Source organism: Lactuca saligna, chromosome 7 (assembly GCF_052625555.1).
Source record: "Lactuca saligna cultivar CGN05327 chromosome 7, ASM5262555v1, whole genome shotgun sequence".
Taxonomy (NCBI): Eukaryota; Viridiplantae; Streptophyta; class Magnoliopsida; order Asterales; family Asteraceae; genus Lactuca; species Lactuca saligna.
This window is the reverse complement of record NC_136423.1, coordinates 12,794,310-12,866,398: the sequence shown is the minus strand read 5'-3', so window position 1 is coordinate 12,866,398 and position 72,089 is coordinate 12,794,310. Positions and strand designations below refer to the sequence as shown.

Genomic DNA, 72,089 nt, shown 5'->3' with positions numbered 1-72,089 from the left:
AGCTTCTCGGGGATCTCGGTAGTGTAGAACCTTCGTTGGGGGCTTGAGTGCAGAAATCGAGGGTGTCGGGACAGCCTCTGGTGCTTGCAAGTGTGTGAGAGTAAGTGTGAGTTTGAGAAATGTGTGCTAAAATCCGGAGATTATGCCTTATATTTATAGGGCTGAAAACCCGAGTACGCTGGGCGTATGCGTTACGCTGGGCGTACTTTGGTTACGCTGGGCGTAACTTTGCGTCATGGCTTACGACTCCGGTCTAGCTAGGCGTAGAGCTGCAGTCGATGGGACTCGACCCTGCACCTAAGTATGTTGGGCGTACTCCTGAATTACGCTGGGCGTAATCCCAGCTTTAATCTTCTAAATTCCGTAACTTTTGCGTACAAGCTCCATTTTTCGCGTTCTTTATATCCATGCGTAGGTGAGACTATGCTCTACAACTTTCATTTAGGCTTCGTCGGCTAGTTTTGACTTTATTTTTAGTACTATAGTTTTAATAGGCCGGGACTGCTAAAGTCCGTTAAAAATTTATAGTTTCTTTATCCGACGTCAGTTTTCGTTTGTCTTTTTATCATCTTACTCTTATTGTGGAGACCTTCAACTCTCGTTTAGGTTGTGTTAGCTAAATATCGTTCGATCTTCAATTCGAGTTTTTAGCTCTCTACTACTGTTACGAAACTTAGAAAATTCGTAACTTCTTCATACGAGGTCCAATTTGGGCGATCTTTTTATGTACGTTTATAGTTTAACGAACTCTACAACTTTTGTTTAGATACTTAATGCTAAAATGTATTTTATTGGAATTTCACTTTTCAACTTAAATAGTGTTTTACCGGGTGTGTCGTAAATATTTGAATGGTTATAGTTTCTTCAATATAATCTGGTTTCGAATGTTCTTTATGTGTTTGTAAACCTTGGCACGATATTTAACATTTGATGCATCCCAACTTTAGATTTCGAACATTTTATTTTTGAGGCTAATTCCGTTAATTCCAAATAGTTTCGTTGTATTAGACTTTTAAGTGTTACATTGTTGTGGAAGAATATCGGGTTGTCACAGTTTAGATGACGACCACAGACTTTCTAGATAGTCATGTGGAACGCTAGCAGGCTCGCCACCTGTAGGTGTTAATGAACTTGGGTGTTCATTCGCTGTACTCCGTCCCCCTCATGGTTGCCTTATTTGACATATATTGCTGGAAAACCTCCAAATGCATGTGTTGTCTCCCCGATGAAATATTCTTAGACTGGGTCCCTTGTGTTAGTTGTCTTAGGGACGTAAAGTGAGAATAACGTGAATGAGTAATTGGGTTAGTGTCGGTTGATGAAATTAAATTAATTATTTATTATGGGTTGAAAACCCTATATGCTCACCAGGCTCCCAAGCCTAACCCACTCAGTTTTCTTTGTATTACAGGTAGTGGTGCCAGAGCATAAGTTGGACGACTTGTCAAGTTATTTTTAGATTATAGACATGTTGTTGTAAATAACTATTGTAAGGTCTGCATTGAAATGTTTATGCTTTTGGTCTGTTTATCGAAACATGACATCCCGATTATTGTGGTATAATGAAAAATACATTTCTTTAAGAAATGCTTTGGTAAATCTTATCTTTATCATATTTCGTTTTAGGAACAAATTTCGCAACTCTTTTAAATCAAAAGGATTTACTCTGAAATTATTTTAAAAACATAAATGAAACCAGTCTTTTCTGGCTGTGATTTTGGGGATGTCATAGTTGGTATCAGAGCATTAGTTTAAGCGAACTAGGAATTTGTAGGATTTTTAGATTTAAACTTAGAATGCTAAGTGAAATTGTGAGATGTGTCTCTGTTATATTTTAGACACGAGCACTAGTTTATTTTAGGAATATTTTAGGAAAATTGCCTAAAATGCTTTTATGTGCAAAATGTTATATGTTTGTCATATATGATATTATTTGTTCGGATCTATGGTCTGTTGCCGACCGGATCTGGAAACCTTATGTGTAGGATTCTAAGCGTATGTCTACGATATTAGAACTAGCATGTAAATGTTTCGGAGTGATAAGGATGATTTGAATATCTATCGTGAATGAGGATCTAATTTCACCTTATTCGGTGTATAGATCAAAAATGGTGAGAACGAAGAGTGGAGTTGGAAATGCCGATGAAAACAGGAATTAACCACCAATGATTGAACAAATACCTGTTGTAGTTGCAGCACCGGAGCCAATAACAATGGCTGGTGTACAAATAATGATTCAAACAGTGTTGGATCGTCAAATGGAGGAGACTAGGTGGTTGCTTCAACAGAATCGTGAAGAACTGTCAATTCAAGTAAAAGAGCCCGAATTAAATGAAGGGCATTCGAAAGGTGGAAACTTCAGTGGATCTGTTGGTCAAGCCAACCCACCGATAGTTAGGCAAAACAATTAGGATGGAATCAATGATGGAATTGGATGCAAGTACAAGGACTTTCTGACTTGCAAACCATCGAACTTCACTGGAAAGGAGGATCCGATCGGAGTCATGGATTGGATCTCGGAGATAGAATTAGCCTTTATGACTTGTGGCTGCAGAGGCAAGTTGCAGACCACGTTCGCAGTGCATCAATTCAAGGGTGGAGCTGCTCGTTGGTGGAACACTCTAGGGAAGACCCTAAGCCCAAATGAATCGTTGCAATTGATATCAGCAGAGTTCCTGGTGCAGTTCAAGCGCAAGTTCTGCTCGGCTTTTTGGTCAAATGAACCACTGCAAAACCCTGGTCAAAATCACCTTTTTAGTCAAGATCAACATCTGGTTGACCCAACTCGCTGAGTCCCATAATCATTAGAATGTTAAAAGCTTCGATCCTACTCGCCGAGTCTTTTAAGAACTCGTTGAGTTCTCCTTTGTACCGAATTGAGACCTTTTACAACTAACTCGTCGAGTTCATCCTTGAACTCGTCGAGTCTTGTTTCATGCAAGTTGGCACGTCTAGTCCTGTACTCACTGATTTCTCCATGAACTCATCGAGTTCTTCATACAGCTGGGAATTAGTCTTGAACTTGCCGAGTTTGTTCTTGAACTCTCCGAGTTACATGATCTTCATGTCCATAACGAACCCAACTGGCCGAGTCTTCTTCCAACTTAACACATTGCTCGTTATTAGAATAGGTTTCGGGGAAACTGCAACCTGAATCATCGAGTCGTATGAGCGACTCGTCAAGTCCCTCTATGTCCAAAACTATTTAGTCGATTTTAGCCTGCCTTAATGCATCCAGAACATAGATCTAACCTCCTAGGTTCCATATTACACGTAAAGTCACAAACTTTATGTCCATGCATGGGTCTTCAAGCTCAAAAGACCCAAAAATGAGGTCCACAAGGTGCATGGGACTCCCATGGTCATAAAGTTGGCACCTTATGCCATGGGAGCCCACAATGGTTCAAGATCTGAAGTTATGCCCCTTTAAAACCACAAAATCCCAAAAATGGATCTATTAAAGCTTAGAAAATGTAGAAACTTTCCCTAACTAGAGATCTAAGAGATTAATGGTCAAGGTTGAAGCTTTCTACCTTAAGCAAGCTGGAAATGTGCCAAAACTTATGGATTTACTTGCCTTCTCTTGATCTCTCACGCCTTCTCTTTCTTCTCAAGCTTTTAACACACACACAAAATGGCACAAAGAGCTCAAGAACACTCAAAAATCGATTAGGGTTTCGTGAGGATGGTCTGAGGGTGCTGGAGGCTGTAAAGGAAGCCATTTAAGTTGTTTAAATAGGGTGCAAACCCTTAAAATTAGGGTTTCATCCAGAAAGGCCTACTCGTCGAGTTGGGGCATCCAACTCGGCGAGTAGGCCCTTCCACCTGCGTCTAAGTTTCACCGAGTCCCAGAGTAAAAATACAAAAATTCATATTTAAAGTACGTACCAGGAACCGAGCGGTACAATGGAGGTGGGGGAGGGGGTTGGTGTAATGTCTCAAATTCTGAGTACACAAATTTCATTTTAATTAACTGATTATAAAAACATTCATGTAAGAATATATCATTTCTTAAATCAATATATCATGTCTGAAAACCCAAATCATAAAATAGTAACATGTCAGAGTATAATCTCAAAATATCTGAAGTGCGGAAACCAATGTGTGTGTGTATGATGTGCTGCTACCGTGCCAGGTCCTTCCCCTTCAGTGAAGAGTACCTGAAACCAAAACTGTAAACTGTAAGCACAAAGCTTAGTGAGTTTCCCTAACATACCAAATACCATACAATCACATAGCATACATACTGTCGAGCAATTCTGGGGTGCCCGACCTACCCGGTACAGCCATTCTAAGGTGCCGACCTACCCATGTCAAGCCCTTCTGGGGTGCTGACCTACCCATGTCAAGCCGTTTTGGGGTGCTGACCTACCCTTCGGTCCTAACAACTGAACCTCGGGGACTATTTCACCCACTACTACTACCTATCACATATATCATAACATATACATACTGTCAGACATATCTGGGGTGCCCCAACCTACCCTTCGGTCCTAACGACCGAACTGGGGGACTATTCCCCTCTTACTACCACTATCACACATAACATATCATGCTAGCATTTGAACATATCATCACATAATGTCAGACATACCTGGGGTGCCTGACCTACCCTTCGGTCCTAACAACTGAACTCTACTTCTATCACATATAACATATCATGCCAGCATATAACATATCAGGTAGTAGCAAACCTAGATGATATCACAAAGACAATCATCTAACATACAACTCCTACTGGTGGGCCAACATTGTGGCCGTAGACCCACCTCTACTGGAAGGTAACTCACCTCGAACAAGTAGTTGCTGATAATCTGTGCGGGAAATATCTATTTGTTGCTGCTCCGGAAATCCTCCGGCTATAATCCCCACAAAACACTTAGTCAGAGTCTGATATCTATTCTTAGGGTAAAATGACCATTTTACCCCTGACCAAGTCCAACCCTAAGTCCAAGTCAAAGTCAAAGTCAACTTCCAGTTGACCCGACTCGCCGAGTTGGGCCGCCAACTTGTCGAGTCCATATACTTTCATCAGGCCTTCTTCACGCCTCAACTCGTCGAGTTTGGCAACGATTCGACGAGTTCTCCTCCTAAAATAACTCCGAATGTGCCTTCATCCGACTCGCCGAGTTGTATGAAAAACTCATCGAGTTCATTACCATCCTATAAACAAGTCCTTCCCTTGACTCGCCGAGCTGTATGAACAACTTGTCAAGTTCATCTTCAAACGTTGGGAGACTGCCTTGGACTCGCCGAGTCGGCTCATGAACTCGCCGAATCTTATGAACTCCAAGACTATAGCTTATCCCAGTATGTTTGGGTCACTCCTCTGGACCCTCTAAAACCTTTCTGACGCTCAACTGGGTCTCTTTAAACCATAACAAAAAAAGGGAGTCTAACCTCGGACTCGCCGAGTCACAAGAACGACTCACCGAGTCGCTATTGTCCAAGTTCATTCCTTCGATTTCTGGTGTACAACTCTTGTCCAACTGATAGATCTAGGTCCCTAAACTCGATTTAGCACGTAAAGTTACGAACTTTACATGCATGCATGGGACTTTGAGCCTAAAAGGCTCTAAAAAAGACTCTTAAGTTGCATGGGGGTTTCCATGGGTGCAAAAGCAGCCCTTTTCTGCCTTGTAACTCCTTCATGGACCTAGATCCAAAGCCTCAACCCCCAACCATGCTTACAATCATGGTTGGTTACCAAGAATGGCTTATAAAAGCCATAAATCTCTTCTGGGGACTGCAAATGGTGCACAAACTTGAACTCCCTTGGTCTTCTCTTGATCCCTCTAGGCCCTTCCTTCTTTTTTGTGATCAAAATCACCAAAAATCACCACAAATGCCTTTAGATCTTCACACACACAGTTAGGGTTTTTATGGGGGGTTTCTGGAAGCAATAGGGACAAGGGGTGCCTGGATGAGGTGCTTAAATAGGGTGCAAACCCTTAGATTAGGGTTTTGTCCAGTCAGAGTCTAATCGTCGAGTACATGAGCTGACTCGACGAGTCCGTCATTTAAATCGCATGTCAAATCTGCTTTTACTCGACGAGTTGGTCCTTCAACTCGTCGAGTCCTAGGCAAAAATGCAAAATACTTAAATAAAATACATTCCATGAACTAGGTGCTACAATAGGAGTCGGAGGAGCGGTGGCTGTAGAAGAACTTCCATTTGGAGAGGGAGGAGAAGTGGCAATAAACGGAGTGATAGAGATTAGAGCAGCAGGAGGAATGAAGGAAGTGGTAGGAGTATCATCATGGAGAAAGGAGTCATAGTCAGAGACATCAGTGGTGGGCTGAAAGTCGGTGAAGGGAAAATGATCCTCATCAAAAATGACATGATGGGAGATAATGACTCGTTGAGTATTAAGGTTAAGGCACCGATACCCTTTGTGATCCGAGGAGGGACCAAGATAAATGCAAGAGGAAGAACATGGAGATAGTGTATGTTGGGCAGTAGAAGAAAGGTTTGGATAACAAAGGCATCCAAAGACACGGAGGTGGTCATAGGAGGGAAATGAGCCAAAAAGGAGTTCAAAAGGAGTCTTGAAGGAAAGCACGGTTGTTGGAAGAAGGTTAAGGGTATGAGTGGCAGTAAGAAGAGCTTCAACCCAAAATTTTGAAGGAAGAGAAGCTTGAAAGAGAAATGTACGAATGATGTTATTGATCGTGCGAATGGATCGTTCGGCTTATCCATTTCGTGGAAATGTATAAGGACAAGAAAAACGTATTTTAATTCCTTTTCATTAAAAAAATTAGTAATGATTGGTTATTGAATTCATGACCGTTGTCATATTGAAACGGTTGAATGGTTGTGTGAAATTGATTGTAAACATAATTGTGAAAGTTTGTGAAAACTAGAAAAAACATCAGATATTGCACGAAGCGAGAAACCCCATAAAAATGAGAGAAATCATCCAAGGAAGAACATAATTATTAAAACCACTTATACTAGTAATAAGAGATGTCCATAAATCAGAATGCACTAATTGAAACACACAAGACGTTTTAGTTTTAGAAGCAGAAAAAGGTAAACGACAATGTCTCCCAAGCTGACAAGCATGACAAATGGGAAGCTTATTAGTAGAGCTAGAAATAAAATGACGAGAATGTAAGAACTGAAGAACAGACGAGTCGGGATAACCAATACGTTGATGCCATGTAGGAAGAGTGCAGTAGGAGAATGATTAATGGAGGAAAGTATAGTGCAGAGATCACCTACAATATCACATCGTTGAATGAAAGCACTTGTTTTAAAGTCCTTCACAGTGAAACCAAAAGGGTCGAAAGTTACAGAGACAGAGTTATCAGTAATGAATTTTCTCACAGACACAAGGTTTTTGACCATTTTGTTTGAGATAAGTACATTATTTAGAGAAAGATGGTTGTGTGAATACGGAAAAAAAAGTATGTCCAATAAGAGTGACGGGCAGGACAACACCATTACCAACCATAATAGATTTAGAGTTGCGTGGAGTAAGGAAGAGCATGTTACATGAATTGAATGACATATGCGAGCTAGCCCCGGAATCCATGTAGTAGTTGGTGTCAGATAGCCTGAAGGACGGAGGCTAAATCTGTGAATTGTGATGGCGTGGACTGAGCATGACCACTAAAGGAGTAACTCGAGGCTGGAGTCGGCTGTGTATACACCGATGATGGCAGGTGCGAGGCATGTGACTGTTGGGCAGTAGTAAGGCCGAAGCCTACTATCATAGAAAAAGGGAGCTAACCGAGGGACTGCTGGGGCGTGACCTGCAAGCCATAGGGCGGTGGGATCGAAGTTGGGCCATGCTGCAGGTGTTGGGATAGAAAGGGCTGTTGCAACGGAAAATTCTGATGCGCGGGAAGCGGAGGTTGCAAAGGATGCAACTCCTAAAACTGTTGCATGGATGGTGTTGGTCCAGGGCTGTGAGCAAGAATCGGAGCATGTCCCAAAACACCAACAAAATTCTGCTGCAAATCAGGTTGCCCACTATCAGATCCAGGTTTAGTGAAGTTTCGTTGTGTGTTCCGATTTTTTGACCAGCGATTTTTGGATTTTCCAGAATTGTTGGAGGATGAGAAAAGTGTCGAGCTTGAAGTCACATTGGAGTCAAGAAGTGAATCGGATGAAGCTTCACGAGACTCATGTAAGAGTAGCATGTTTTTGGCTTCCAAAAACGATGGGAACGGCTTGGTGTGTTTGTGATGATAATGATTTTTTTTATAAATATGGATGGTTTTTTAAAGATTAAAAAAAACGACAGTACATATAATAATAGTATTAAATTTGTTTAAAGTAATGGATGATTTTTTAAGAAGAAAAAGAATGGTGGTTAAACCAAAATTAATCAAAATATACGAGATGTGAAACTCGCCTATAAATTCTCCCTAATAAATCAAAAAAATATTGTAACTTTAATTCTTTCCTTTATTTGGACACGTGTTGTTTTCTAATATTTTTGAATAAATGTTTTTTCATTTGTTATTTTCTCTTTTTTTTATCTTTTCTAAATTAACATATAATATTTATTGTTTATATCTCAATTAATAAAGGTTAATATTATAAAAACCCTAAAAATTTAATCCGTAATTGGAAAAAGCCCTAATACTTTTTTTATTATTGCTATGGCCACAACTTTCTCACAGAATTATCACTCTAGCCCATTTAACGAGTTTCATGGTTAACTTCGTTAATTTTTTTGCAAAATCAGTCCTAAAAGTTCATATTTAGTCCCTGAGGTTTGGAAAAAATTACACCACATGATTTTTTTAATTTTATTTTTCGTTTTTTGTATACTTTATCTATTTTCGGTTTTTTTATAAATATATATACATTTTTTATTTTCTTTTTTGTATATACTTTATTTATTTTCATTTTTTAAGTTTATTTGTCATCAATTTTATTTATTTACCTTTTTACCTTTTGTTTTCTATTTTATAATGTATATATAGAGTATATTAGAGTTTTTTTTTTTTGGTTTTTTTCATATTTCTTTTCGTATATATTTTAATTTTTTCATCTTTTTATTTTTTTTCTTATTTGTTTTCCAATTATTTGTTTTTATTATTATTATTATTTTGTATTTTTAACTTATATTGACCGAGTATTTTGAAAATCTTCCAAATTTAAAAAGCATGCACTTCCTAAACCATTTTCAATGTAATATACAAGAAAAACCGATACTTATACATGAAATATATAATATAATTCCTACATAATATATGAACTAAAAACACACATGACTATTTGGTTTCCTAAATGCTCAATTTTTACTTTGCAAATCGTTGAGTCCATTCTGCAGCTAATGCATCATGTTTAATTCTGTCTACCAAGTACAAATGAGAAATTCCTGGAACTTGAGGTTTATCTGCAACAATTGAAAAACAAAATTATCAATTTTATCCAAATGTCAGATTTTTAAAGATGCTAAAAGATTATAATATAACAATTCAGATAGGGAATTTAAGAATTAAACTATAACAAAAAGAATGAAATACATACAAGGGTTAGGGTTGGTGAATATTGATCTCAAATCAAATAGCACTTTTGAAATTGTTAAAACACGACTCCAACTATTTTCTTCCAAGATATCCAAGCTAATATTTCCTGTTGAATCTACATTACAATGATATATTCATGTTTTGAAATACAAAAAATAAAAACAAATAATTGGAAAACAAACAAGAAAAAAAATATAAAGATGAAAAAATTAAAATATCATACGACAAGAAAAAAAAAAAAAAAAAAAAAAAAACTAAAAAAACTAAAAAAACTAAAAAAAACTCTCATATACTCTATATATACACTAAAAAATAGAAAACAAAAGATGTAAAAGGTAAAAAAAAAAAAATCAAATTGTTGAAAAATAAAGTTAAAAAATGAAAATAAATAAAGTACAGAAAAAGCAAATAAAAATGTATATATATTTATAAAAAACCGAAAATAAATAAAGTATACAAAAAACGAAAAATAAAGTTAAAAAGTCAAGTGGTGTAATTTTTTGCAAACCTCAGGGACTAAATTTGAACATTTTAGGACTGATTTTGCAAAAAAATTAACCAAGTTAACCATAAAACTCGTTACGTGGGCTAGAGTAATAATTCTGTGAAAAAGTTGTGGCCATAGTAATAATAAAAAAAATATTATGGCTTTTTCCAATTACGAGTTAAAAATTTAGGGTTTTTATGATATTAACCCCAATTAATAATTATCTTGATTGAAAATAGTCAATAAATTACAATATTATTACTCATATAGTGTGGTTTAATATATTTTCTTTTAAATTCAAATTTAAATAAATTTGAATTTAAATATGAAGTTTAAACAAAAATTTATTTCTAAGTGTGTTATAAATATAATCTTATTTATTTAATATTATGGTAAATGCATGTACAATTAATAGAAAATGTGAGTATGTATAATATTTTTTAAATGCATGTGTATTATTTATTTATATGTATGTTATAAATATAATCTTATTTATTTAATATTATTCTAATGAAAGGGTTTAGGTTATTTTTGGTCACTTAAATTTTAGTTTTGTGCTCATTTGATCACTTAATTCTTTTTAAGTTTTAAAAGATCATCAGACTTTTTAACTTGATGCTCATTTAATCACTTAACTTTCGATTTGGTCACTTAACTTTTAGATTTGTGTTAATTTCACCTAACTTTATTAATTGTGCTCATTTAGTCACTAAACTTTTAAAAAAAAAATTAATGACTAAATGAGAATAATTTTAAAAATTATGTGATTAAATATAACCAAACCAAAAGTTGAGTGACTAAATAAGAACAAAGCCAAAAGTTTGATGATCTTTTAAAACTTAAAAAGAATTAAGTGAACAAATGAACACAAAACCAAAAGTTAAGTGAACAAAAATGATCTAAACCCAAAAATATAAATTATATATTTATTAAAACCAAATTAATAGAAGTGTGTTGGATAATCTATATAAATTGAAAAAATAAAATATATTAGGAATATATTTTTGAATATAAAAATAAAATATAATTGAAGATGAAACACTATGTATGTTGTTTTAAAAATATATTTTTGAAGATAAAAATAAAATATATTTGAAAATCAAACACTATTTATTCTATTTTTTATGAAAAAATGGAAATAAGTTAGAAGTGTTACTAAGATAATAAAAGCACATCAAGAAATGATATCCTACAAGACCATATCATTTCATATCTAAAACTTACATCCAAACAAAAACTTTGGATTACAAATTAAATGAGGTTTTTTTTTTTTTTTTTTTTTTTTTTTTGCTTGACAAAAGTAGAGAATATGTGATGAATGATTGTTGTTATTTTTAAATTTAAATATTGGAAAAAAAACAAAATAAAAAATTGCAAGTCCCAATCAAAACTCTCCTAGTGAGCATCCCAAGGGTACAAGAACCTTTTGAATGAACGGCCAAGCTTCAACACATGTAAGACATGCGATAAAAATTGTACATAATGTAGCAACATTATCGCTTCCCCCGAAAAGACGCTCGCTATTCCAGTAAAATACATCATTAAAAATACTAACAAGCTTTGAGTTCAATTTTATTTTTAACTGCCAAATTACAAAAAATAACAGGAGATTTTATTATATAGTAATTATTCACTGACCTTTATAAATCGTTATTTCAACTATATTATAATCTTTAAAACGCCATGATAGTTGAACGAAGGGCAAAATGTAGCTCCAAAGTGCATTGTTGAGAATTCTAAAATGTTCTCATACTATTTGAAATTACAATCTATTTTTTGGTTGCTAATTTTGTAAATCATAGTTTTCTTTGTGGGAATTTATTGATTACTCATTTTGAATTACAGATTTTACGAGCAAATTAACAATATGAAGCATAAAACATGAAATATAAATAAATAAATAAACTACCAATTTTTCACATTGAAGAAAAGGGTAATATTTTACAGACCAAAATTAAAAGGACCAATGAGTAATTTCAAGAAAGTAGTAGTGGTAAACTGAACACCTTACACCAACCTTCTTTGGCTAAATTGACAGTTTTACCCCTCATGTCCAAACACTCCAAATTCGTTCTCCAAGAAAATTCACCAGCTTCCTCACAGACCCTTCTTCACAGTCCCCCACCGATTCCGACTCGTTTAAAGTTACCGGACTCAGTTCCGGAGACTGGGTTAACTCAGTCGACTCAGGTATTGTGGTTTCTTCATTGCTACAATTACTACTATTATATTTCTTTTTTCTATCTTTCTTGCTTTTCTCTCTCTTGTTTCGAACCAATCCATCTTCGAAAGCATCGATAATTTCGTGGATGAGTTGGCGATTAGGTGATGAATCCCACCGTACCCAGTAACTCATGTAACACCGGAAACAGCTGCAGTTGAAGAGAGGTGGGTGGTCGGCGGTGGAGGAGGAGGAGGAGGATTTGCAGGTGGCGGTGGGGGTTTTTCTGGCCGTGGAGAAGTTAGTAGAGGAAACGAGGTAAGCCAGGACTTCTTTATCTTCTTGGGAGAGAGCCACCGTGAGAGTGAAGATGGCTGCCGGCAAAAGAGCAAGGTGATCCGAAATGAGTGGCGGCGATGGGTGTACTGTGCTTTTTCTGTAGAGCTTCTTCATGGTGGTGGCCTGGTTTAGTGGGGTTTGAAGGGTTTGAGAGACGGAAAAAGAGTGAAGTGGGGGTTGTTGCTAGGGTTGAGGCTCTTTAAGTTGGCGGTTTTCAGTATTTAGAAGGGTAAATGCCTAATTGCATATCGATCTAAGTCAAAGTATTAGTTCATTTTATTCAAGATATCTAAATCAGAATTAATTTTGAAAGTGTAAAATAGATTTCATATAAGAGCATTTTTATCGAGAGCTTTTTTATAGTATATTTTGTTGAATGATCACTAATTTCAATGGAAGCTTGTTTATAGTATATTTTGTTGAGTTATCACTAGATATCATTGGAGTTAAGATTTATATGTTTTTTTTTTTAATTCAATATATATTAAATATATTTGTATCACTTATACATATAAGCCCTTCTAATTTAAATATATTTCAATTATTTATTTATTTCTAATTTAATTTTAAATAATTTTTATTGGTTTACTATTAATTATGAATAATAAAATATTTATTAACATCTTATTTAATAGACACACATTCCTATTTGAATATTATTTGTGTTTAAAAATTGACTATCTAAATGAAAGTGTTTTATAAAACATTTTAGATAAATGAGCATATATTAATTAATTTTATAAAAAAAAAGTTATTTAAATAAGCTTAACCATTGAAGTTCTTATTTATTTATTGGTCAAAACTAACATACAGATGATATGACATTTACTTTAAGTCATAATATGGTTTAATCATCGGAATCGGAAATGTTCTAAGTTCAATTATTTAATTTACAAAAAAATTGAAAGATTAAAAAAATTTCAAGTGTTTAATTTACAACATCAATTAAGAATTAAGTATATACATCCATCACCTACGGTATAAAAATTTGGTCACAAATCTTAAGAAACGGTTATATTTTCAAAACAATCCATGTCAGATTGTTGTTAATTGTATTTTAAAGTTTTAAAATTCCAAAAAATTGAATAACTATATTTTAAAGTTATAAATTTTAATATTCCAAAAAAAAAAATCTAAACATGCATCTTAAGGTTAAGGGGTATGATCACATCCAATGCATTCAAAAAATGATATCACCTCCGTGTCATATCAACTTCACTACAAACCCACTATCAAACCATTAGCCATTGAAAATCGTTATCACTCCATATTATTTTTCTTTTTATTTTTTTATTTTTTTACATTAGAATAAATTAAAAAATAATTATTAAAAAAAATAAAAACATAAATATTAATTAAAAACGTTTTATATTAATTAAAAACAAAATTCTAAATTCTAAATTACTTAATGTTGATTGTGATATGTTTCATTGTTTTGTATTTCCAAAAATCTTGTGAAGTATATCGGTCTGTCAACTTGTAATATTGCATGTGGATTAAACATATTGTCCGGAGTATACATACAAATAGCCCTACCCTCTTCTTCTATTATTATGTTATGTAAATAACACAAGCAGTCAACGCCTTCGTTAATTTTGTCCTATTCCATGACCGTGCCAGATGTTTGATAATGTGTCACTTTTGCTTGAGGGCCCTAAACGCCCGTTCCACATCCTTCATTACCGATTCTTGTACTAACTTGAATAATTTTCGTTTTTCATCGGCCGAAAATGAGTACGACTTGACAAACGTAGCATACTCTGGATATATCCCATCACCAAGGTAATACCCATAATTATATTGATGTTTATTTACAACGAACGACATGTTTGGTTCTTTACCATGCAAAATATCGTTAAATATCGGAGACGCTCCGAGCACATTTATGTCGTTGTTTGACCCCACCATATCAAAGAATACATGTCAAAACCATAGAACATATGAAACAACGGCCCTTAGTATAACAGTCGGCACGCCATGATCACCTCGTGTGAATTGACATCGCCACGCATTGGGACAATTTGTCCACTCCTAATGTGTACAATCAATGTTGTCAAGTGTCACACTCCCAAACCAGAACTGAGAAAATGTCTAGGGGTGGGTGACTTCATATACAGTATCAAAACAATTTATTATAGAGATCAAAGCCAAACAACCATCACATTGATAAATTATAGGTTTACATTGTATCTGAATCGTTGTTTGTTTGATGCCAAATACATATGACAAAAATATATGATGTGACGCTGCTATGCCCCATCTTCAAAACCCTTTTTGATACCTGTTTACGGATTTCGTGAGAGTACAAGTAGTTTTGACAAGTGTCAACAATTAAGTTGGTGAGTTCATAAGCGTTTTATATAAGAAAAATCTGCTATTTTTCTTTGTAAAATGATAGTGTGTACTTCCATAAAATCCAATATTTTATTCTAAACGAACTGTAGTCTTAGAAACCCTTAGACTGATATGTATAAGTATTGTATTGGAAAATAGTATAATGTAGTTTTATCATTATATAAAACTGATTGAAAATAGTGTGCTTCCTTGTAAAATGGTAGAGTTTACAACCTTTTACCCACCAATGATCATTTTGCTAAGCTTAGGAAGATTAAAACAGCCATAGGAAGGAGAGAGTTTACAACCTTTAACGACTTCGGTTCCTTTTAGCAATTAGGAAGTTAATGAAGATGACATTAAAGTCCAAAGAAGAAGCTCTCTATAATGTATCCACCAAGAAAGAATCAACCAGTAAAGATGCTAGTCTTCACTTGTATTAATTCTTAAGTCATTAAGATTTATACCAAATAAGCCTTATGGAGAAGCAACTTATGAACCTTCAAATCTAGCACCAAATTACAAGAAAAAAAAAAGAGGGAATGAAGGCTTAATAACCACGAAATGGCAACCATTTTTATAGGAGTTTGAGCAAAAGAACAACCAAATAAACTAGAAAAAGCTCTCTTTATATACATACTAATTTGTACTAAAGTCAAGGCTAGTAAATGAAAGGGTATGGTCTTCTTAGGAAATGTATGGAGTGTAAGATGAAAGACAACAAACAATCTCTTACTTGCTTCTTCATACTTATGGTTTTGACATCAAAGTTAAAACTAAGTTTTGTTTCCATTACATTATTCCAACTAGATAGTTACAATTGCAAACTAGATAGTTACTCAAAGTGCCCATTTAAGTTGTAACATAACATATATATTCATACCATATGAATATACCTAGTTTTGTTCTCTTTTATTGTTATTTCCAAGTAACAATAATTTCCAATATGTTGGTAGAATATTATTTTCATAAAATAATGTTTTCCACATTCAAATACAAGCGTTGAAATTTATTAATAATCAAAATTACTTTAATAAATAGTCATGTAGTAGTAACTTGTTATAAGTTGTGACCCTATAAGATCGTATGACATTAGCAATATCATTCTATAATGACTCTTGGGCATAAAGATCTTTCAACATGGCGCCAAAACATCACATAATGGGTGATGACACTAAATACTCGTAGATCATAAGATGAAAAGCAATAAAGTAATGAACTTTAGGACTTACAAAGGTCCAAAAGTGTAAGGATGGTTGAATATTCACTTGCAACAAAACCAATGACCAAACTTTCTTGTCTTCTTCACTCTAGGGCACAAACATCACCAAATGAGCACCAAAATTGGGTTTAGGAGAGAGACGACGCTTTCAAAACTCAAAATGGGATATTGTTTCTCTCAAGGGCGGTTTTGGAGGCTTCAAATGACAATCCATAGGTTTTAGAGCTCTTTAAATAGGCCCATTTACCGAGAAAATGCCATCAACCCAAGGACCGACACCGCACCGCAACGTCGAGTGAAACACTAAAATCTTGGAGTTCAACAATTGCGAAAAATGACACCCAACTCGTCCCGTCCTTCTACTTTCCTTTGAAATAATAATTCTCGATAAACGATTGAAACATCCTCGGAAATGGGATGTTACAGTTAAGCACATTTGAGCCCATTTTTGCATCAAAGCTTCCCAAACATGTGTGTGATTTTAAGAGAAAAAAATGTTTATACCAAGCTCATTCTTATTCAAAAAAGTAGAAATCTAGGGTAATAAACATCACCAACTTATATTAAAGCCAGATACTCTTTAAGTATGCATTTAAATGGTGTAATTAAATAAATTGTAGTTGTTTCATAAACCCTAATTTTTTGTAGTGGATTTGATATGATGTATTGAGTTGTATATTATGTTTTCTTACAACAATTACATCGAACAAGGTTTAGATGATGAACCGGTATAATGATAAAATGAATAACTCTTGAATTGAGCTTGCATATGTCATGTATTGGTATTTTAATACAAGTATACTTATCAGTAAATAATTTGTTACTAGTTATCATGTGGTTGACTTATAACAATGAATTTGCTTTAAATGATCATCTAATATTACATAGTTTACTTTAAAAAGTAAAAAATTAGTCAATTATGTTAGGATTATAGGATTATACCTCTTGAAATGTTAAAAATTGGACTAGTAACACATATAATATTATACATTAAATGAAATATGAGTAAGATACATATCTACTATGTTAAATATAATAGGGAAATTGGATAGTTATTTGACTTCAAGATACTATCAAGTGGCGGACGCAGAACATTTTTTAGGGGTGATACTAAATTTTTTTTTTCAAAATAAATCTATATTAGTAATGTCACTCGTGTTTTAGACCGGTGCACCCAATAGAAAAAACATTAAAAAAACATTAATTTTTTTTACACTACGTGCCGGTATCGGAGCAGTGGCCCAGGACCCCTGGGGCACCACTAAGGTCCGTCACTGCTATCATTAGCATTGTAAAACAAAATTGTTGATACTTAACATTTGGGATTACTTAAAGATGCATTGACATCGAGATGTGTACTTATTTAAGTACATAAAATATATGAAATATGATATGTCACAGTAATAACCTTAACGAAATGGGAGAACTAGATAAATGTAGGTCTATCAATTGGGTTGAATTCGAGTTGGCGGATGACGGGTTGATAGGTTGGAAACATCAATCCAACCCAACCCACATAACCTGTATAAATACGAGTGTCATTAAATATTTAGATTTGTTTGAAAAAAAAAAATTAGATGTCACTCACTCACTCTTACTAGAATATTTTGCATTCGTCACTACCCCTAAACATATGTTTTTGTTATGAGAGCAACATGCTTAATAAACATGAGATACTATTCTTATTCTTGTTGATTACTTCTAAGGGTTTTTTATGAAGCTCATTTAGACTATACGGACCAAGTTATAAGGACTAAGTTCAGCCAAATTATCCTAACACACTTGCACCCTACATATATGCATACTATATTTTAGAAAAGGAAACAATCTAACATATATACATATATTTTAAATGGTTGTTGGTGATATAAAAGGAAGTTGTAATCTAAAAACTAGTTATATCACTTTCCAATAATTAAATATAGATCTTTAATTTGATTGCTATGATATCGACCTATGTATAAGATGATTAGGTGGAGATCCATATATTACATGAGTTTATTTAAAAAAAATAAATATGAAATTTTAACATGTGAAAAGTTTGAATTTATAAGAAAAATGAGAAATTTTTTGAATTATTAAAATTAATGTGGTTTTAATGTGTTGAATACATTACATATATAAAGTCTTTTAATAAATATCTTACATATATATTACCTTACATATTAAATATAAAATTTTAATTTAATAAAATAAAAAATACAATAAAATGACAAGTGGAAAATAAAAATTTTAAAAATTCTAGAAAATATCATGTGTCTAAATGAAGGAGAATAAGACATTAGGCAAAAAACTTTCATTTATTAGAGTAGATTCACGCAAAATAGATAATCAACATAAATTGGACAATTTTTATAGGATAAATTGTACGAAAACCAATAATTTGTCATAAAAATTTGACATTGTATTTTTTTTGTTACAATTTAATCAGTAAGGGTTTTTTTTTTTTTTATCACTTGATCGGTTACCTATTGACGTTTCATGTTGACATGTCACTATTTGGTTATATGACATTTGCGTAACACGACATGATAACGTGTCCAAATTGAAAAAAATATACAAAAGACATTAAGTTTTCCATTTTATTTTCTTTTGAAACAAAGTTTACACTTTTTTTTTTTTTCAAAATTGTCACTCCTTTTTTTTGTTCAAATTGAACCTCATTTTTTTTCCATATTCGCTTTCAATATTAATAATTTTCCATTTGAAAACATATATTTTTTACATTTGAAATCGTTACAAACACACACACACACACACACATATATATATATATATATATATATATATATATATATATATATATATATATATATATATATCTTTACTATTTATAAAAGAAATCTAACTATTTCTATAAATAGATTGAATATAATAATATTATTTTTTTAAGACGTCCAAACTATTAAGCTTGAAGTACAACCCATTTATAATATAATAATATTAAAACTTTAACCCTATCATTTATCCCCTAAAAATCTGGTATCAAATTAATAGAAGAATTCATTTGCAAATTGAACTCGTCAATCTCAACACTTCAGCCATTTGAAGCGGTCAATATCAACAATTTATAGAGGATCTCTTCTCTCACATTGGTAACAAGCCATCTCATAATATCTATTTTCGTAATCCCTTCAAAGTAAGAAATATACGCACACTCTCTCGAAGAACCCTAACCAGTAACCAAGACAGTATAACCACCACCACCACAGCCGCTCTGCCTCCTTCCGCCTTCAACTAACCACTATCACGACTACTGCCCTTCCTCTCACCCACGACATGAACTTTCTTTTGGAACATAACATTTTTTTTTTTTAAAAAAATATCGTTGAAAGAAGCTATTTATCCCCGCCGCTGTGCGCGGGTAACGGTTAGTATATATATATATACACCATATTTTTTTCCTATAAACACAAGTTTTTGACACTTAATGCGTAATTTTATGTATAAGTATTTATTATTTACATTATAACTGTAGTTTTCTTTAAATACATAATTTTAATGTAAAATGTGCATTTTTACATATAAATATGTAATTTTAATATAAAAATACAATTTTAAATGACGTCATGTACATGACTAAATATATCATTTTTAATCTTTAGTTGATATGCATATAATACGATCCTACAATAAGAGAAATACTTAAACAAATGATATGAATCAGATGTTATTTAAGACATGAATCACATTCACAATTTCATGCATTCAAGAAATCTTTTATACATATTTTTATATAAAAATATTAATTTTAAATACATTTTAAATCTTATTTTCGAATATACATTTTACTTTAAACCATGTTTTTATATTAAAATTACATATTTATATGTAATACATGTTTTATATTAAAATTCTCTATTTAATAAAAAAAAATGGCTATCAATAAATAACATATATTTATACAGAACATTACTATTTAAATATATCAAACTTATATTTATACAAAAAAATGTTTATAAAATGTAAAAAGAATATTAGTTATATCTTTTCAAATGGAAAGTAACATTGAATGAAATTAGAGAAAATAATGTTTGGTTTGCAAGAATCAATTTTTTTTTAAGAAAAATTAATAAAATCTATTGTCGAAATTGAAAAAAAAAACTTAATTTCTTTTGTGCTTATTTTTAAAATTTTGCAATGTTATCATTTCACGTCATTACCACATAACCAAATAATATAATGTCAGCATGTCAAATGATCAAATACTAACATGTCAATATGTCACATCAGTAGAGAACTGGGTTGATCAGATAAATGATCAAAACTGCAAATATTTAATACTTATTTACTAAATTTTAACAAAAAAAAAAATTATAGTTCAATTTTTCGCTATAACATTGTGACATTATTATACAATTTATCTAATTTTATATGACTCATTCATAAGAACTCTCTTCAAATTCACACTTGAATCTCATAACACGTTTGTTAGTATGTGCACACCAAACGAAGTTGAAATTATTCGGGTTAACCTAAATAAGACAAAATATTCATAATTATTGGCGGATCTTAGTGGGAGTTCAGGGTAGCCTTGGGATGAGCATAGGCGGCTCCTTGATTCATTTGGCGAGAATCGGAATCGGAACCGACGATTCCTAGAAAGTTAGAATCGGAACCGAAACCAATCTAAGCAGTTCTTAAATTTTTTTGAACCAGTTCCGAAATCGACGGTTCCGATTCTAAGAGTGGGTAACTGTTTACTTCAATTTTATTAATTTTTTGTCAATAAAATCACAATTTAGTTCGGTCAAATTGAATCAATTCAGATCAAAGACAAACAAAATTGGACCGATGTATTCTAAATTGGTTTACATAACACACACACACACACACACACACACACATATATATATATATATATATATATATATATATAAACCAGTACCAACGGATAGCGGTTCAAAAAAATGAGAACCAGAACCGGAATCGCTTAAGATGACTCCATAACTTAAAAAACCTAAACTGGAACTGCTTAACGTGGTTCGGGTTCCGAAAACAGATACCCAGTTCTGATGATCATCCCTAGGTAGCATGTGTTACCCCTCCATTTTTTTTAACGTAATGAATTTTTTTTTGAAAGATTTTCCAGCATAATGCATTTTTTCCATCTTGTTATCCCAAAAATCACATGTGCTACTCCTAACATTGGTTTCGGGGTTTGTTGCCAGACTCAATAGTTGTTTTTACATCATTGTTATTTTCATCGGTTGTAATTTCATATGAAATTGATGTCTATACTAGTCATCAAGATATAATTACTGAGGTTCAAACTTATTTTGTTATTTGTTTTTGGTAAATTCATTTGTTTTAAGGGGTTTTCTATAAGTAACCCCTTCATTTTCCAATCTCATCTCTATTGATTTGATTTTTTGTCTTTGTATATTTTTTTCTATTTTTTTGACGTTTTTAATTATTATTATTATTATTATTATTATTATTATTATTATTGTAGCCGAATGTTCTGATCCGTAATTAATAGGAACAAACTTTGATGTTCTATACTTAATATTTAATCGAGCACTATATAATGTTTTCCTTGCTGCCGAATGTTCTGATCCGTAATTAATAAGAACAAATTTTGCTTTTGTTCCAATTCTATATAACCATTCGAATTTATAATGTTCGATTTATAAAATATTGTTCGAAATTTATAACAATAATAACAATAATAATATTAATATTAATATATAAAAATATTTAAAAATCGATTTTATATAGTCGTTCAAATTTATAATGTTGTCCGAATATTAAAATTTTGTACGAAATTTATTACAATAATATATATATATATATATATATATATATATATATATATATATATAATAGTAGTAGTAGTAATAATAATAATAATAATAATAATAATAATATATATATATATATATATATATATATATATATATATATATAATAGTAATAATAATAATAATAATAATAATAATAATAATAATAATAATAATAATAATAATAAAGTTTTCAATGCAACTAAGTGTTCTGATCCGTAATTAATAGTAACAGTACTTTGCTTTTGTTCCAATTTTATATAAGAGTAAATTACACGAATGGTCCCTATGGTTTGGGGTAATTTGCACGTTTGATTCCTAACTTATTTTTTTAACTCGGAAGGTCCCTATTGTTTGTTATTGCTACACACTTGGTCCCTATTGTTTGTTTTTGTTACGCGTTTGGTCCCTATCTTACGTAAAAAGACAATTATTTAAATAGAAAAAAATGATAGAGTAGGTAAGGTAAGGAGAGAGGATGAGATTGAGAGTGTGTTTATTTAAATAAATTAAAAAATCAAGGGAAAAATAAACTTTTTATGTAAGACAGGGACCAAACGTGTAAGTTACTCTAAACCATAGGGATCCTTCGTGTAATTTACCCTTTATATAAATATTCGAATTTATAATGTCTGATTTATAAAATATTGTTTAAAATTTATAACAGCAATAATATTAAAATATAAAAATATTTAAAAATCGATTTTATATAGTCGTTCAAATTTATAATGTCGTCCGGATGTTAAAATTTTGTGTGAAATTTATAATAATAATAATAATAATAATAATAATAATAATAATAATAATAATTTGTATTAAAAAAGAAAATAAATGACAAAAATTTTATTTGATTGAATTTAGAGGGATAAATATAAATAATGGGTATTTATAACACAACTTTTGTTTTAATAGCTACTCAATAGTTGTTTTGACTTCATTATTATTTCATGGATTCTAATTTCATACGAAAAAAATATGTATACTAGTCATGATGATATAGTTAACGTGAGTTTCAAACATATTTTGTTATTTTTTTTGGTAAATTCGTTTGTTAATAGCTATGGAGGTTCAATTATCGTATTTACAAATATAGAGATCCATCCACTCCTATCTCTTTTGTGGTGCAATTGATCATAAATGAAATCATTTGTCGATTTGTGTCATCAAGAGTGAAAGGAAAACAAGATGGACATCTAGGCCCCAAGGGCGTCTATCCAGTGCTACGCAGGTACTCTTTTAGCAGATTTCATGCAACAAAACAGAGCAAATTTATTGGACAAATTCATGCATTACTTTGATTGGAGTCTAGTGGGGCCCTACAGTACACTTTGATGTGATGCCACAATTGTTTTTTTTTTTCCTAGATAAATTTATATTATCCACTATACAATATGTTTGCATTTTGCAATAGTTGAAACTATATAAATTTATTAATGGGTAAATTCCACGAATCGTTCCTCGTCCATGTGCTAAAAAGCACGTTCAGTTCCTATTTTCAAAAATTAACTCGGATCGTCCTTCATTTGGTTAAAAGTTGCACATGTCATCCCTCGTTAGTTTAAATTTACACATTTCATCCCTTACGAGACATGAAATGACTATTTTGCCATTTTTATTTAATTTTTGATTTATTTTATTTTTCTTACAATTAATAACAATATACAAAATAAAATAAAAACTTCATCCCTCCCACCTTATCTAACCCCTTCCCTTCTAAACCCACTTTCCCCTAAAGCAAAATCATCACCACCACCGGACAACTGAGCACCACCATTGACCACCACCGGACCACCACACACCACAGTTGACTACCACTTTTTTTTCTTTCAAAAACATCGTTGATAAACCCTTATCCCCCTTCTTCCCAAGGTTCCTTAAGCCACCACCGTCGACCACCAAGCCTTGTAGAAACACCAGCCGAAGGAAGAGAGGCGGAAACACCAACCATCACCACCTGTTCGCAGATCTACACTCCAGGTGGTGTTAGATTTGATTTTTTCCAAAGATGTGAGTAATGGCAGACTCGATTTCTTTAAGGTTGAAACTTTGCCGAGTTTGATTCAACACGGAACCCTCTCATATTACTCCGACGGAATGTACCTCCGCTGTAGGGTTTCAAATGGAGATAGAGGCGAACAAAAAAGTAGTAGATCCATTCTTCTGTTTTTGCCAGGCGAGGGTGAGGGAGAAGACGGTGATGGTTGTGTGCAGATGGAGGTGGTGGTTTCGAACACAGATGTAGGTGGTGATGGTTGCTACAATGGTGGTAGAGAAAGCAATAGAAGAGATGTGTGGTTGTGGTTTCCGACAACTTCATGGTTGTCGGCGACTTCGTGAATGGTGTGCAGATCTTAGACGGTGGTGGACAGGCGGCGAACGGAGAAGCAGAGATGGAGTGGTGGATGGTGGTCTTCATCTGGAGACCTAATTTCAATGATGTAGAAAGAAAAGGGGGAAAAACGAAGGGGAAGGGGGAGCCGGGACAGGTGGGTTGATTGGTAGGGTATTTTGTTTTTTTTTTCTTTTTTTTTTCTAAATCTAAAAATGATAAATACATATGAAAAATTAAAAAAGAAATTATTAAGGGTAAAAATGTCATTTTATGTCCACAGGGACGATCCGAGTGAAAAAATTATTATACAGGGACGGTTCGAGTTAATTTTTGAAAATAGGGACTAAACGTGCTTTTTGGCACCTGGACGAGGGACGATTCGTGTAATTTACCCTTTATTAATTAAAAACAATTTGTTATATTTCGAAGGTAGGCTATGGAATGTATTTAAAACAGAACTTGGTAAGAAGTTAGTAAAAAAGAAATAGGCTACTGGAATGTTAGAAAATCCCAAAAATTTATATTGTTGATCAAATTTCGAAGGCTACTGGATTGCATTTAAAAAGAACTTGGTAATGAACTATGAAGTTGACGCATACCAGCAAAAATAAGAGAAAATTTAAAATAGTTTTTAGACCAAATTATTAAAATCGTCCTTGTGGTTCGTGAAAAATTACACGTTTGATTTTTAATTATTTTTTTTATTGCACTCAGATCGTCCTTATAAATTTATTTTATTGCGTTGTTCATTCATGACCAACATAAACATATATTTTTGCCCTTTCTGTTTTATATTTTAATTATTAGCTCTATATTTATTAATAATAATATAAAATAAAATGGGTCCACTCACCGGAGTCCAAACTCATCTAACGCAAGCGTCGAGCAGCAACAATCATATAAGGAGCAACCTGAGTTGCTGAGTACCGTAGCTTCAATCATAGCAGGGGGAAAACGCATGACGAACGCATTCATATGCAACCGGGTGTTGTGTCAAGAGGGACTCTCGTGTAAGGCCCCATTCTAGTACATAAACACCTGGGGTCGTCGAATGAAAAAGAGGAGTCGCCTGCAATAGAGTCCTCCTTTTCCAAAAGCGAAGCTAGGGCACAAAAAGCTTGGGAAACATCATCCAAATCTAGCTCACGAATTCCCTCCCCGGGGGTAGAGACGTCTTTAGGCTCCTTCTCGGGTTCATGAAGCTATTCTGCCGCCTCTTCATTTGTTCCCTCCAACAATTTCGACAGGTCATCATCAAGAACATCTACATCAATGTCGGACTCCCCTAATAGAAAATACACGTTGCTCCTCTTACGGAGGTGCCAGCTAGAAGAACCAGCACCAACATTCTCCGTAAGTGGGGAGTCCAACCAGCAAAATTGTTGCTTAGAAGCTGAATGAATCCCCTTTATCGCTAACTTAATCGAAGGCTCATACTCATGATCGGAAGGCAAGGGGTCGTCAAGAGAAGCTCCCCCAACAAGTGCGTCAATCAACACCTGGTGGGCATAGGAGTCAGATCCTTGCATAGAGGCAACATGAGGGCCAACAAGAGTCAGGGCACGATCTGTACTGACCGGTGGAGGAAGCACCTCCACTAAAGGCACCTCCCGGTGTTTACACGTACCTTGGTGTGACATCCCAAAATTTAGGACATAAACTACGAACGACTAAATTACAATAAATCTTTTGCAATTTAACTCAATAAGTTTTAGTGCATCAAACATGAAATAAATGAGTCACTTCAAATATTATAAGATATCAAATACTACATTACTTTCAAATGTGTAAACTGTCAAACGAATCAAACAGCTCAAACTGCAACTCTTGTTAATGCATCTGAAAATCTAAAAATTCGAATTAAGCAGTTATGAGAAAAATACAAATTAAAACCTTATTACATGTTCCATTGTTTCCAAAACTATAAAGAACATCCAAAACAGAGTTCGCATGCAAAAGATATGCCAATTTTAAGAAAACGGACAGTAAACACTGTTTTCTTTAATCGCCAAAAACCGAATTGATCCGTTGAGGCACTTGCACACCTTCGACGGAAATTATGAGAGCATTTATGGACTCACACTATGAATTGATATTTAATTTCATACTCAAAATATTTTAAGCAAAAATATTTTCAAAATTAAAAAAATCAAGCGTTACGGGCTATTTAGACGCGCGACTTTAAACGTGATTTCCCGTAGTTACGTAACTCGAAAAATTAATCCGTTTGAGTTTTTTTATAATCCTTGGAATCAACTTTATCAGACGAAACAGATAAACATATACCATATAAACATATACAAGCAAATAGATAAACATGCAGATCTTAACAGATCACTACGACATAGCAACATCCTATAACATGATACATAATCTACTGGGTCGACATTGGTTCCTTCGACCCGTAAGTACAGTGAGGAAAATTCACCTCTCAGTCGGAATGCAAGCTGAATAAATCCCTGTTTCGAAAAATTGCCTCAACGATCACCTAACCAAAACCAAGTACCTAATCTTAATTAACATCTCAAAATACCCAAAATACCCTTGGTCAAAACCAATCAAAATTAGCAAAATCCACCGAGTCAACTTAGGCTGTACTCGTGGTCTGAGGCATCAAGGCTCATCCTGCGTACATGCAGCGTACCATTCGGTATGCCCAATGTATGCACATGTTTCCTTCTTAACCACTTAAGAACTTAATACGTCGACTTTCTACGTCCAAATGTATCTCCAAGGCCAAAATACCACTGAGAGTCATAAAGTTTCCAAATTTATAACTTTGCATGCCCATTAAGTGCTTAATACAAACAATCCCAACTTCTTAACATCTAAAGACCTTCTAGAGCATGTATGGAAGAACTAAGTATCAATATCTCATTTTTATAACTCAAGACTCCTCATTGGGTCTGAAAGGGCGACTTATTTGATCAAGAGCATGTCTTGCTCAAGAATCACAAAGGTTGGGACCAAAAGTGCCCTAAATGATGGAATGTCTAGATCTATAAGAAAAGATGATCAAGCTAGGAGCTTTTTTACATCTTGATGGTTGCTAGCAAGGTGAGAATCTCATATCCAAACTCCTTCCAAGCTCCAATGTCTTTCTACCACCTTCTTCTTCTTCTTCTTCTTCTTCAAGAACACCACCAAAACACATAAATGAGCTCAAGGTGCACTCTTCACACTTAGGGTTAGCTAGAGGGATAATTTTTAGGTGGAGGCTCATGAGGGTTAAGGTCTAGGGGCCAAAAATATGTTTAAATAAAGTCCAAACCCTAAATTTTAGGGTTTGAAAGCCTCGTACCTACGCCCTGCGTACACGATGTACGCCCACTGTATAAATCTCTCGCATGTACGCCTTGTTGGATTAGTGTCTAAGACGGTAACTATATTTGGTAAGTACTTGACCCGATTGTGCATGATCCTTTTGGGTTGCCTTCACCAAAGCAACTTTATTGGAGAAATGATAGAGAAAGAGGTTATTATGATTTATTAATATATTATAAGAATAATATATTAAAGGAGAAATCATATTTGTTTAATTAATATTGATCAATAATTAATTAAGAATTAATTTTGTGATCAAATGTAATTAATTAAACTGGAGGGGCTGAATTGCAATTATGTGATAGTTGCAAATTAGGGCATTGGTTGCCCCAAGGAAGGGGTGGAGGAATTCAAGGGGATAAGGCCCTAGAATTCGTCCAAGGATAAGGCTTCTAGGCTTATCTTATGGATTGCTTGGTGAGCAAGCAGCTAGATAAGGATAAGGACTGAAACCCTAATCTCTACCCTATATAAAGACCCCTTGGCTAAGGGAAATCGGCCACTTGATCCCAAGAAGGCTTAGAGTCGATTTCCTACCTATCCCCTCTCTCTCTTTTGCCTCTCCATTTGCTTGTGGTGTTTGTGAGCCATTAGAGGTACTACACTTGTGGTACTTGCTTTCCAAGACAAAGAGATTGAAGGTTTGTGTTATTATTACAATATAACAACAAGAGGTATGTAATCCCTTCTACTATATAGATTTCGAAATACCTAGGTGTATGCTAGGATTCTTCTTGTGTTCATAAAGTTGTGTATCTAATAAATAAAACATAGATCCAAATCTAGGGTTGCATGCACACATATGATTGTTTGTATAAAACCCATCACGCCTTGCATATGAAGAACACTCCCAACGTACTAAGCCTCGACCAAAATTACCTAAATGCCACTATGGGCCATTTTGCAATCCTTCTCATGCACGGTGGCCAAAATGCAATATTTCTTCATACATAGGATTAAAATTGAAAATTACCTCATCATCGGGATGTTACACACACACACAAACTCTCTCTCTCTCTCTCTCTCTTTCTTTCTTTCTCTCTCTCTCTCTCTATATATATATATATATAAATATATATATATAATATATATATATATATATATATATATATATATATATATATATATATATATATATATAAAGACAATATAGTCTTTTTATGTATGACAATGATGAACGACGTAACAAAACCATAACCTATGGACGGTTTGAGTGCAAAAATAAATAAATAAATAAATAACTTAGAGACCAAGATAATAATTTTTCACAACCATATAAATGATTTCAGTAATTTATTCTATTTTTTATTGCTAAATTTGAAGATTTCTCGAAAGAGTTATAAAAGACCCTATACATAAGAAGGCATTAAAGAATTATAAGAAGACCATATACATAGGAATGAACTAAATTGGACAAATGCACCTGAATTTAGAAAATTAAAATTAACAACAAATTTTTAAAATTAAACTAAACAAACAAGAAAAAAAAAATTAATTCAAAAAATGACATTCATTAAAAGGGATTGTGGAAATCTTGGAAACATGCTGAAATTGGGCTGTACGGGTTTACAAAATATCTGAAACCAAAAATCCAAACCTAAAGTACATAAACCGTAGTGATTTTCAAGCTAACCAAATTGGATATTTTTCGGTTAGGTTAACCGAACTGCTAAAATATTCATTTTTGATTTGGTTACAATTCACATTAATTGTCATGAACATTTAACAAAAAAAGAAAAAAAATTATCATTGTAGTTTATTGCAGGATGTTTAGTTAGTTAGTTAGTTAGTTTTTTTTTTTTTTTTTTTATAATTTTTTTTATTTTTTTTTATAGTATTAGATTATTATTTAAAAGTTGCAATGATTTTTTTAAACGACAAATCTAATATACTCTTAAACTACTCCTTAAATCTACATATGTACACAACAAAACTTGAATCTGCGACCTTAAAAAGAGAACAACACATAACACCGACTAATCTCTCGTTGGTGATGAGACATGTACATTTTTTTTATTACCCGTCAAGGATGGGGATGGAGGCATGTATTCAATTTTAATATGGGGTATACAATCCTGGTATACTTGTTATCCCATTACCATCTAGTTGACACCGACATAAAACAAAAAATATGATCTTTAACGAATCTTTTTAGTTACATTGATGCTCTTGTAAGTATTTTGATAAAATATTAAAATGCGTCAATGAATTTGTATTATGATATCATGGGCACGTTTGACAAACTTAATTTAACTAGTATTCGATAAAAATAGATGAAAGACTTTTAATCTGTAAAATAACATGTATACAATTATATTAATAATTATTAATGGCTATCTAATAAATTTGATAGCGTGCCTTTTAACTTTTAGTTTTTATCTTTAACCAAACGTATCAATTAACATGTTTCAATATATAGGGTATGTTTGATAGCAAACTTTTTAAACAAAAAAATCCAAATTTAAAAACAAATTCATGTAGCGTTTAATATATATATATATATATCAATTTTTAGAATTATCTTTAATCTTAATTAATATTGGGATCCTTATTTTAAACACGTATCATTTTATATAATTTTATACATTTCAATATTTTCAACAATATTTGTCAAACATTTATATATTATAAATAAAAGTCGCAGCTTTTAACTCCGGTTACCAACTTTCAACAAACTACTTTTGTTAAACACCAAATAGTAGTTTTTACTTAAATATTATTTAAAATAGCTTAAAGTTAATGATATTTTTGTTTAAAATGAAATCTTTAGGTTTGTAGAACCGAACAAATTTTTGTTTTTTAATTCGAGTTTTTTTTTTTTTTTTTTTTTTTTTTTTTTTTTTTTTTTTTTCAAGTTAAAACCTCAAACCAAAAGTTTCAAAAAGTTTTAATGATCAATGCCAGAACACACTCTGCAATTTAGGGGTGAGCAAAAACAACAAAAAAACTGCACCGCACTATATATATTATATAATTTTTTTTTTTATTAATTATTAGTTTATTAAATATTAAAAATAAGATAAGTTTCATGGATGAAAGAATAATAAAATACCAAACGACAAAAATATTGGTTTTTTGTTATGTTTAACTTTGGAAAAAGTGAAATTTTACATTTTTAAGATATTTATTTTTAATTACTAGTGATTTGACGTTTTTAAGATATTAATTGTTTGTGATTTAAGTTAATTGTTTTATATCTTATTATTTTTTTATTATTACAAGTAATATGTTTGAACTCTAAACTATAATTAAAAACCATACAAAATAACCATACCAAATCTATGTGATTAATAACCGAAACACAAAAAATAAAAAATCGCACCGTAAAAATAACCGTCGAATCGCACCAAGTAATTTTGAAAATTGATTAACCATATTTGCAATTAATGGTGAAGTTTTGGTTAATAACAACACCGAACCGCATTACGCTCAACCCTACTACATGTTTACTCTTGCGAGCATGTTTACTCTTATGAATTAGTTATGATAATAGTTATATTATTTTTTTATTTGTGTTATATTTTTTATTTTAGCTATGGGCATTATAATAGTAGTAGGGGTGAGCATGGTGCGGTTTGGTGCGGTTTTCAGATCAAACCGAACCGCAAACCGCATGGTGCGGTTTTTGCATTCTTAAAACCGTTGGGTGCGGTTTTGCAATGGTTCGGTTTTTCGGTTTTTAAATGCGGTTTCGGTTTGTATCGGTGCGGTTTCGGTTTTTAAACCATGTTAAGAATTTGGTGCAATTTTTTTTTATGTTTTTTTGTGCGGTTTTTTAAAACTGTAAGAACTAAAAACCATGTGCATATAAGCTTGTATTGTGCTGTTTTTTTTAATACATTCATTTTCAGTTCAAAACAAAATTAGATAATCAAAAATTGTAAGTCGCTTAAAATACAACTTGTGACCACTCTCACAAACTAATTAATGATTGAAGGTTGGTTGATTTTGAGTTAATTTGTTACAAGCTTATTACATGTAATCGATTAGTACGTTTGGCTAACAATAGAACATTTCTTTTGCACCCCATATATTTTTATACAAACACAAAATAAACATATAATAAATATATTATCGTTTATAACTATTTTAAATAGAATGTATATAATATACATTGATTGATTTATTACTATACACGCTTGCGGTGCGGTTCGGTTTTGATGGACCGGTTTTTAGGATAGAAACCGCACCGCACCGTTGACCTTCGGTTTTTGCAAAAATTAAATCCGCACCATTGGTTTTTGCATCGGTTTCGGTTTTTCGGTTGCGGTTTATTGCGGTTTTGTCGGTTTTTTTGTAGTCGGTTCGGTTTTTTGCTCACCCCTAAATAATAGGGGTTATCTGGGTTTATATATCTATCAACTCTTTTTTTTTTATTGAAAATCATTTGGATATTCGACCAGAAAAAATTATATACGATAGGTTTTAGTCGTATATAAAAATATATATGTATTAAATGATTATAAAAAAATGTATTGTTATAGTCATACATTGCAAAAAAAAGTTAATTTATACATCATAATTTAGTGAAAGTCTTGTTAATATTTTTTTGGGAGTTGATTCGTACACAACAATGTTTTATTATATATAACAATATGTGTTTTAAAATGTTGTATTATATAACTCTATAAATCATAAAACTATGACGTATAAATAAACACTGCTTTATTCGAATAATTTCCGTAACCTTTTTAATTATCGTTATTTTGTTTTTAAAACGAATTATTTTAAGATATCAATGATACAGATTCTGATTCTTAAACCTTTTAAATATTATGAATACTTTTAAGTATTTATAGCTAATAGTCATACGTCTTACTTATACATATAAAATATAAAATGTATAATCCGACATTGCAATGAATTTGATACCATAAAGTAGCTGCTCAAGGACATAGTTGTTCCCCTTTCCAAAGAAAACAAAGGGAAAAGTCTCACGTCTTTGCATTATTTTACTTTCATGTTAATGTGATAAAATAATTGACTATATTTTATTTTCATTCGGTTGCTTTAGGTAACATATTTTAATTTGTTTGATTTAGGTTACAGAATCTTACTTGTATCGGATGACTTGTAATTTACGCAATAAATGTTGTACAGTAGTATTGAGAAAAGCATAGCTGATTACTACCGGATATGGATGCTATATCCGTAAGCAATAAGATTAAGAAGGAACCACATTTTTAAGTATAAGTGGTTGATTTGGTTAGATTGAGACAATTTGATGGTCTTTGATATGTGTTTTAGTGAGTGTGATAAAAGTTAGGTCTAATCCAATTAGATATTGACTCAATCATATATAACACAATTAAGAATTATCAAACTCGTTATATTGTAACGACTTTTATAACACAATTAAGACAAAACTGTAAGATTAGTCCCTGTGGTTTTCAGAAAACTTTGGATGGGATCCAAAAAGTTTTCAACTTGAATGAACGATCCAAATTCAATGTTTTTCTGTGTTTTTGGTCCATAATATACTTGAAAAGTCGATTTTACCCTTTTCATTTCTTTTTTCTATTTTTTTGATTTGTTTTGGTATTTAAATAATTAAAAACAAAAAATAAAAACTAAATCTCACCCACCTCCTCTTCACCGTACCCCATTTTCTCTCCTTTCTTTTGACTCTCTTTCCCATCTTCTTCTTCATCACACATCACCTGCAAATCAAAACTCACACAAAATATGAACAAAAAACCCAGAATCTGCAACAACCTTCTTCTTCAATGAGTTTACCATTCATCGAAATGTATAAAATTATTGTAGAAGCAAAGGCCAACAAAAAAATCAAATTTATTTGCAATTACGCCTAAAACACTTAAAATTAGAACACCAAAATTCATCCTAATTAAGTGTATTATAATCCGAAAAATTACAGTGCAGACACCAAAGTGCATCCCAACACAAACTCTTCAAGCTCTTGATAACCACAAATCGAGCAACAGTAGCCAAATGATAAAATTTCGCAAAATCCATGTTTAAAAACCATTGAAGAAAACCTGTGATGTCCAAAAAAATTGACTTAGTGGGTTTCTTCCATAAGTAGGCAGAAAACACAAAATCAGTGATGAACACGAATCGTAGAAAATGATAAACACAATGATGAATAAGAATTGTAGAAAATCAAAATAAAAATTCTAAACCAACCTAGAAATTTGCAGAAGACACAAAATCAAAATCTGGATTGAAACCCTAAAATATTCTGGCGGCTAAGGGAAAGAGATGAGTATGTCGCCACAAGTTAGAACGTTTCAAGATTTCCGATTTGTTACTAGATTCAACGTTGTCGACTTCATTAAGGTTAAGGCAGGTTTCAAGCTCTAATATGTAAATCCACTGGCTCATAAAGGACGAGGAATGGAGGCGATGAGAGGTAAAATACTCACCGACAAGAAGGGGTGGCGATCATTAGGTCTTCTCGACAGGGTGATAGACATGGAGATGATCTGAAAGTCAATGTCTTTTTGATGAAGAGGGAAAGAACACGAGAAAGAAATATAGGGTGGATGGGGTTTGTAGGCCCATTTTTTTTTTCTATTTCTTTTTTTTTTTAATTATAAAACAATTAATACAAATAAAGAAAATGAAAAAAATAAATAATAAGGACAAAATAGTCTTTTCAAATTTTCAAGGACTAAAACCAAAGAAAATTCTTGATTTTAGATCTTCCATGGAAGTCGAAAACTTTTTGGATCCCATCCAAAGTTTTTTGCAAACCACAAGGACTAATTTTACAGTTTTGTCCACAATTAACAATAGCATTTTAGTTTTGTTATATTCCTTGTCTTTTTACTACAAACTTTTTAACCTTTTGTAAGCCATTCATAATCATCTTATAATGACGATGAGCCCAAAGAATCATAACCCAGTCAAAAAACCGATGGGAATATGATAAAATATAAGTTGAGACAAGCTAGGCATATTGTTTAATTGGGAATATTTGTAATTATTTTTATGCTCACGATAACAAAAATAACACCAAGGAATCAAATTGGTCTAAGAGGCATGAATTTCGGCTTAGATGAATCTTATTGTATGTAAGGGATTAAGAATCCACCAAAAGTGATTGAGACATTTTTTGGCAATATTTTTCAATGATTAGCAGAATGTATTTGGTGTATATAAACAAGATTTTTAAAATGCTATTTCAAATAAGCTTATTGATAAGTTACGATTTTTTTTTTTTTTTTACAATATACTCAAACATTTTTTTAACATTTGTTGCAACTTTTCCCAATGGCCTCTTAATATTAATTTTCAATTTACAATGATGTATGTTATGGTATACCACTAAACGTTTGTTTTATTTTTTAAATCAAAAGTATTAATAATTGTAAGGCTGATAATTTTCGACACGACACGATATAAATGGGTTTGACTTGAGTTTTTCAACCCGCCAAACCATTTATTAAACAGATCATATATGAGTTTCTCAAAAAATAAATGGGTTGACCCGTCAACCACTTTATATTTTTAATAAAAAGAATTTTTTTATTTTTAAATGTATTTATGTATCAAGTATTAATATTTAATAAGTATTATATAATATATATCATTAATTCATAAACCATTTGACTATTTTAACATTTTGATTCGTATTTCTCAAAATCAAATCGCATATAAGCATATCTCCCTCTTCCAGTGTCCCACTCTCCCCTCTATGACTTTATGATCGAAATCAAGTATCGAAATGATGTTGGAGAATTGACTTTGTTTTTTGGGAGAAGAAAATAAGAATTGTGACTATTACTTTAGCACTTGAATTATCTGTGATTGTATTAATGTTTAGTTTAAACATGTTTCTATGAATGTTTTTAATGTTCATTTGGATGTTTAAGAATTAAATATCTAAAATTCGAATATGTTTACATCAATTATCAATAATTTATTCAAGTTTAATTATCAATTTTATTTATGGAATCTGACCCACGAACCCACCAAACTGGGAACGCGTATAAATAAATGGGTTGACGGGTCATATATGAGTTTAAGTTCCAAACCCGCCAACCCATGACCTGTATATTTAAATGGATCGTGTTTGGGTGGACATATTTTGACCCGCCAACCCGCGACACGCCAACCCAAACACGACACGATTATCAGGCCTAAATAATTGTATTACCCTCTTGAGATCTTAAAAGCTATAATATTTTTAATATGTATTAAAAATATATTTCACTTACAAAAATTAACATTTACAAGAATTTTCAATATACGTTTTGTAATTTTATTGGATAAATATTTGAATCTCATCTAATTTCATCCAAAGTTTTGTGACATTTTGAATCTACACGTAAAATTAATATTTTATTAGATAAGTACACCATCTACAAGGAACAGTAATATAGTAATACCACTTTCACTCGAGATCATAACATGTATAACACTAAAATATGGCAATGGATGAATGTGAAGCAACAATGAGCATTGTTTTGGATGCACGAGAGAAATGATGACAATCAATGGTTTGACTCTTTGTAAAATTACCATTCTACCCTCATTTTATATTATTTAAAAAAAAAAAAAAAAAAAAAAGTAGGAGCAGTATATCATATCAGGCTACATGATGATATTCATCGACTGTTTCTCTCATTTCATCCAATTTTTGAAGGACATATTGGACTTTTTGGCAGCATATTTCATTTGATATTCTTGCAATGTAATCACACTTCTCAAATGGACGATATTCGCATGCACTCTTGATTTCTTCCCTTAATGTCACTTGTATATCCTGAATAATGTTTGAGAAATTTTTTGTATTAAGGTTAAAAGACTTAATGAGGCATCACGCATCAATCATTTCACTGAGTTTCTGTATTAAGTGAAAAAAGAAATAAGAAGAAATGTGAAAGAAAACCTTGATTAATTGCATGAATTCACTGCAGTGATTGTTGACCAATTCCTTCCTTGGTCCACTAGGATTTGAGAATTCTTCCATCACTCCACCAGCAAGTTCCAATACTCTAACAATCCTCTGAAAACAAATCAATTCTTTTTGTTAAACTACGTTTCATTTCAAAATTTTAATCAATCAATGTATTATTATTCATTGATGTTATTATATATATATATATTACCTTTTCGACAGTTTGGAGGCGTTGTAGTGATGCATTTTGGGTTTGTGAATCCATATGATGATTTCTAATTCTATTCAAAACTCAGGCTTTTGCATGCTGTTACAGTTTACAACAAGGTCTGGTTAACAACCCAAACAAGATAAGATATTGCAATTTTGCTCAAGGAAAAGGTCTTTCCATTCCAAATCTGCATTTTCATCTCTCTCATCAGTCATCACCAACCTTCTGGACAGATTTTAAACTGTAACTGTCTATTCCTAAATCCAAAGTGGTTAACAAACAATGGACAATTTTAACTACTTAGACTTTGAATGAGTGCATTTAAATGACTCGTGGTTCAGTGGTTATCTGACATGGACAAAAATAAAGTTAAAAAAACTTTGATAAACAATTTTTAAACAGTATTAGAATACACACCTTAGCATGCGTTTTTAGATAAAATTAGATTAAGATAAACTTGCCCAAAATAAAATAGAAATCTGTAATAACTAATCAGATAAACCTAACTCCTAATTTCAAGTTTTTTCATCAAAATGACAAACAATTGAAATAAACCCTAAAGTTGCTTAATGTTTACTTGTTTCATTATTGAAACCTGAGAGGGAAGTAGTAACTAAGTACTAATCAACAAAAAGTAATAACTAAATACTAACCCTAATAAAATAAGCCTAATTGCTAATTTCAAGTTTTAGAAAAATGACGAATAATTGAAATAACCAATGCTTACTTGTTTCATTCTTGCAGGTTGAGAGGGAAGTCGCCGGAGGTGTGGAGCTACCAGAAGCCGGCAGAGGCGCTCCAATCTGCCGGAAAAAACACTGGGAGACGGGAGTGGGTAGAGCCTGCGTGAATCGCGATTGGGTGAAGTACAAGAGCGCTTTGTTTCTTTCTTCCCAGAAGGCAGAAGCTCCCACCTCAATCTCAGTTACCTTAGTGACCTCTTGTCTTGGGCAATATTATTGGACATTGGCCTTGTTTTTAGTTGGGCTATGTAGGTGAATAAACCTTTTAAAAGGCTTTTTTAGTTTATACCAAAAAACTGCCCAATTTACTTTCGAGTTGTACTTATATATAAAAAAAATTCGAAATATTTTACTGTTCTTGAAAAAATTTAAGTGGAACATCCACATAGGTGGCTCCTGCCCCTTAGATATACAATGATTTATTTGGTTATCTGCTTGGAAATGTTGTTAATATTTCGATTAAGATATAGGATCCTACAAACATACCTATGAAACGCGATTTATATTGTAATAGGATTGAGTTTAGCATAAGATCACATTTGAGATCGTGAAATCAGGATTCAATTCGATCCTACAATTCCATCAAAATATGAATTCAGTCAATTGGTTAGAACCCATTTACGTTCATGTTTATTTTAAACCATAAAAGACAAAGGTAAAGTAAAAAACAATAGAATTTTTTTTCGCCCTTGGGCACCAAGAAACCTGTCACACCCTAAAAATCCTAAAAACCAAATGAAAACAAAAGAGAAGAACTCAAGAAAAGAATGAGGAAGCAACTCAAAAATAAAGGCTTCTTCAATACATTTCCATATTCTGATTCCTATGTGCACTTTCATGTTCCAATTCATGTCTATTCTCAAGTATCCACATGGTCCATTATACACAAACTAGAATAATGGGGTTGGTATATGTAATATGTTGCTGCAACATATCGCCAATAATAGATTAGATACAAACTGATGTTTGAATTTTTGTTATAACTTATGCACGAGTCAACTAAGATGTAGATTGTATTTTTAATATTTATAAACTTATCAGTATATCATTTTTTGGTAGAATCTTAGGATCATTTATTTCTATGTTCCTTTGCCATTTTAAATACATCACATCTATCAATTCTTTCAGTCAACTTTTAATGTGGGATCAAATCCTCACATACATCAAATCTTCAATTTTCCTTGTATTTTGATCACAAGTTAATTTCATTTCTCTTATAAACAAAAAAAAAAAGATCAAATCCTACCATAAAATCTTCAAGTCGGGTCCAGAAAAACTTGGATTCGGTCAAAAGTTGACACATCCTACAACTTATCCATTTAGTACCAAAAAAGTCAAAGTTCATGCACTTTTGATAAAATTTCATTTCCAGAATTTTCACAATCATTTCTTTTCTTTGAGTTAGTAGAATAATTCTAAAAAAAAAAATACAATTCATCCATCCTGTGTAGTATTTTACTCACTCTAGTCTATCCAATCAATCAATCATCTTTAGTTTCGTCTTTTGCTTCTTCAGATTCTTCACCTCCATCTCCATCTCCATCTCCATCTCCATTTCCATCTCCATCTCCATCTCCATCTCCATCACCTTCACCTTCACCTTCACCTTCACCTTCACCTTCACCTTCACCTTCACCTTCATTTAAATTCAGGCTTAAACCCACATTGCTTTTGTTCAGGTCTTCCCTTTCCACATCAATATTCTCAGGAACCTGAAACAGTATCAAAGGACTGAGAATACATTTTCATTTCCCTGAATTTCAAAGAATGCAATATGTTGAGTTCAGAGCATTACCTGATTCTCTTCCATTGGCATATCATTGATGTCAGGTTTTTCCTTCTTCAAAGATGATTCATCATCTGCAGCAGCAAGTGAGTCACTCTCAACAGGTTGAGGTTTATCTTCATCAGCCTGCACCTCTGGTTCCTCGCTATTTTGTTCCTCCAGTACAGCTATCTGATCATTGATCAACCATCACTCATAATAAAACAACCCCCAATAACAACATACTTTGGCAACCATGGATAATTCAAATTGAAGTGAAAGTAAACAAAAAAGTTAAAACAGTTCTATAATCATAGCAACCTTAGATTGTGTTATTAGATTAAACCTAAAAAAAGGTTTGGAAATTGATTCTGATGTGCACTTTGGATTCAATTTGGATTACAAGTTGCTGTTACTTAAGCTAGGGCTACAGATTCTCATGTACAAATTGGATTCAATTTCTTATACGAATTTATACTCTATTCTATATCAACTAGATATATGTGCATTGAGCTGTTCGTCAAATTTAGATCCACGTATTCTTCAAATATAATATATTATATATACACACATAAGGACAAACATAAGCTAAAGTTTAGATCGAACAAAGTCAAATTAGATAAAACAAAAATTCAGAAGAGAGGTGATGGAAAAGTACTGGAATGTATTTCATCTTACGGCGGGGCGGCTCTTCGTCCACTTCGGCGGCACCACCGTCTTCGTTGGCGTCGCCATTGCTATTGTTGTTGGCGGAGCTGTTATGAGCTTGACGAATTGGCGTCCATTTGTAAAGCAAAAGATGAGAAGCTGAGGCATTGTTATTGTTGCCATTAGAAGAAGAGTTTCCATTAGATTGATGTTGATGATGATGATGCTTATTGTTTGAGGCTGCGGATGTGTTGGTAGGCGTTACGTGGATCCACTTCTTCTTCCACTTCCTTACCGGACCTGTAAACACGGTAGCCGGTCCGTAGCGAGTCGAGGATCGGCCGAGTCGAGCTCCAACACCTTCCATGTATGACTTATTAGCACGGATCGGCGGTGGTTGTATCGGTGGTCGGCGATTTTCTGTTTCTCCGTATACAAATTAGGCGTGGTCCCTCTCTCTCTAAAATTACTTTTGTATCAGTGTTTTATATATTGGTAAAGATCAGGTACGGGCAGATGTAGACTATTCCGTGGTGCCGTGAATAAGAGCCGTCGATAGTGATCCTCCTACCACATTCAACGTATCTTCAATGTCAAATACTCTACGTCTCCACCTGGACCACCGATCACCCACGATTTTCATCAACTAATAAAAAAATCACATTTTTACGAATAAAATAAAAATCATTTTTCAAAAAGTTTCACCCTTTTTAGTTTTTACCAGCATTATCGATTTTCATCCCGCTAATAAAAAAAATTAAGTTTTTTATTTAAAAAATTAGTCAAAATATTGTACCTTTGATGCAAATAAGCATATAATGTTAATTCTCACATTTGAATTAAATTGTAAAAAAATGTTAGATTTTACCTTAAAATATATCAAAATATTATGTTTTTCATGCTATTATGTTGTATTTCTCAGATAGTTTGTACACAGTAAATATATGTATTTAATATTTATAAGGTTAAGAAATAACTATTTATTGTGAATGTATTCTCGAATACAATATTCAACCTTTTTACGATGAAATATTACTTAATAATTGTGAGATTCATTTATTATATGGGTTAAGTTAATATATATATATATATATATATATATATATATATATATATATATATATATATATATATATATATATATATATATATATATAATTGAGAACTTTGAATTTATAAGAAAATAATATAAATAATGAATTACTAAAATTGAAATATTTTTTATCTTTTAAATTTAAACAAGTAAATTAAATAAATAAACAAAAAAAAACTAATAAACTTTAATTTAATTTTTTTGAAATTAGAATGTTAGCTTATTAATGAAATCGATATCTATTTATTACTATATTTATTGCAATTATTACATTAAAATATTATATGGAATTTAATAAAATATAAATCTTATAAAATAACATGTGAAAAAAAAACATTAATTCAAAATTATCACAAATTGACATTTATCAAGTTGAAGAAGAAGAGCAACATGTCATATGACAAAAAAAAAAAAAAATTATAGGGATGATTCTCAACATGTGGTTTGTCAACATCATTAATAAAAAATATCAAATTAATCACTTTATATTAAATGCTAAAAATTGATTATTATGATCTTAAATCACAATAATCATTTTTGATCCATACTTTACCCTTCTCTACACTACACAATCACTTCTTTAGCTTCTAAAAATTACATTAACATTCTGTGTTGGTCCATTCATAACCATGGCCAAATTACCAACTTTCAAACAAAATTCTCTCCGACCAAACTATTCTCTTTGACTCTAATAGCAATTTTGTTTCGAAAATGACAAAAAGCTTACAACTTTTTGCTATCTATATTCGAGTCTGTAATACTTTTAGTTGAATACGTGTTAGTAAATCTCTTATAAGACCCGAACCATTTAGCATGCACGTACTCATGTCTTCTCCATGGTGATACATGCATTTGTTGTTGGTTCATAGAGAGTCTAATTGCATCACACATTATTTTTATGATTTTTTTGAACTCAATGACTTTACAGACTGTAATTTGAGGGAAAATTTCAAACAATGAAACATAATATTTAGTTGGTCTTGCTATCTCGAATTTATATTTGTAACGCCCTGAAGGAACCTTGCCATTCATTTCCCATTTGATTTACAAAGCCCTACGTATTCATATGCATTTATTTATACACAAAGGCAAATTACATAAAAGTCATATAATTTTTTGTCAAAGTTTGAGGTTTAACAACTATATTCCAGTTTTGTCAAACAAAAGCACCTAAGTTTAATAGGTTTTCCTTTGTGGACCACTTTGACATACCATGACTTGATATTAACAGATTAAAATTGTTACAATATAAAATTTTGTCAAAGTCTAGCGATGTTAGTGAAAAGATTAAATTTTAACTTTGGTATTAAATATTCCATTAAAGCAATTATATTTTGATAAAAATGTTTGATTATAACCACTTTAATGTTATATAGCATGTCAAACTCATTGACATAGAAAAAATTATCAATTTAGACGATTCTATCGCAAAATAGTCAAAATATAGTTGTTTTTATGTATTATGTCTAAAATAGATACATAAACACTCTATTTTACTTTAAGATAATCAAAAGATATTTTACTTATTTGGTGATGTAGAAACATTCTATTTTATTTTAAGATAATCAAAAAGTATTTTACTTATGTGGTGATGGTAAAATAGACATATCAAATGAGCTTCATAACTTTATTTTAATAAAATATTTTACAAATAACTAATATTTTAACAACATCCCACAAATTGCTCTCAAACTAATTATCTTTAAAATATCAAAAACATCATATACATTCTCGTATTCTTTTGACATATTTTTCAACTGAAAATTTCAATTTACCATATGATTAGACTACAGTTCGATAATACATTATAAATTTAATATTCAAAAAAAGAAAATATGAATCCAAAATCATGTTCTCGAGAGCTTGAAATCCTAAATCTAGCGGAGTATTGTTGTAATGATTTGTGGGATAGATATGAAAAGATATATAGTAATGTAAATTTAGAGTTTCAACTTTGGAGAAAAATGAAAATGGTAGCCAAAATGTATCATAAACAAAGAATGTGTACCAGCGTCGAAACCTTGGTGATGTAGCTGAGTCATCAACTGTCATTTTAAATCTGACGACGACAACGATGAGTTAGTTTCGATCACGCGTCGTCATGCCTTTTGAACTTCTACTGTAGTCTTTTTTCTTGCTTCATCACCGTTGTCAAATGCAAATAATCTCTTCAGTGAATCCTTAATCGTATTCTTCATCACATCAAAATCTTCATCGTCATCGGGATTATGATCGTCGTCAATTCTTCCGATTTCTTCATCAACAACAACGTCGTAGCCTTTCTCGATGAACGAATTGACCAAATCAAACAAATCCATCATTAAAAAAAAGTATCGAACTTTACAAAAATTGAAGGTTAATTGTTCGAAATTAAACTATCAGGAAAAGAATTTCAGATGAGTGTTTTTGAATGTTGTTAAAATGTGGAGAAAATGTTGACATGAGATTAATTTGGAAAAAAAAAAAGTGATAATTGGTGAGGAAAATGATGACACTTTGATGAAAGTAGACGTGGTTTTAGTATGTATTCAGTATACGTATTCTTATATAGACTATAAAGAGTCATCGTCTTGACTTAATTATTCCATGTGATCAGGTGTTGTAAAGTGACATATGGATTAATCACAATAAATGATCATTTTTCCATCAATTTATTTGTATAAAAATAAGACTAGAACATATGACGAGTTGAATTTTAGTTTTTAAGGATTCTTCCCTCTTCGGTTGTCATTTGCTCTTGTTCAGTTTTAATTTGATATATTCATGATCAGTTTCTCCAATTCGTCAAAGAATCTATCCATCTTCTTCAGGTCAAAAAGAAATCATAAACTTTACAACACCCAATCAAGATCCATTTCGATAACCTCCCCTGTTCCCACTCATGACCAGATTTCCCACCTCATATTAGATCAAAAGTCAGCATCTGAAGCTCTTAACACTTTCAGATGGGCGTCCAAACTCCCCCATTTCACCCACACCCAATCCACCTACAGAGCTCTTGTCCACAAGCTCTGTGCTTTTCGTCATTTCGACACCATCCACCAACTGCTCGATGAAATGCCCAGCTCAATCGGCTCACCCCCAGACGATACAGTCTTCATAACCATCATCCGTGGGTTAGGCAACGCTCGAATGGTCAGACAAGTAATCAATGTTCTTGACTTAGTTTCAAGATTCAAAGAAAAACCCACCCTGAAAATCTACAACACAATACTCGATGTTCTTGTTAAAGAAGATATTGACATAGCCAGAGGCTTTTACAGACGCAAGATGATGGCTTGTGGTGTTAAAGGCGATATGTACACTTTCGGGATCTTAACAAAGGGACTTTGCATGACAAATCGCATATCAGATGCTTTTAAGCTTTTACAATTCATGAAGAAAAACAGTATCCCCCCAAACACTGTCATATACAACACCTTACTCCATGCTCTTTGCAAGAATGGGAAACTTGGGGTAGGAAGGGCCAGGAGTTTGATGAAAGAGATAGAAAACCCAAACAGTGTCACTTTCAATATCTTAATAACCGCATACTGTAAAGAAGATAACATAATTCAAGCACTTGTGATGTTAGAAAAGTGTTTCAATCTTGGATTTGTCCCTGATGTCATCACAATAACCAAAATAATGGAACTTTTATGTAACAAGAATCGTGCCATGGAGGCAGTGGAGGTTTTAGAAAGGGTAGAGAAGAAAGGTGGCAAGATTGATGTGGTGGCTTACAACACTCTTGTGAAGGGTTTCTGTAAAATCAAAAAACCAAAGGCTGCACATAGGTTTTTAAAGGAGATGGAGTTGAAGGGTATTGTTCCAAATGCAGACACTTATAATTCTTTGATATATGGATTTTGTGAGTTGGGTTTGTTCGATTCGGCTCTTGATATGTTCCATGAGATGAAAAGGGTCGGGATCATTTGGAATTTTGATACATTTGATATTTTAATTCGCGGGTTTTGTTCAAAAGGAAGGGTAGAAGATGGGCATACGATCTTGGAAGTAATGGAGGATAGTAAATGTGGTTCTTTAAATCATATAAGTCCTTATAACAGCATCATATATGGTTTCTATAAAGCGACCCTAGTTGACTCAGCTCTTGACTTTTTAACCAAGATGGGGACAAAATTTCCGAGAACTGTTGATAGAAGCAAAGAGATATTAACATTTTGTGAGGAGGGTAGAATGGGAAATGCGAAAAAGATATACGATGAGATGATTCTAGAAGGTGGAATCCCAAGTGTTCTTGTTTATATCAGTTTGATTCGAGGGTTTTGTGAAGAAAATATGGTGAGAGATGCTTTTGAGATTGTGGATGTGATGGTGTCGCGTGGTTATGTTCCTGATGTTATGATTATTAGGGATTTGATTAATGGGCTTTGTGGTGAGGGTAAAGTTGGAAGTGCTATGCTATTTTTGGAGGATATGGTTGGAAGAGGTTGGGAGGTGGATTCGGGTAGTTATAGTCCTTTGATTGATGGGTATTGTAAGAGAGGGGATTTGCATAAGGGGTTGATGTTGTTTATGGAGATGGTGGAAAAGGGAATTGTTCCTGATTATTTTGCTTGGAATTGTGTAGTTGAGCGTGTTGTTAGGGTAGTAGAAGAAGGGAATAAAACGTTGGAATGCCTCGTTGAAATCTAACTATGAATTGGTGGTTTTTTACATGTAGAGTGATTTCGAATATGGATGATTTATGTAATTGACTGACTCAGTGAGTGAAATAGATAATAGCTAAAATGAAAAGGGTGATAAATCGAGAAGGATCATAAATTTTTACATTGATTGATAATTTATAAATTTAAAAGAGAAAGTAAAAAAAAAAAAAATGAAAATGATACAAAAATAATGGATGGATACATGTGTGTTTGTTTGATACCATTTCCATCTACATTCTTAACAAAGGGATAGAGCAACCAACCACTATACACATATGTATTGTATATGATATGATGCAATACCACAAAAAACGATCATAACAAAAGTCAAACATAGTACAAATCAAAAATGTAATTGTCATCTTCTTCAAGATTCACCAAACTGCCTGTCTTGTAGTATTTGTCCTAGGTTATTGTACAACACCTTTTGCTCCTCGTATGACAGATTCATCACAATCTGAATACAAATATTTACATTAGTACAATAACTAATTTAATACAAATTATTTTTAAAAATATATATTTTTATAAATATCATCATACCTGGTCAAAAATCATCCCAACTGATACGCTCTGGGCAACAATAAACGACTGATGGTAGATGTATGCAAAGACAGCCATCACCATCTGCATGAGTAAATCAAAGTACGTTGTAATTTCTTTTCTTGCATTTAACATTAAAAATAAATAAATACGGAAATAAAGAAATGTTTTGAATTTTTAATGGGACGTACTTGACAATCCATTCTGTCTGTCATTCCACCATGTCCAGGAATGCTATCCCCGAAATCCTATAGCAAATGGAAGAGAATAATTTAAATTAGGTAATTACAAATGATAATATATAATATGGTTTGAATTTTATAAAAAAAAAAAAAAATGTATGAACCTTGATCTTGAAGGCTCTTTTGAAACCACTAGCGAAGAAGCCACCGAAAGGTGCAATAATTGAAGCAAAAAGTCCAAGTCCCAATGCGTGCCATTGCACCGGTAGAACTTGCATCTCTGTCCATGGAAACTGAAAAGGGGAAAGAAAAAAGAAAAAAAAAAAAAAAAATCAATTCCATATTTCCATTCCATTGGAATTTAGAAATTCGGTTAATGAAGGAATTTGATCTTTGTTCAATGTTCTGATCCTCTCTCATTTGTGTAAATGATGGAAAAAAACAAAGTTTTCATGAAGTGTATAATTTTCTAACTAGGAAATGAAGGAATGGAATTGGTAATTCTATTCATGTTAATGTTACCCATTCAGGAAGCCATCCAGGTAAAATGAAGGTCTCTGGTGTAAAAAGTGGGCCAGGGTCACATTGGAGCCAACCAGTTGATAGGTCCTGTACAACAATTTATAAAATCAATGTGTTGATTAATAATAATAATAATAATAATAATTAGGGTGTGTTTTGTTGGAGTTGGACGGAATGGAATGTATGCTGCAATGGAATTAGTCATTACATTTTGTGACAATGTGTGGTAATATCCCGTAGGAATGGAATGGAATGGAATGGATTTTATTATGAATTTTTATGTTATATGTAGTATGTACATACAATATATAATTCGAATGCTATTCTATATATTATATTTAACAATTTTATTTTTACGAAAATAAGAAACTGAACATAAACGTTCTTTAAAACCCAAATAAGTTTATAATAAAATGATATTTTTTTGTTCTGTGTCATTAAAAATTACACAGATGAAAATGTATTATGTTGCAATTTTGCATTCCATTCCATGATGGAATGAAAAAGAACACACTTGAATCAAAATTAACAAAATGAAAGGAATCACATTCCTTATGGAATGAACATTCCATCCCTGATTCCATCATACCAAAATATATACTTTTTAAAACAAAAAGTGATTCACAAATAAACTAAGCTACCTTTCTGGGACATGTTAACCAATGGAAACGACCCATAAAATTAGCAAGCTGCACATAACAAAAGAGTACACAAAATGTCATCATATAACATCATTTCAAACTAAATAATAACAGTAAAGATATTCCACAATTTAAAGGAGAATTTGCTGACCACAAAGGCAGATATAATTGTTGTAACAGAAGCTCCAATAAATCCCTCCCATGTCTTCTTTGGTGATAACTTAATCAAAGGTGTTTTTCCAAAGAAAAATCCAAAAAAATAAGCAGCAATGTCATTGATCACAATCAATGATGCAGGAAGGAGGAACCTGTGTGACAATTGATTTATTCATTCTGATTGTCTATGTAAGAAAGTTGGATCTTAACTCATATGACAACATTAATATACTAAAATTACCAGAATATCCCTTCGAAAATATTGGCTACTGTGAAAGAGGACTGAGTGAAAACCACAATAAGGATCATATGTGTCCATGCATATTGCCCAAACTGATACTTGTACATCTTTTTCTTTAGTGACAGAATGAACCACACAAAACCTAAACCAACAACATATGCATCAACTTTTAGTAAATAAATAAATTAATTAATTTTGTTATATCAGGTTTTATAATTTCCAAACTAACCATTTTGACATGTTATAAAGAAACTTGATTGAGAAAAAAAAGTACAAGTAGTTGAACCACCAAATTGCCCAAAATATAATTGTTTTTCCAGTAAATTTCCTGATAATAATTATAACACCAACCTGCTATATAAAGGAAATAACAGGTAACCATATGATATTTGATAAGATTTCCCACTATTTTATATAAAAACTTGTCTGTTGTGACAGTATTGACCAGCCTTTGACTAAGTATTCGACCATATACAAATAGCATTGCTGTGAAGAAGAAATGCCTGAAAATAAATAACAAGTAAGAATTGATAATCTTGAATATTTACATAGAATAAAAATATGGGTTTTTGTTAAAAATTAAAATGAAGTATTTTTCTTACCAATTTAAATGCCTAAATCCTGGGAGTTGTTTGTCTTCATTTACTTTTCTCAGTAACCCAAAGAGTTCTTTTGCCATAAAGATTTGTATAATAACAACCATGGCCCATATATAAAGATGCCCCATGTAGACAACAAATATAAAACCACCAATCATCCAAATACTTGAATAAGCACGAATCAACATTGATCTGTACTTATTTTGATCATTTACAAGCAAGTGGTTGTTTCCATTCGATTGGCCTACATCACCTGGAACCTGATATTTTTACAGATAAACCTCAAAATCTATAACTTTTATATAAGACTTAGAGCCTGTTTCTTTTTTACTTAATGGGCTTAATGAGTTGAGCACTTAATCTTGACAGGTATATATGGTTGTTTTCTTACTCAATCCGGATAGAATGACTTAATGGGTTAAGCCAAAAAAAAATCTGCCTTTTAATGTATTAAGACACTAACCCTTTACCTGTTTGTAATGTAAGGATAAAAGGGTCATTTAGTCTAGTTCAAATGGCTTATTCATTCTTGAAAAGAAACAGACTTTATATGGACAAGCACTCTATCCAGACATACATCATTACCCATTCAGCCACTTTATCTATACAGGACTTAATGAAGAAAAAGGAACAAGACACTTACTTGTTATGAATTGCAAAATGTAATTATATAAATTATATCATTAGTTAATTATAGTTGCATGGTTACCTCATTTGAACCTTTACGACGCCGAATCCTTCCACCATGTGTAACTTGGACATTACTACCATTCTCCTTTATCATGGTCCCACAACAACAATGGGTACTTAATAAACCTAAAAATAAACACACACACACACACGAGATCAAAATACATGCTGATATTCTTTCTGCATCTAGTATTGCCAAAAGATTTGTAAAGATAATAGTGTTGATAGATGACACTATTACACAAGAAGTAAAAGATAAAATACAAACACATTGCATTTGAAGTTGAGAATAAGAATTGCTGAATTGCATTAATTATATGTGATACCCTCAATCACATATCTCACATCAAGTCCCCTTTTATGATAACGGTGACCTGATATCTAGACATATATGCATGTACATGAACAAGTATTGTGCACTAGCTTGTATATTAGTCACTACTCATATGGGGTTCATGGTCTAATTGGGGCTAAAGTTAAGTAGTTGCATTGACAGGTAAAATACAAATTTGAGAAATAATCTTTCAAAGACTAGAATTAAGCATCAGGCATCAGCCAAAAAGAAAAAGCACATCATAACAAACACAGATGATTTCAGATACCCGAAAAAACCATCAGAATATACTTTTATCAACAGAGCCAGGGAGGAAGCTAGCAGATGCCATACACCCCCACCCCCACACCCCTCCTTTTCTAGATTTTCCCAAAAGTTTCAATAATTTTAGGCTAAAAAGAAAAAATTCGAATCAATTTGTAGATTTCATGCCTCCTTTATAGATTTTCTTGCTCCTCAACGCTTTTACAGTTTATTCCTATCACACAGATGAAGACACGGTTCCCAAAACATAGGTGGGTGCCATTTTTTTAACATACTTACAAGCCCTAGAGTCCGTTTTCAATCCAAGCATAATTTGCCACGACATCAACCTTCAAAAAACACTACTACCATGCTTTTTTCCCAGATTTTCGTCAAGCAGTTTTTACTTAGATCACAGAAACGAATCAAACTTCAAAGTGAAAAGCTCACGAAATCCAAAACCCTAAGTATTCAAATTGAGCTTCTTCAAACTAACTCTCACGTTCTAAGAGTTTCAACGTTCCAATATCATTAGGACATTCCATAACCATAAACAGAGCTAATTGAAGTACTGTTTATAGCCAATAACATGAACCAATGAAAGAGAAGAAATTCAACGATATCATGATCACGCGGTGATTAAAATCCGAAAACGAAACCATAAATTAACGAATTGAATTAAATTAGCGAAAAAAGCAAACCTCGCAGTCAAATCTGAATCAGTGGAAGGGAAATCAATCTTCAAACACTTTAGAATAGACTTGACACATACACATGTAGATGTGTGTGTATATATAAACATATAAATATATTGTGTATAACTGCATATATGCCCCCACTCCCAAAAATAAATAATATGTGTTCGTGAAGATTTTGAAACTTATAAGAGAAATTACATCACTAGTCCAAATGCTTTAACTGATATCATTTTGTACCCTGAAGTTTTGATAATTGTGTATCTTGGATTTTAGTTTGAATAAATAATATTTTATTAACCGGTTTGGTTTTATTTACCAAATGTACCATATTACTATAATCAATTTATTTTTAGCAGAATATTAACAAAATATACTAATGATTGATGAAATGAAAAAAGAATTAGTGTTAGGCCATTTTTTATAGAGGATATTTTTTTGATAATTAAAACTTAGATGTTACTTTTTATTTAGACATTTCCATAAGGACACAACTAAGAAGTCGATCACTAAATTCGTATGGCTTGTTTTTTTTAGATTGCATTGTAAGAGAGAACTCATGATAAAGTTATGCATATGTATGCGAGTAGGGATGAGCATCAGAACCGGGTACCCGCTTTTGGAATCGGAACCACCTCGGAACTGCCGGTTTTGGAACGGAAACCGCCTTAGGCAGTTCCGGTTCCGGTTCCTAAAGTTATGGAACCGCCTTAAGCGGTTCCGGTTCCGGTTCTCGTTTTTTCGGAACCGCTACCCGCTGGGTACCCGCCGGAACCGGTTTATATATATATATATATATATATATATATATATATATATATATATATATATATATATATAAACGTGTGTTACTTAGACCGGTTTAGAATATATTGGTTACGATTTTATCCGTCTTTGGTCCGAATTGATTTGATTCAGATCGAACTAAATTGTGGTTTTGTCAAAAAAAGTTAACAAAATTAATGCGACCGGGTTACCCGCTCCCGGAACCGGAACCGCCGGTTCCGGGACTGGTTCCAAACATTTAAGAACTGCCTAGAGCGGTTCCGGTTCCGGTTCTGGTTTTCGCCAAATGAGGCGGGTACCCGCCTACGCTCATCCCTATATGCGAGTGGTCCCATCAAGATGGACCAATATCATTGATGATACTTATATATAGTACATCGTTGTTCATCAATTACTAACTTGTATTTTTGCATAACATAAATTTCTTTCGATGCACGTGTAAATCTCAATTATCTAAAATGTTTAATGACATTGATCAGTAATAACTACAAGTAAATTATTTTCATAAAAGTAATAAAAAATCAATAAGCATACATAAACATACATTTATATGCAGCTTCATGGCATGTGTTGGACACATCTTTCTTGTAATGTAAAGGATATGTATGCTTCTTTTGCACAATCAACACACATTCATTTGTGAATGTATTTGAGGATTTTTTTTTATTAGATGAAGGTCACACCGTGTAACACTTGAATTTGGTAAGTTTCGCATTTAACCCTTTTTGACAAAACCTTTCATTTTAGTCCTTAAGCTAGTACGTCAAGCGTATAGGGTGGTACGCTTAACGTACTAGCCCGAAGTTGGTAGTGGAGCTCATCCACATATGTTAGGCGTACGTGGAGTACGCATGACATATGTAGAGTACGCATGGCATACGTGCTTGAATGAAACCCTAATTTCTAGGGCTTGCACCATATTTAAACCTTGTGATAGCCTCATTTGGTCATGTTTAGCCAACCTCCACCTTCCCTTGTCTAGAAATCGAAACCTTAGTGTGTTCGTGAGAGTTTTGAGTCATAAAGAGTGTTTGTTGGTATTTTGTGAAGGAGAAGAAGAAGTGGACCACTTGGAGTTGTGCTTTGAGCTTGAGGATCAGGGATTAGCTCGTCATTTGCTAGCCTTTCGAGGTATAAAGTTCATAACTTGTCAACTCCTTGTATAAATCTTCTTTTGGGCTTGTTTATGGCGATTTTGGTCCCTTTTGGGTGGTCCTTGTGAGCTAGGGCCATTTCATAAGCTTAACCTTTTAGATTTGGACATTTTAGGGGTCCCTTAAGCATACAAATGCAAACTTTATGGTGTATATGGGATGAATGGATTAAGTGTAATGCCCGAAATCTTGAGGAGAAATTGTTGAGAGTAAACCTATTTCAAGTTGAACACACCAAGTTGGAGAACTCGGCATGTTTAGGATGTGTCGAAACAATAAAGAATTGATCGATACATTCTAACAAGTGCAATCAACAAAACAATAAGAACAATAAAGATCAAAATGGTGTCGAATGATTAGATTCAATAGCCTTAGAAGAGTTCAACAAGAGCTTCTATGTAAAGACTACGTAGGACAACACAACTAGGTAACCCTAAAACAGTGTATGCATGCACTATAAATAGTCTAACCCTAATATCATTAAAACTTGGGTGGACAGGCCCAACCCATTACAAGATGGACTATTCTAGTACAAAAGAATTGACACAACATTATTTATCCTAACAATCTCCCCCTTTGTGTTAATTAAAAAGCTAGATTCTTCACTGCTACTAACATTTCTGAACTTGAAACAATTTCAACATTAGTCTGAGCAAAGTGTTTTGAGGCTTCATTCGCTTTACATGCTTCGGTTATCTCCAAGATGTAGTTCAGACACTTCGTAGAGTGCAAGTGCTTGTCCAACAAAAAGAACGAACACTTCCGAACTTTTTCACCTTCTCGTTGTTGAAACCCCACACTCCGGTTATCCTTTCGGATTTTTCCTAGCCTCATATTGTCAAGATCTTTCGGTTCAGTTTTGGATTTCAGAACTCACTTCTTTCTCAGAATCGCTGCTATCTCCACATCCATTTTTCCAAAACTCCTGAATGTAGCAGACTAACATTCTCTTTAGATGAGCCAAGATCGGTTCATATTTTTGTACATCCTTGGATAGAAGAGAGAACAAGGAAATCCAATCATATGGATTTTGGCAAGGCAAGTCAGCAAGAGTAAACTCAAAAACTAAATTTGTTGCTCCTCGGACTACTTTGAACCCAATGTTAATGAAGTTTTTAGTCTCAACAGGTCCAAAAACCTTTACTACAACTATCTTCTTTGAACTCTAAGTCTCGTATTGTGGCCTTCCATACTTTAGATAAAAGGAGAAAAGCATGTGATTGACATCATAATCCGAAAGCGGAGCTTTCTCAACCTTTTTCAAAGCATCTGAACAAGAATGACCTTGGAGTGATTGGAAAATCAAGTTGGGACTCTGAAGTATTCTCCAGCTCAAATGAGATAGTTGGCTCTAACCAATGAGTGCTCAGATTTTCAACAGCTTCATTCAAAATCCTTTCCATCTACCAAGGAGGAAAGAGAGTCTTCTGGGTTGCAAGAGTGATTTACGCATCACGAGCTTCTTTTTCACGAGCTTCAGCTTCTCGATTAACACACATAAGCTCATCGAGTTCTTTATCATGTTTCTTTATTTTGAGCTATGCAGCTTCAGATAGATCTTCTTCTTCTTCTTCGTCATCGATAATTTTTCCTTTACCTTTTGACCTAGAAGCTTCATTATCCTTCTGGTCAACTTTCGGTTTTTCTTCATGTTGCTCATCAAAATTTTCTTTTGGGTTCGGTTGGGGTGGATCCTCCTTAATCTTTTCTTGACTAACCTGTTCTCCCCCTTGTTTCAGAATAACACTACTTCCCGAAACACCTTCTAACTGATTAAGCAATCTGAGCACAGGTTTGACCTTTTCGGAAAGGTGCTATTTGACAGAAATAGTGAAAATTGAATCACGAGTCTCCAACATTCATTGTAGATACTCATTAATATCATAAATGCAGCTTCGGAAGACAACCTTTTTCAGATTCAAGGGAATCCAGTCGCATGATCGTAGAACTCAACTTGACAGAAAGGACTTTAACTATCTCAGTTTTCTAAGCTAGTTTGTCCATGATGGCATTTTCAGTGGCATGATCATCCTGAAGCTTCTCAATTTTTGAGACAATCGAGCTTGTCGTTTCGGCATTATCAACTTTGAGTGTAGCTCGAACTTTAGATAAAGCTTTTCTCTCAAGCCGAAGAGAGGCTCCGAGACCTTCTATAGTTTTATTAGCAGCTTCAGTATTGTGGTATGAGGAGGCTCGGAAGTCAGCCATGAATGTTTGAACATCAGAAAGTAGTTTTTCAAATTTTTCGGTCGTTTCACGAACTACTTTCTCTAAATTTTCAACAGTCTTGGTGGATTCAACAATGTTTTTGGCATGCTCCTTAGTCAATGTCTCAATCATAGCGTTATATGACTCGAACAGATACTCATAATTTGATGAGGATTTGGAAGACTGGAGTAAAGAATCAAGTTTTTCGTTAAGGTTTTTGAACGACCCTTTGTCATGGGAATTGCTTCATCATCGCCGATTTGTCTAATAGAGAATGGGCTAAAGACAAAGTTTTGAAAATCATATCGGACATTTCCGAACAAGACATTAGGATTATCTGCTCTCAGTGGGGGTGCGATGAAAGTGTTTGGACCAACAAACACACCAAAATGAAATGCCACCGTATCAGATACGTTGACATTCGACATCAGAGTACTGAAGGTTGTAGTAGTTGTTGTAAATTCGATATATAGAGGAAATGATATTTGTGGTTGCGAAATTCTGACAGACACATTTAGGAATGGAGCAATGGTAATTGGTGTGGTGGTGGAAATCGAAGATGAAGTGGTAGTCGGAGAAGGTGGAGCTGTAGGCATGTTAATGTAACATCCCAAAAGTTATGACCAAAATTTTCATTTTTAATTATTAAATAATCCATAGTCATCAAAATCATTTCATCCAAATCAGAGTAAAACATCCCAGACTAAACAAATGGTGTTTGCATTGCAGTCATCTCGAGCTCTTCCCATTATTACCGGAAGTACCTAAATCAAAAACTGAAAATTGTAAGCACGAAGCTTAGTAAGTCTCCCCAAATTACCACATATCATACACATAATCACATAAATTGGGCCCCCGCCCCTTCCTCGGGCCCCATCCGGCATCAGACAGAGTCCAACATCAGGCCCCGCCTAGCATCGAGCCCCGCTTGGTATACATATATATGTTTCTCCCAATCCCCGCTTGTCACTGAGCCCCGCCCGTTGTACACATACAAACAATAACATATAATCATGCTAGCACACAAGGAATCATACATAATACTATATATTCTAGTCCTAAGGCCTCGCTTAACATGGGCCCCATCCCTATTTTGCTAATGATGAGATATGGAACCTCGTCCACTCTCAGCTAATGATGAGATATACGACCCCGCCCACACTCACCTCCCTACCAGGCACATACAAGTATCACAAAGACAATAAGTATAACTAAACATGCATTCCTTCATCGGGTACCACCCGGGATCGAACTTTAGTTCGGAAACATACATATAAACATTCTTCGGGCCCCGCTCGACATCGGACCAACGTTCGGAAGCATACAAATATTCATCGGGCTTTCCCCGACATTGGACCTAGGTCCGAAAACATATAAAATAAGCACATGCAAGAATCATTAAGACATCAAGCATACAAACATTCCTCGAGCACCGCCCGACATCGGATTGGAATCCGGAAACATAATAACCTACATCAGGCATTGCCCAGCATCGGACCTTACTCCAGAACATACTAACATACATAAACGGGACAACATTGGTGCCTTCGACCCGTTCCTACATGAGAAAACTCACCTCATAAAGCTGACTGTAGAATCCTACGGATAAACCTTTGGCTGCTAATTGGTAGATCCCCGAACTACTAATCTCTCGACTCCCTGAGCTACAGATCATCAAACAAATTAGATAAGTCTGAGATTCTCATAACTTAACCATAAGTCCTCACTGGGGTAAAAGACCATTCTACCCCTCACATACTCTTGTCCCAAAATGAGCTGTATATGTATTTTTTTTTTATTTACAAATATGTTGGGTAAAACATGGTAGATGAAATAGTTGATGTGTGATGAAATAAAATGATGAGATGCCTCGGTGTTAAAGATGATCCAGTCCTCTAGCGGAGTATAGATGACGACCACAAAATTTTCTAGGAAGTCCAGTGCAACGCTAGCAGGCTCGCAACCTGTAAGTATTTATGAACGATGTATTCACTGGTGTACTCCATCCCCCTCATGGTTACCTTATGAACATTTATGGCCGAGGAATCCCCTCAGCAGTAATATCTACCCTGATAATGATACTTAGGCTAGGTCCATTTTATTAGATGATTTAGGGATGTAAAGTGAGGATAACGGGAATAGGTAATCGGGTTTGTTTGGTTTGATGAAATTAATAAACTTATTTGTTGTGGATTGAAAACCCTATATGTTCACCAGGCTCCCAAGCCTGACCCACTCAGTTTCTTGTATTACAGGTAGTGGTAAGAGCTTAGTTGGATGATCTTACAATACATTATGGATCTATAGGCAAGTAGAAAATATATAAAATGTTGTAAAGGCCTATATTGTATTCAAGGCCAATTTTGTATTATGGCTTATGATGTTTTGTTTATGCTTATGATCTGTATCAATGTTGACATCCCAAGTTTGTAATGTAATGAAAATACATTTCGTTAAGAAATGCTTTGATAAATTTTTATCATATTTTTTTTGGGAACAAATTCCGCAACACTTTTCTTTGAAAGATTACTCTGATTTTATTATAAAAGCATAAACGAACTCGGTCTTTTCTGGCCGTGAAAATGGGGATGTCACAATCAATCAATATAACAAATTTGAATCATTGACAAACCTTATTCATAGGTTCATAATAATGATATTATATTTAAACATAAGTTATATTTCAAGTAGGGTAGGCGTATCTCACTTACAGCGGGTTTTGATAAAACTCGGGCTCTGCTGGAGCAGAACTTCTGAGCCGAAAAGCTCTTTTTTCTCAAAATCTTCGGGGGCTCCGAGGCTTTCCCCTAGCACCTTGAGGTTACTAGGGATTTAGATGGGTTTTGGAAGATTTAGAGAGAGCTTAGAATGAGAAAGAAAGAGTGTAAGGTGTGAGAAATGAGGGCACCTTCGCAAGGTATTTATAGGCTGAACATATTCAACCACGCCACCCTCTTCGCAGCAGCACCTACCAACTTCTAAACCCCGTAACTTTCGCATACAAGCTCCATTTTTGATGTTCTTTATATTCACGTGTAGGTATTGACAATATCTACAACTCTCCTTTTGACTTCGTGGCTAAGTCTCGACCAATTTTAAATTTAACTATATGAGAAGATTATACTGTTAAACGACCGTGTAAAATTCATAACTTTTACATACGGACTCCATTTTCATCTGTCTTTTTATCATTGAACTCTTATTAATGATATATTCAATTCTCATTTAGGTTGCGTTGGAAAAAATTTGATCGATCTAAAATTCGAATTTCGGGTTGTGTACTACTATGCTAAATCTTAGAAAAATCATAACTTCATCATACGAAGTCAGATTTAGACATTCTTTTTATGCACGTTCTCGATTTAATGTATACCAAGACTTTCGTTTAGATTGCTAAGACTAAAAATTAATTTATCAAAAATTCACCTTTTACGTTACGCGGTGTCGTGCTAGGTTAGCCATAAAACTTCGACGGATCATAACTTTTTTGTTATAACTCGGATTTCAACGTTCTTTATATGTACGGACCCCTATGACATATACTATAACTTATTTAAGATTATTTATTCTAAATAATCTTCTATCAAAAAGTCATTTTTGACGCTTATTGTCTCCAAATTTACTAGCTCAAATCTGCGGACGTTACACTTATCTCCCCCTTACGATGATTACATCTCGGAATCATCAACAGAATAGGGTTGTATAGTGACTCCATATGTTATCTCTTCATCATAGGTAATAATCGTAACTTCTATGTTCCTTCAAATGAGTATCTAACTCTTGCTCCTCTTTACTACAAGCAATGTTCGATCTTGCACCTGCTTTTTGTCTCATGTTAGACTTTTAATCATGACCTTTATGTCACAATATCGATCATTATTGGAGTCTCCTTATTCTTTTTATAAACTTAAGTTCTTTGATTACCACAATAGACTGATGGGTCACGTTCTAATGACCTCTCATCGTATGATGCAACGCTTAGACTCATGTCTTTTAGAGTTAAATTCCATAACAAAATATACCTTCCTACATATTCTAATGTGATATAATCACATTCTAGTATGTAGCACTTCTAGCCACAAGCTTCATACTTTAACGACTATGTGCAGTACTTCTATTGATTGCTTCAATTATCTTTCACATCAATCTTTTGTCTTAAGTCAGATGCAACATCGATCTTGGTTCTCTGAACCATGTAACATATTCATCTTAGTCGGACTCAACATGATATGACCTCTAGGGTCGGAATAATAATCATCTTCTTAGTTATTACCGAAACGATGGTAACGACATACATGAGCAAAACATAATCAATTACAAGCACCTTGGTAACCTTGTGACTTTCCCTGATCCAAGTGCGAATTATGTGCTTCACGTAGTATAGGCCTCTACTACCATTCACACCTACTCATACTCATCCCAAGTATCGTCCTGCAGTTTTCCAAGTCACCATTCAAGAATTTCACATAATCATTTAACACATCAGATAACATAACTAAGCTTTATATTATTTCTTGAAACAATTACATAAATGTCACAAACCTTAGCCCCTAGCTTTATAATCCACCCTACCCAGTCCCTGAAAGCCCTCTCGGGGGCCTAGCCCTCTTTCTTCGAGTCTTAAGCGGCTTTCATCGTTGATGAACACCTGCGCTAATAAGACAAAAAGGGAGTCTATGCCTTGAATGAATCAGTAAAGTAACAACGGATTAGTGGAATGAGGGATCAAGAGACAGATAGGGGGAGAATGGCAATCATTGGTGGACCTTCCCTTGAACGAGTCATGGAGCTCTCAACGGAGTGGTTTAGGTTCTGGAATTCCATATCTAGTTGGGGCTTTCGGTTCGTGAGCATCAGCATGTAGGTTCCAGATCCAAGTGGTAGTTTCAGGGCCTTTAGCTATTTTTCTTGAGAAATGACCCGGTCAATAGGCTCTAGGGGATGTGAGAAGAGAGCCAATAGCTATTATAGAAGGACTTAACAATTCATGTTCAAGTTCAACCTATACTAGGCCTCTAATAGGATACACCACATGATACTATCCACATGGTTACTTTATTGATCCTTATTCCTGATCCATTGCATTGCCACCTACTTCATCAAGGATCATTTGGAATGCTCTTGCCTTTGGCTTTAGCGTATTTACTGATTCATTTTTCTTCGGGCAATATTTTGACATATGCCCCTTGTCCCTACATCCGTAACATAACCTCTTGTTGGATGTACAGTCATTGGCGTAATGCCTAGTCTTCCAACACTTGAAATAAGTCACTCCTTCATAACATCTCACATAGTACTCCATAGATACATTTGGCTTTGTAGCTCCTTTCCTCTTTGGACAGTCTTGCTTGAAGTTCCCTTCCTCATTACATTCGTAACACACCCTTTTGTCGAATGTACACTCATTGGTGTAATGCCCGGACTTTCCACACATGAAACAAGTCACATCCTTACCACATTTTCCAGAGTGTTTCTTTTTGCACTTCTCGCACCATCTTGCTTCACTTCCTCTTCCTCCTCCAGACTTTGAGAACATGTTGTTCTTGTTGGACCTCGAAGGACCCTCAAATTTCCTATTCTTTCCAACTTCAACCTTGTGGGTGGTCCTATCATTGATTATTTCTTCGACAAACTTAGCAACCTAGATGATTGCCTTGTTAGTAAATGTCTGGCGTACTAGCACGATAAGCTCGTCCTTACTTTGTTGAAGAAATCTCCTTGTCTCTTCCATCTGTTGATCCAACATCATTTGCATCATTTCCTGTACTCCTGCCATAGTGATTGGCTCAGGTGCAACTGCTACCTCTGGCGCAAGCTCAATCACTTGTGGCCCAGGTTATGAGTTACCGTTTCCGACTCCGCTTCGAGTTCTCACCATATCGATCTATATGCCAAATTAGACGTTTGGTGTGTAATGACGAGAATTAAAACAGGAAATATTTTATTTACAATCGATGTGTAAATCTTCGTATCACCCTGAAAAGTTACATGGCACTTCTAATACTATAATTAAACGTTTAGAAATTTGAACACATAAAGTTTCTAGATCCGGTCGGCAACAAACCATGGATCCAATCATATAATGCATATCATAAATCATTTAGCACATAAAATCATTTTAGACATATTCCCTAATTAAGCTAGTGCTTGTGTTTATTCAGGTGTACTACCTAAAATATATTTGACTCACTCCTCACAATCATTGCTTAGCATTCTAAGTTTAAGTTTCGAAATAAATCCTTATTCCTAGTTCGCTTAAACTAATGCTCTGATACCAACTGTGACATCCCCATTTTCACGGCCAGAAAAGACCAATATGCTTATGCTTTATTTTGGAAATCAGAGTATCCTTTTAAAGAAAAATGTTGCAGAATGTGTTCCCATAAAAATATGATAAATACGTTATCAAAGCATTCCCGAAGAAATGTATTTTATTCATTTTAAAACATTGGGATGTCATTATCAATACAGAAACATAAACATAAATATATCTTACTTTAATTTACACTAGTAATCTACATCTCCTTAATCTCTCCTTGTAATGTAGCTTCATATCGACACCTGTGATACGAATAAACTAAGTGGGTCAGGTTGGGAAACCTGGTGAGTACATAGGGTTTTCAACCCACAATAATATAGTTATTATGTTTAAACATCAAACAATTAACCCAATTACCCATCCCCATTATTAACATGTATTAACAGTATTATTTTCGGGAGTCCACCCGCAATACGTGCCAATGGGTTTTTAGAGTACACCAGGCGAATGTCTTGTTCACAACACCTACAGGTTGCAAGCCTGCTAGTGTTCCACCGGACTGTCTAGAATAGTCTGTGGTTATCATCCATACTCTGCTAGGTGACGGGTCCAACGCTTGGGTAAAGGCTCCTCTCATTTTCACCTCTCACCCTTATCTTATGATCTTTTATCACCTTTCATCTCATCATCCAACTCATCTTTCATCTACCGGTCTTTACCCATCATAATTATAGATATAATATACATATACAGTTTAAAACAATTAAAACATGTATATTTTTGTTCATCCATCATAAATATTAAGTACACAGATAATATACACACATAGAATGCAACTTATATTAAATACTTCATATCTATGTGTAAGATGAAAGTAACTATGCACTCACTTGCTAAAGTGATGATTCCAAATTCGGGCAGCGCTTCGCTTCTAACGAATATTCCTTCGATGAAACCTAGCATTATTATGGCTAATTTTAGTCTAATATTTATTGCGACTAATTATTAGTCTAGATTCATCATTAACTCAAAGTCTAATTTTATGATCTATCAAGTAAGGAACAACCAGGTATGATCATATCAGAGGTAGGGTCCGTATGGTATACGAAGTATACTATTTGGAAATCCCACGGTAAACACCTCACTAAATCACAACCTAGACATCATCCCCGTAAGTAATGAAGGCACCTTCGCAAGGTATTTATAGGGTGAAATACTGCTCAACTCGTCGAGTTGGGGCCTTTAACTCGTCGAGTTGGTGTCACATGTCACCCTCTGGTGGCAAGGCTTGGGAAGAAAGAAATGGCCCAGATTCAGCCACGCCACCCACTTCGCAGCAGCACCCTTCCGAATTCTAAACCCTGTGACTCGCATACGAGCTACGTTTTTTACGTTCTTTATATTCTCGCGTAGGTATGGACAAGATCTATAACTCTCCTTTTGACTCTATCGGCTAATTCTCGACCGATTTCAAATTTAACAGCATGAGAAGATTATTTTATTAAATGACCGTGTAAAAGTAATTTAGGTTGCATCGGCCAAAATTTGATCGATTTAAAATTCGAATTCCGGACTATGCGATGTTATGCTAAATCTTAGAAAAATCATAACTTCCTCATACGAAGTCAGATTTGGACATTTTTTTATGCACGTTCTCGGTCTAATGTATACTAAGACTTTTATTTAGATTTATAAGGCTAAAAATAATTTATCAAAAATTCACTTTTTACGTTACGCGGTGTCGTGCCGGTTTAGCCGTAAAACTTCGACGGGTCATAACTTCTTAGTTATAACTTGGGTTTTTGTGTTCTTTATATGTACAGAACCCTTGTGACATATACTATAACTTAGTTAAGATTATTAATTCTAAATAATCTTTTATAAAGTCGTTTTTATGCTTATTGTCTCCAAATTGACTAACCCAAATCTTGCAGTGTTACACTTATGCACGTATATGCATGTATACTTAGCGTACTGCTTTATTAAGCAACTTTTCCCATTAAGCACTTAATACTCTATTCCAAAGGCTATAATCACATATCCAAGTCCTTTTCAACGTCTTAATTCATAAAGTTGATTACTTGGTGGCTTGCAACCCACCAAATGGGCCCAAACTTGAAATATGACAACTAAATTCCATAGAAATGGCTAGAACTGATGCATGACCACAAAAGGACCTTAAAGATTGAAACTTTACTATTATTGGGACTCATATAGCACTAAGGGTGGCAACCCTAAGCCTGGATACGAAGTTGAACCATAAAAAATCCATTCTTGGGACCTAAAAAGGTCCAAATTTCCATTGACATAGATCTAAGCATTCATGAGGCAAAATGAAAGCTTTTTACCTCAAATGAGTGCCAAATGGTGATGTTATCTCGAATCCTTGAGCTTAAGCTACTCAAGTTCTTCTTCTTCAACTTCTTTTTTCTCATTTCAAGCTTCTAAACACTATAATGAGCTTCACAAGGCCAAAAACACACAAGGATGAGGAATGAAAGGCTATCTAGGGTTTTGAGGTTAAGAGGTTGGTAAGGAGGTTTGGGTTTGAGTCATAATGTTCCTTAAATAGTGCTTAACCCTAAAAATTAGGATTTATGGTCTCTGAACGTATATTGGGCGTACGCCTCCCACGCCCACGTCCATTTACTCCTTCTACGCTGGGTGTACCCCTAGCTTATGTTGGGTGTACTTTTGTGTTGGAAGTCTTGCATGCATAGTATCTTCTTGCCACTTTTCACAATTAGGGACCAATATTGCCAATAACTTCAAAGTGTCATATCTTCCTCATCTGAGGTCCGGTCCCGATCAACCTTATATCCACGAAAAGGTGGCGAGAAGCCCTACGCTCCTAACAACATGCCTAAGCCTTAAAGCCTTCCAAATAAAACCCAAAATTCATAAAGAGCTCGAACTGCCACTTTACTGATATACCCTTTGGCTCCAAGACACAACCCAACTCCCGGATCACCTCAATTACGTTATCCATTCCTAAATGGGTCAAGATCTCTCTTTTCCAAGGGCCCTAAGCCTTATGCTAACCTATCCTCATGCCATAATCCTGAATTAGGAAATCGATTCGGAATAGGACGTTATAGTTAAAGAAAGCATCAGAGAAAGGAACGGAAGTAGAAACCTGAGAAGATACCTTTCGAATGGAGTATGTTGGAGTGGGTTCTGAAACCAAAGGTTTGAAAGTTTTTGTAGTATCATATGTTTCATGCCGAACAGTCTCACACTCATTTATATCAGAATGAGTGCATGATTCTGAAGCCTCTTGAACAGGAGACAAAGACCGTGGATTCCAAGCGGATTTCTAAACTTTCTTCTTCAGAGTTGCTACATGTTCGGAACAACTAGCTTTTCCTTATCTTTTTTATAACACCCTGTATTTCAAGTAAATTCAAATTCATCCCTTGGGTTGTAATTATGTCATTTTTAGTCCTTGGATTGGAAAGGTGTGGTCATGGGAAGCCCTTGTGGCAAAATGGTAATTTTAGAGAATAAGTAGTATATTGGGCGTACATGTGAGTACGCTAAACGTACTAGGGTGTGCCCTAGAACACTGGGCGTACACATATGTATGCTTGGCGTACTAATGTCTGGGTGAAACCCTAACTTTTAGGGTTTGTGGAGTATTTAAGCATCATTATGGCCCTTTTCTCCCATCTTTCTAGCGTCCATGTTCTGGGATCGTTTTTGGCAAACTCTAACTCCTCTAGTGTGTGTGTGTGTATGAGTTAAAAGTGTGTTTCTTGTATGGTTCAAAGAGAATTTAGTGCATCAAAGGAGTCAAGGAAGGAAGCAAGCTTATATATCTGGGATTATCATCTTCTTGGGAAGCTTCAGGAGGTATAAAGCTTCTACCTTTATGATTGGATTGCTTAGATCTTGTTTTGGTAGCTTTTTGGAGTTCTTTTTGTCCCAAAAGTCTCATTTTTATGCATGCTTTGTTTTGGACGTTTTGAGCTGTCCTTTCAGACCCTAGGAAGGGTTCTAATTTATAAAAATGAGGTCTCTTTGGTTGGTGGCTTCATATTTCTAATAGGAGGTCTTAATGTATTAAGACCATGCTTTAATCCCTTTCTAAACGACCAAAGTCAGAAAGTTTGAGACTTGATGCTTCTTTAGTGCTTTTGAGCCATAGATCTAAAGTTTAAGCTTAAGTGCTTAAGCCAATAAGCAGTTAAGAAGGAAAAGAGATATGCGAGGGTACGCCCCGCGTAGGGCAGCGTATGCCCTGCGTACCAAGTCAACCACCCCGATGGTGGTCAATGCGAGGCGAAGTACGCCCAACGTACCAAAGGGGTACTCCCCACGTGCGCCTTCAGTGTGGGTTTAGACTTTGGGCTTCGGGTATTGGGCCATGTGTTGGGCTTTGATACTTGGTCCCTAATGGACTATCTGGATAAGTGTGTTTTGGGCTAATTAGAGGATCAGGCCGTGGATAAGACCCAATAACGAGTTGGGCCCAATCTGGAAAATTGAGCCAAGAGTGGGCCTTGAAGTAAATTTAGCATTTTTGGATCAATATTCAAGTTGGTTTGTATTAGGTTGTGTTGGGCCGCTTGGGATTTTATGGGCTTTTGGCTTGTTGGATCTTCTTGAGTGAAGACCATGAAAGGATTTAGATCCAATTTAGAAAATTGGTCCATAATTGGACTTAAGGAGTTTATTTTGATATTGGGCCTTTTGTCATCTAGTTGGGGCCTTAGCTTTGGGCCAACCTTACAGAAGGGTAAAAAGGTCTTTTACCCTGAGTTACACTCATACTATGATTCAACGACTAGATGTTGATGGATTGTCATTTTGGTATCTATTAGCGCATGTGTGATAGCGGATCCACAGCTAGAGTTATTCATGGAATCAACTATTGATGGGATGCTGTCTTGATGTGGCAGTTCGGGATCTGCCAGCCAGCAACCATGGATCATCTGTGTGATCGGCAGTGCGATGTGAGTCTTCCTCACTATACTTTTGGGTCAAAGGCACCAAGGCCAACCCATTGGTTTGATAACCTGATATTGCTAATATGCTGAGTATGATATAGTTATGCATGTTAGTCTTGATATACTAGTATGGTATATCGCTAGGACTACCTGTAATCTTGTGTGCACGATTATTTATATATGTTTGTTATCTGTCGGCATAGTATGTTGGGTTGAGGTTGTACTGATTCATGCTATAGCCAACAAACCTTAGAGCATTCCATATATGAGCTGAGGGCTAGGTAGGGCATGCCATACTAATACCGATGGCTCAATAGCATTCCAGATACAAGCTGAGGACCCGATTGGTATGCTAGACTCGTACTGAGGGCTTGAGGGTATTGGAGCAATCCAAATATGAGTTGAGGGCCATGAAGGGCATGCTAGGCTCATACTGAGGGCTCATGGGCATTCTAGATAGTGGCTGAGGGCCAAGTAGTGCATGCCAGACTCGTACTGAGGGCCGGGGAGCAAGCTAGACATAAGTTGTGGGCCCAAGGGGCAAGCTAGGCTTATGATGTGGGCTCATGGATAATCCATTCTATTAGTTGTGGACCCATTGCATGCTATTATTTTGTATATGTGCTATTGTTTGTGTGTTGGTACTTTGGAGGAACTTACTAAGCTTTGTGCTCACAGTTTTGGTTTACGGTTTCAGGTACTTCAGTGGATTGTGGCATGGTCAAGGTGTAACCGTACACATCCTCGTGGTTTTAGAAATTATGGTTTCTGGGATACTCTAATGATGTTATTGTTTTAAAAACTATGTGTAAATGATTCCAATTTTAAATAAAGGTTTTGGAAACAACGGTTTTGGAAACAACAGTTTTGTAAACACCTCTTTAATAAATAGGTTGTTTTGAAAAGTTCAAATTTTATTTAAAATTTATGGATGTTACATTTTTCCACCTCACTTCGGTTTTCCCACTTTTTCAAGAATCTTTTGGAATTTTTCTATGATTAGACGAGCATCAGAAGAAGGTAGCGTACGATATGTATCAACAATCGCATTGTTCATTGGGACTTTATCTAGCATAACATATGGGATAGTACCAATGAAGGTGAATTTTGTTGGATCAGACATCGTAAACGAAGAAGTCTACAAGATCGGAATGGCAGCCATAACAAGTGTCCTCCACCAAAGGAATCTTGAAGTGATCAAGAACTCGTTTGACGATAACCGACCAAAATCAAGCACAAGAGATTTCAGTATGCCTTGTAGAATAGATTGTGCTTTGAATCAACTGAGTCCAAAGAATCGACCCAAAATCAAGATTGATTCCATGATAGAGCCCGTAAATCGGTGTGTAAAACAAGCGACTTGCATTATCGGATCCAGTAACTCTTTCAGAAAATCCATTGAATAGAAGAGTAAACATGTCATTCCAGATGGGTGCAAGAAAGGTCGTTCAAAACTTCAACAAGACTGATAAATCACTGTTGTAACCTAGTTGGTAGAACATCTCCAAAAGAGCTACGATGGAAATCGACTTTGGGTCTATGAGCCCATCAGTGGTTGGAAGCCCCAAAATTTTATAGAATCGAGACTTAGAAATTGAGGTTTTATGAGTTGATGCCTCAAAATGAATAACCCCTTCCAATTGAATTTAGGTTGCAGATGAGTAGGCTTTGGAGAGATCCACCATAGGAACATTGTCCGCCATTGTTAGGGCTTGAACGAGAGGGGAATACCTTAGACACTTGATCATTAGCTGAAGAAGTTCATTGTAACGGGAGGCATCTAGATCAATAATTAGATTCTGACCAAGTTTAATGTTTAGCATAATCGTCGAGGTGGATTGACCGGCAAAGGAAGTGGTGTCTGTTGAAGCAACCATGGAAACTGATGATGACGAAGATGAACAGTTGAGAGAGAAAAGGGTTTTTCTTTGAGAGACTGGCGTTTGAATTATTTGAGTGGTAAAGGAAATCAATCGCCAATTATTCTTTTATATGTCATGATAGGGAGAGAAAAATCTGGCTTGTGAAGCTTCCATATCCCTGAAAAAGCGCCTGAAAAGGCGTGACAACTATACGTGTGTCAGGCGGTGTAACTGACAGGGAGATGCCAAGAACTTTTGAAAATACACGTACTCAAATTGAAATTTTATCCTTTGAAAACGGTTGTTTTAGTTCTGTACATTCTTAACAAAGCATTAAACTCCACAACTTGTTCGTAACAAGTAGCCATATCCCATTTTTGAATGGAAAGTAACCATTCGGAATTTTGAGACTAGAGTTTTGAAAAATCACGAGGATTTTTGTGCAAGAGTGTGCCAAAGATAAAGAAATAAAGCAAATTATATCTGGGAATCTGTGATTCCAATTATAAATCAACATAAAAACAGTTGGATCTCAGGCAACGATATCTTCCTTCAGAGTCAAGAGAGACTCGGAAGTGCTTGTGTGGCATCCCGTTGAATTACGATCACCTGTTTGTTAAGAAACAGTGAAAGGCTTCTTTTCATTAGGCTTAAGAGTGGTTTCATCTTCAACCAAATTCCAAAACTCAATATAAGTCTGAAAGTATGGAAGAAGTATTTGTTTGACCAACATAACAATGATAACAAGTAGGCATTGGATTAATTTAATTGGCTAGATAAAAATAGAAATCTCAAGAAAAGTAATAACTGGATCTTTTGGGAATAAAAGTCTTAGGACAAGAACATTTCATCAGGATCTCGCAAACATAAAATAATGAGATTCTGAGGTACAAACCACGAAGGTGGAAGGTCGTCAATTTTATGGTGAAAAAGCTAGAACATTTTAATTGTTCACCGTCAATTCAAAAACAGGTTTCGAATTTTGGGTTTCACTCAATTCGTGGTGATAACGAATTTAAGACCACGAAGATAGATGTTGTGTAACCATAAACCTCAATGGTAATTTCTGAGAGTCTCAAGGGTTACATTAATGGAAGTGAAAATGATGGAGAAATGTTGGAGGTGGTTCCAAAGATATAATGGACCTCTGCTATATAATACTGACCAAGCAGTAAACTCTTAACTCATTGTGAGAAGAGTAAGGTAGCTCAATGACTTATGTGAATTTATAGCCTATTTGGGAAGAAATGATGGGTAGTATCAAATCAATTAAGGCTTCAAACATAGAATCTTAAAGGCTTCAGTCGACATGCAGCAACATGCTTCTAGGTGAACTTAGCTAGTACAAAGATTTGAATACTTGCCCTATCGTTCAGAATAGCACCATTAATAAATTGTATCTAAATCAGAAGCATCTGTACAAGAAATACTTAAGTGAATAAAGAAATATGTTTGAATTTTTTGAAAATTTTCTGAAAAAGAAACGAAAATATAAATTAAGAAAATATTTTTGAAAATTTTGAGTTTTATGAAAAAGAAAATAAAATAAATAAATAAATAAACACATAAATATTAAGAAAAGATAATTCTTAAATACAAATGAACAGTGGCTTCCCAAGCATTCCGAAGCTCAGAATCAATCGGAAGACATATAATATACAAGGTATACATACGCGTTCTGAATCCCTGATGAACAGTGAAATCTGAATAGTTCCGAAGCTCGAAGCGTCAACAGTAACTTCTGATTACAAATTGGATTTCGGAACTGATTCAGCTTCAATCATTCCGAGACCTTGCAAAATAGGATTGAAAGTTGATTTAGGCAAGGCCTTCGTGAAGATATCAGCCAATTGATCAACAGATCTTACAAAGTGAATTTCAACATTGTCATCCTCTACGTGATCCTTTATGAAATGATACCTCAATATTATATGCTTAGTCTTCGAATGATGCACTGGGTTGTGGCAAATGTGAATAGCACTTTTAGAACCACAGTATAAGGGGATCCTTTTCATATTAATCTCGTAATCTCTTAGCTGACTTTTAATCCATATCTCTTGAGAGGTACAAGAGCCAACTGCAATATACTCAACTTTAGAGGTAGATAAAGAAACACACATTTTCTTCTTTGATTGCCAACTTACGAGTTTTCCATAAAGAAACTGACATCCTCCAATTTTACTTTTGCGATCAAGACCACATCCGCCAAGATCAGCATTAGAGAACGCTTTCATAAAGAATCCTAAGTTTGAAGGGTACCAAATTCCGAGAGAAGTCGTTCTTTTAAGTATCAGAAGATGTTCTTTACTGCAGTTATATGGGATTCGCGAGGATTTTCCTAAAACCTGGCATAATAGCAAATAGAAAACATAATGTTCAGATGACTACCAGTTAGATACATTAAAGAACCTATCATTTGTCGATAAATAGTCATGTCAGATGCTGGCTTGTCCAAGTGTAACACCCGGATCTTGGTATGTATTTAAAAAAATATTAATTTTTGCAAAGGGACTCGAAGAGTTGGAGGCCCAAAACTCGTCGAGTAGAAATGGATTTTGGATGCGGGACTTGAAGTCTACTCGACGAGTTGAGAAACCTCAACTCGACGAGTAGGGTTGCCGGAGTGAAACCCTAATTTTCAAGGTTTGCACCCTATTTAAGCACCTAAACCTCCAAAGGGTGGCCTCATTTACAACCTCCACCACCCCCAAACCCTATCTATGAAACCCTAATAGGTTTTTGAGTGTTTTGAGCTATTCTTGGTGCTTTCTTGAAGTATTAAAGAAGAGTAGAATTAAGGAAAGAGCAAGGAAGTAAAGGAGAAGAGTAGATCCGGAAATAGAACTTCATTTCTGGTTCACCTGAGGTGTAAAGCTCTTAGCTTGCTTATTAAGTGTTTAGATCTAGTTTTAGGGCTTTTTCTCCATGTTTTGATTCAATAATGGTGACCTTTGGGATTTGGATATCCCCTGTGGAAAAAACCTTCAGATCTAGAGTTGTTGAGGGACTCCAAGGCATAAAGGTGCCAACTTTATGGCCATGGGAGTCCCATGAAAATTTTGAACCACCTTTTAGGGCCTTTTAAGCTAAATAATATATGCATGCACATAAAGTTAGTAACTTTACGTGATATATCGACTCTAGGGGACCAGATCTACGTCCGAGATGCATTGAGACCAACAGAAAGTAACTTAATGGATATAGACTATGGGGGACTCAATGAGTTGTTCATACAACTCGACGAGTTGGGTTGTGGTCCCCCAAACTTTTCTGTGGCTGAGCAAACTCGTTGAGTCTAGGAGATGACTCAGCGAGTTGGCCATAGTTTTGGGTTATGAAGATTGAGGAACTCGACAAGTTCAAGGAAGGACTCGGCGAGTTGTGAGTGAAAGGTACCAACTATGTTATAAGGAGGAACTCAACGAGTTCATGAAAGAACTCGACGAGTAGGATCAAGATTTCAGGGTTTTATGGATCATGGAACTCAACGAGTTGATGGACCAACTCGACGATTTGAGTCAACCAGGATGTTGACTTTGACCATGATATTGACTTTGACTTTGACCATTAACCAGAGTTGACCCTCAAAGGGATTATGAGTATGAAAGGGTAATTAAAGGAGATTGTTATGTGTAGGAGTTGAAGAGGAGTTGATCCCAGAGCCGAGGGCAGTTCAGCTGCTACATGACATTGATGTGAGTTACCTTCCAGTAGGAGTAGGTCGAAGGCACCAATGCCGACCCATTAGTAGTTGATTAAAGTAGAGATGATTGTATTTGTGATAATTATATGGTATGTCACTATCTGTTATTCTATTTGTGCTAGTATGCTATGATATTATATGATAGTGGTAGGAAGGGGGCTAGTCCCAAGACCTGGTTGAGATATACCGGCAAGGTAGGTTGGGCACCCAGATACGCCTGACAGTATGTTATGCTATGTTTTTATGTGGTAGTGGTAGGGGTGAAATAATCCACGTAGCCGGTTGAAATAAATCGGAGGGTAGGTCGGGCACCCGTATATGCCTGATAGGGTAGGTCGAGCACCTAGATCAGGCCCGTTCCAGAGGGTGGGCGATAGGGGCGACCGTCCAGGGCCCATCTTTCAAAAGGGCCCAATTTTTTTTTTATGGAAATGGTTATATTTAGAAGATAACACAGGTAATTTTCTTTCAATTATTGAGTTATTATAAAAAACTTGATGACATTTATGTATTTTAGGGGCCTATTTTTTTTTCTCGCCCTGGGCCCAAAATATGTTTGGAACGGCCCTGACCTAGATATGCTTGACAAGGGGTAGGTTGGGCACCCCGGTTACGGTTTTCAGTTTTTGTTTCAGGTCCTTCTTCTTCGAAGGGAAAGGAGTTGGCATGATCGCAGCGCATCACACCACATTTTCCGCACCAGATATCTATGGGATTTATACTCTGATATGATTTTGTTATGACATGTTTTGACTATGGATACATTGGTTTTGATATATATTATTACTATTAGGTTTTCGGACAAATGGTTTTATATTTGTTTAATTTAAAATGAAATTTTTGGTCTGTATTTTTGGGATGTTACACCAATGA

The 72,089-nt window shown here is 34.2% G+C and overlaps 6 protein-coding genes across 6 annotated transcripts; 1 reads left to right on the top strand and 5 right to left on the bottom strand.

The window, feature by feature from the left end:
• Positions 1-11,873: 11,873 nt before the first annotated feature.
• LOC145003881 (uncharacterized) lies at positions 11,874-12,700 on the bottom strand. The gene has a single exon (XM_078962786.1). The coding sequence runs from the start codon at positions 12,588-12,590 to the stop codon at positions 12,024-12,026; it is 567 nt and encodes a 188-aa protein (XP_078818912.1). The 5' UTR covers positions 12,591-12,700; the 3' UTR covers positions 11,874-12,023.
• Positions 12,701-35,819: 23,119 nt separating this feature from the next.
• Positions 35,820-37,491, bottom strand: LOC145003980 (mediator of RNA polymerase II transcription subunit 11-like). Its single transcript, XM_078962887.1, has 4 exons — positions 37,276-37,491; positions 36,549-36,644; positions 36,329-36,445; positions 35,820-36,202 (listed from the first exon to the last, which is right to left on the bottom strand). Exons 2-4 carry the CDS (start codon positions 36,600-36,602, stop codon positions 36,026-36,028), a joined length of 348 nt encoding a protein of 115 aa, XP_078819013.1. The 5' UTR covers positions 36,603-36,644; positions 37,276-37,491; the 3' UTR covers positions 35,820-36,025.
• A 1,118-nt stretch (positions 37,492-38,609) lies between these two features.
• Positions 38,610-40,174, bottom strand: LOC145003809 (uncharacterized). Its single transcript, XM_078962721.1, has 3 exons — positions 39,715-40,174; positions 39,087-39,248; positions 38,610-39,003 (listed from the first exon to the last, which is right to left on the bottom strand). Exons 1-3 carry the CDS (start codon positions 40,069-40,071, stop codon positions 38,773-38,775), a joined length of 750 nt encoding a protein of 249 aa, XP_078818847.1. The 5' UTR covers positions 40,072-40,174; the 3' UTR covers positions 38,610-38,772.
• A 1,346-nt stretch (positions 40,175-41,520) lies between these two features.
• On the bottom strand, positions 41,521-43,115 carry LOC145006670 (uncharacterized). Its single transcript, XM_078965744.1, has 3 exons — positions 42,903-43,115; positions 41,818-41,851; positions 41,521-41,726 (listed from the first exon to the last, which is right to left on the bottom strand). The coding sequence occupies exons 1-3, from the start codon at positions 43,113-43,115 to the stop codon at positions 41,521-41,523; spliced, it is 453 nt and encodes a 150-aa protein (XP_078821870.1).
• Positions 43,116-43,476: 361 nt separating this feature from the next.
• Positions 43,477-45,501, top strand: LOC145004366 (Pentatricopeptide repeat (PPR) superfamily protein). The gene has a single exon (XM_078963261.1). The coding sequence runs from the start codon at positions 43,561-43,563 to the stop codon at positions 45,433-45,435; it is 1,875 nt and encodes a 624-aa protein (XP_078819387.1). The 5' UTR covers positions 43,477-43,560; the 3' UTR covers positions 45,436-45,501.
• Positions 45,502-45,554: 53 nt separating this feature from the next.
• LOC145004367 (phosphatidate cytidylyltransferase 1-like) lies at positions 45,555-50,433 on the bottom strand. The gene is made up of 12 exons (XM_078963262.1): positions 50,302-50,433; positions 49,043-49,149; positions 48,337-48,593; positions 48,086-48,237; positions 47,735-47,876; positions 47,489-47,645; positions 47,338-47,385; positions 46,697-46,783; positions 46,339-46,467; positions 46,184-46,240; positions 45,993-46,076; positions 45,555-45,906 (listed from the first exon to the last, which is right to left on the bottom strand). Exons 2-12 carry the CDS (start codon positions 49,115-49,117, stop codon positions 45,817-45,819), a joined length of 1,278 nt encoding a protein of 425 aa, XP_078819388.1. The 5' UTR covers positions 49,118-49,149; positions 50,302-50,433; the 3' UTR covers positions 45,555-45,816.
• Between the last annotated feature and the right edge of the window lie 21,656 nt (positions 50,434-72,089).

What these genes read in the sequence shown, in the direction of transcription:
- LOC145003881 (XM_078962786.1), bottom strand. Translation starts at nt 12,590, where the DNA reads ATGAAGAAGCTCTACAGAAAAAGCACAGTACACCCATCGCCGCCACTC.
- LOC145003980 (XM_078962887.1), bottom strand. Translation starts at nt 36,602, where the DNA reads ATGGATTCACAAACCCAAAATGCATCACTACAACGCCTCCAAACTGTC. An exon ending in GCCTCCAAACTGTCGAAAAG is followed by an intron (nt 36,446 to 36,548) that starts GTAATATATATA and finishes ATTTGTTTTCAG; the next exon opens with AGGATTGTTAGAGTATTGGA. An exon ending in AATTCATGCAATTAATCAAG is followed by an intron (nt 36,203 to 36,328) that starts GTTTTCTTTCAC and finishes AACATTATTCAG; the next exon opens with GATATACAAGTGACATTAAG.
- LOC145003809 (XM_078962721.1), bottom strand. Translation starts at nt 40,071, where the DNA reads ATGGAAGGTGTTGGAGCTCGACTCGGCCGATCCTCGACTCGCTACGGA. An exon ending in GTAAGATGAAATACATTCCA is followed by an intron (nt 39,249 to 39,714) that starts GTACTTTTCCAT and finishes ATCAATGATCAG; the next exon opens with ATAGCTGTACTGGAGGAACA. An exon ending in TGCCAATGGAAGAGAATCAG is followed by an intron (nt 39,004 to 39,086) that starts GTAATGCTCTGA and finishes ATACTGTTTCAG; the next exon opens with GTTCCTGAGAATATTGATGT.
- LOC145006670 (XM_078965744.1), bottom strand. Translation starts at nt 43,115, where the DNA reads ATGGATTTGTTTGATTTGGTCAATTCGTTCATCGAGAAAGGCTACGAC. An exon ending in CTACAGTAGAAGTTCAAAAG is followed by an intron (nt 41,852 to 42,902) that starts GCATGACGACGC and finishes ATGAATACGTAG; the next exon opens with GGCTTTGTAAATCAAATGGG. An exon ending in AATGGGAAATGAATGGCAAG is followed by an intron (nt 41,727 to 41,817) that starts GTTCCTTCAGGG and finishes CTCAAATTACAG; the next exon opens with TCTGTAAAGTCATTGAGTTC.
- LOC145004366 (XM_078963261.1), top strand. Translation starts at nt 43,561, where the DNA reads ATGATCAGTTTCTCCAATTCGTCAAAGAATCTATCCATCTTCTTCAGG.
- LOC145004367 (XM_078963262.1), bottom strand. Translation starts at nt 49,117, where the DNA reads ATGATAAAGGAGAATGGTAGTAATGTCCAAGTTACACATGGTGGAAGG. An exon ending in AAAGAGCCTTCAAGATCAAG is followed by an intron (nt 46,241 to 46,338) that starts GTTCATACATTT and finishes CATTTGCTATAG; the next exon opens with GATTTCGGGGATAGCATTCC. An exon ending in CAGACAGAATGGATTGTCAA is followed by an intron (nt 46,077 to 46,183) that starts GTACGTCCCATT and finishes TTACTCATGCAG; the next exon opens with ATGGTGATGGCTGTCTTTGC.